The sequence below is a fragment of the Antechinus flavipes genome, chromosome 3, assembly GCF_016432865.1.
Source record: "Antechinus flavipes isolate AdamAnt ecotype Samford, QLD, Australia chromosome 3, AdamAnt_v2, whole genome shotgun sequence".
Classification (NCBI taxonomy): domain Eukaryota; kingdom Metazoa; phylum Chordata; class Mammalia; order Dasyuromorphia; family Dasyuridae; genus Antechinus; species Antechinus flavipes.
The window spans coordinates 14,668,710-14,740,798 of NC_067400.1; the positions used below are offsets into that span (position 1 = coordinate 14,668,710).

At 39.6% G+C, this 72,089-nt stretch overlaps 1 protein-coding gene across 1 annotated transcript; it reads left to right on the forward strand.

Annotated features, from left to right (window-relative positions):
• The first annotated feature begins 4,211 nt into the window (after positions 1-4,211).
• LOC127556973 (vomeronasal type-2 receptor 1-like) lies at positions 4,212-24,360 on the forward strand. Its single transcript, XM_051990478.1, has 6 exons — positions 4,212-4,231; positions 7,020-7,311; positions 12,424-13,296; positions 16,584-16,808; positions 20,503-20,626; positions 22,701-24,360. Exons 1-6 carry the CDS (start codon positions 4,212-4,214, stop codon positions 23,681-23,683), a joined length of 2,517 nt encoding a protein of 838 aa, XP_051846438.1. The 3' UTR covers positions 23,684-24,360.
• Positions 24,361-72,089: the final 47,729 nt, after the last annotated feature.

The following is a 72,089-nucleotide window of genomic DNA, read 5'->3' on the forward strand; positions in this document are numbered from 1 at the left end:
TTTAGATACCACCTTGCTTCTCCCTTCTACCATATTCCACTCTGTGCCTTCCCAAACCACAATTACTCATTAAAAAAGGCAAGAAAACTTGAATAGAGTGTCTATTGAAAAAGAGAGAAGCAAGATGAAGAAATGATGCTAAAGGAGAAAGCCCACATGCCTTCTGTTTTTAAAAGTTGAGAGTGGCTCGCTCCCCAATGCACCATAAGCTCCAGCAGAGAAAGAGCCTGTGTTTTATTAAAGCTTGTATTTCCCTCAGAGCCTGGTGTGGTTGTACTGACATAGAGGTTTCTCCTGCCCCATCTCGGGTCCCTCAGTGTCTGTCGGGGCTTCTCCAGGGGGAAGCTGACATAGATTTCCTAGGCTGTGTCCTAAGGGAGGGTTGAATTCCCACCATATCTGTTGACATTGGGCAGGAAGGCAGAAAGGGAATCAGAAGATTCTTTTCTCACTTTCCCATACGTGGCACCAGTGGCCTTCAAGGTAATCAGGTGTACAAATGTGACACGATTAAAGGTGTACAGGAAGGGCCTCCACGTTGACCTCCCAGGAAGAGAGTAAAATCTGGTGGACCTGGTCTCTCTAACATTCTACCTCAAAAAGCCTTTTCTAGGATTGCTGAAGAAGAGAGGGGGAAGTTATAAGGAGCCCAAGGGAATGCTAAAGACTTAAAGGGGTGTTTTTGCTCATGTGGGGCTCATCAGGGCAAAATTTAAGGAAAAGAAGGATGAAATTATGTTAGTACAAGGATTCTCATTATTTTGATGGGAATCAATTAAAAAAGAGCAATGCTAAAAACTGGGGATACAAATAGAAAAAAAATGAACCAGTTCTTATTCTCAAGGAGTCTGTATTCTAGTCTCTTGGGTGAGACAATATATAAAGTTCAGTTGTAGGATATATGAGAAGGCACGGATATCCTAAGAATGGGATGCTCCTATGCCTGAGAGAGAACCTCACTTCATCTCTTCCTTATTTTATTTGATTTGTTACTTATCTCAGTTTGAATCGTCTCAGTCCTTCCTTTCTCTTGTTTAGAGAATGTGTTAATTAGATATATAGAATGTGAGCTCCTTGAGGGCAAGGACATTTCAACATTGCTATTTTTTTTTTCTTTGTATTTCCTAAGGAAATGTGTAAGTACCTAGTACTTACCTAGTACCTAAGTACCTAGTATTGAGTGCTTGCTGAATGACTTAATGAGATTATCCAGGGATATGAATTTTTATACTATCTATATTTATAGGATTATGGTACAGACCATTCATTTATTCCTTCATCATTTATTCATTCCTTCATCTGTTTATATTTCATTTGTTATTTTTTCTTTCATTCAAGAAGTTTATTAAATACCCACAAGGTGCAGAGAAATCTGAGATACAAAGTTTAATTATGATTCATAATCATAAGAAATAATGGAAATGAGCTCCTTGAGAGCAGGAGGCTTGTGATGTGTGTGTAGGTGTGTGTGTGTGTGTGTGTGTGTGTGTGTGTGTGTGTGTGTGTGTTATTTGTATTGCCTTTCTTTGTGTCCTTAGCACTTAGCACAATGCCTGATGCATAGCCGTTGCTTCATAGACACCAGTGATTCCTTCTGCATGCAAAAACAAAGTGCTCTGTTAATGTGAGTCATTATCATGGTTATCATTAATATTATGTTTTACCATTAGAGCCGTCCTCCCGTTTCCCTCACCAGTGGCAGAAATTATGCAGCTTTGTTCCTGCCGCTGCTCTCTAGGGGATCCCACCTTCTAGTCTGAAAAAGTAGTGAGAGGCTGGAAAGGAACAAAGTAGAAAATGATTCTTTTGTGCTCCCACTGTGTGTCCAGATTCAATTTAATTCTGGTATTTTGGAACTTGGCTTTGAATTTGCTTGAGTGAGCACAATGTTCTCCTACTTTTCTCAGAAGGAAAATCAGCCCTGGGTTATCATTAGGCTATTCTGATTCTAGGGGCTGCCTGAGTCTGGAAGGGCTCATTTTGATCACATCAGTATTATGAAGGAAAAGCTGAAATCCTATGACCATCAGACATGTAATGTTATCATATCTGCCCAGAAAACTACGTAACGATCCATGCCAAAATTTGGGGATCCAAATAGAAAAAAATGGGCTCAGTTGTAGGGAGCATGGAAAGGATGGGATGTCCCAGCTGTACACTATGCCTGGGATGAGTCTCACTTCATCTCTTCAGATGAAGAGAGCCTCTATGGACTCTTGACTCTTAGTCTCTCCTCTTATTTCCAGGACCCACTGAAGAATCACGTCCCATATAAAGACCATCCTGCTTTCCTCTCCTTTCCTGCTCCCACAGTCGTTTTCATCATAGAAATGATTCGTCTTTGTTTTGTTTTCTCATTTTCTCATCTCAGTTTGAATCGTTTCCCTCATAGAATGTGGATACTTTCAACTTTATTTTCCCCATGTTTTTGACTGTGAATCCGACTGTACTCTTGATATTTCCCCCAGTGCAGCAGGATTCTGTTTTATTAAGATTCACATGGGCAGAATTAGGTCCATTCATATAGTTTGTCATCTAACACTCTGGAGGGATCCCCCCTGCCCACTAACCCTGAGTCCATCACTGCTGATGACCCCTAGGTATCAGTTAGTGTATGCCCTCCTTAACCTCGGTGTAGATACCAAGTGATGCTAAAAAATGGGGCTTCTCCTGTTATAATTTCCTCCTTTCCAGTGCTTCTCTTGCTTCTTACTCCCAAAGAAAGTATGCCTCCATGTTGGATAGACTACTTGATACATGATGGACTCTGAATAAAAGATATCACTAAGTTTTTCTGGCTAAGGATCACTTAATTTTGTGTCTCAGTGACAGAAAGATAGCTTTCTCTCTGTGTGTGTCTGTCTCTGTCTGTCTCTCTGTCTCTATCTCTGTCTCTTTGTTTGTCCATCTCTCTTTCTGACTTGCTCCAAAAGATTTAGAGAAGAGCAAAGCTATTTAAATGAAAACAGAACTGCCCACCCATGTGAACTTGATGGTAACTGATTTTATAGCTCCTCCTGATTGTTTTTATTTGATAACTTAGTTCCTTGGTAAAAGGTTATTTTTTAAGTCTATTGTATCTCAATCAGATTATGGGAAGAAAAGTTTTCATTACTTGACTTGTCCAGAAGAGCCAGGGGAAAACCGGGTATTCCAGGGTTCAAGTAAGAACTGGTTGTAGGGAAGAGAAATGAATTACCGCCCTGATGTGGGTCGGTTTGGCAGGAAGGGACCCTTCTGTGCTCAAGTGGGAGTGCTGTTCATCTCCTATGTAGCAGCCTATGGCATCACCTCAATAAGAGAAGGAGGGGTATGTTTAAGGAACATGGTTTTCATTCAGATCACTTTAATAAATGTGTATTAAGTACTTACTCCTCATAGGCACTTTGTGAGCCTTGAGATCAGTGTCTATCCTCAAGAAACTTAATATTTGGTAACATAAGTGGGAAGATAAGTAAATAACAAAGTGCATACATAATGATTTTTGGAAGGGGGACTTTGCAGCTTTTTTTTTTTGGAAGGTCCAGGAAAGGTCTGGCATTGGAGGTGCCCTCGGAGGTGATTCTTGAAGTGAGATAGGTACTTCCAGAGTCAGAGTCAAAGAAGGAATCATTCTAAACCAAAGGATGATGTTTGTACAAAGTCACAGAGGTGGGAAACGTAAGGGATTAAGCAAGGAGGTCAGTTTGGTGGGAGTGTAGAGTGTGGGAAGAGGTATAATGTGAAATCAGGCTACAGATAAACTGTAGTCCCGCTATGATATTTTAAAAATCCCAAACAGAGCAATTTGTATGTTAGCCTTCCGACAGTGGGAACCAAAATGGTATGTGGAGCCGGCACCTAGCCCTATTCAAATGTGGAATATTAATCAGACCCAGTGGCTTTTTGTGTGACTTGCCTCTTAGGTGGACTTCAGGGTATTTTTAAAGTTCCCAGTCCATTAAATCGTAAATTGCTGAGAGCTGAGAGAGGAGATGGGGTGTTTTCCCAACACACAGCACAAGGTCCAGCACATAGTAAGTGCTTAATAAATGTTTGTTGACTTGCCTGATTTCTAGTTTTAAAAAAGAAATGGATAATCCAATAGGGTTTTTTGGCCCATATTTAGAGTGCTTAGATTTAGGATGGTTTATTCTGGAAGTTGCAGAGACACAAATTTAGACTCAAAGACTAGAAAAGCTTTCTTTGCCTTAGAATTGTTGCAGAATGGCATGGCCTTCCTGGGCTTTGGGTAAGTTCTTCCATGAAGTAAAAGCTGAATGATTGATCAGGTCTGCTGTAGAGGGCGCGCCCATTCCTATAGATGTTTGACTAGTGCCCTCTAAGGTCTCTCTTAAAGCTGAAATTCTGGGGACGTGGGTTTCCACAATCGGGTCCTAGTCCATGATATATTTGTTGAGGATCATACAGTGACATTGCCTGATGAAGTTTCCTTTAGTGGGCCATTCTGAAGGGAAGCAGGGAACAGTTATTGAATTTCTCATAATTTACAGGTCAAAGTAGCAATATGATCATGATAATAGGAATATTAGAGAGGCAGCAGGGTGTAATGCGTGGAAGGCCAGGGCAACCTGGGTTCACATCTTCCCTCCAATGCATCCTGGCTGTGTGATCCTGGATAAGTCATTGAAATCCTCAGGGTTGTGAGTAACACTCTAAGACTACATTATAGAGAAGTTGCCAACCTGCATTAGCAGAAGGACTTTTCTCACCTAGAAGTTCCCTATACCAATGAAATTACGGGCTGAGACCCTGCCCCTATCTTTTAAAAGTAACTGTGAGAAATAATTCATTTGGACCCCTACTCTATTCCAATCATTATTAAGCAGTTCTTATCTTAATTTTTAAATTAACTAATAAATTTAAAAGGGATAATTCTTATCTTTCTAGATAAGTTCTTATAGTAGACCTCAATCTTTAATACAACATTCACTACTCGTTTATCAGGTTATGAAGCTCTTGTGCAGCCATAAGACACCTGACAAAGACATTTCCATCCTGTTTTACTCAAATTGCATGTCCAAACCCCAAAGGGGTGGGATGTCTTAATACTTTGAAAATTCTCCCAACTTATTTTCTTTTTGTCTTTGGACCACTCTTTTTTGTTCAATATGAAGTGGCGACCATCTTATAATGATCTTAGGACCATTTAATCAGTGGAGATGCCCCTGTTTCACCCAACCTGAGCCCTCTCTGCTAATAAGTCATCTTTGACCCTCCAGAGCAAGATCCATCAACCAATGAGGTTCTCTATTTTACCCTGCCTCTTTTACATATTTGAACTTGCCTTTAAATTCAAAACTCTTCCCCCTGCACCCTGTATTCACTGCTTCTCCAATGGTCTCTCCTTTTTTCTTCTTGCTGTGGTCTCATACCCCGTGTGCTCAAGATTCCTAGAGACATCCCTGGCCATATCTCTTCCCTAATTTGGAGGGATCATTCCTGAGCTCACCGTGAGGAGATCTACCAGCTACTCTGAGCTCTTGTTGTCATGGACTCTCCCCGGATATCTCGAGGGAAGCCATAGACCTCTTCTGAAAGAAGCCAAAGAAAAGAATATTTGTTTCAGCAGTGAGTGGCTACCTTCAGCTTTCTGTAGAACCCATTCAATCCAAGCAAGAGCATTTAAGGACTGGGATTTCCTAACAAGAAGGCAGCTGCAGGCCAGAAAGGGAGCAAGGAGTGGGGATGGGCGGCCATGCTGGAAGGCTCAGGGCTAGCAGGGAACTTCAGGCATGGGGAAAGTGGTCCAGTGACCAGCTTGGACAAGAAGGGTGACCCCGGGATGATGGTCCTATCACTCTACTCAGACTCAGAGCTGTCTCTGGAGATATAGAAATCAGGTTCTTGGACATTATGAGGAAAGCTATGGGGGAGTCACTCTGATATGGCCGCCATGAGCAACAATAATCTTCTTAAATCTGACATCTATAATGAAGGAGCCAACATAGGGGTGAGATAGAGCTTAGGAAATGCAGTTCCACTAGCGATTGTCAAGGACCTACTAGGTACAAGATCCTGCGTGACATTTATCTTAGACAAGGCTGCTAGGGTAATTTTTCCAAAGCACAGGTCTAGCCATGTAACTCCTTGTTAATAAACTCCAGTGGCTCCCTGAGGCTTCCAGGATTACATAGATTGTTCTCTTTGATATTTAGATCTCGGTATAACTTAGCCCCCAAATCTTCTCTTTCCCACACTTAACAATTAAGCCAAACTGGTCTTCTTTCCTCAAGATGGATCTTCCCTAGTTTTTCTGCTTTTGTCCTGACTGCTCTGTTCTTGGAATGCTCTCCCTTCCACCTCTGCCTTTAAAAATTACAGGTCTCCTTTAAGACTCTGCTAAATAAACACCTTCTCCTTGGAGGCTGGCTTTCCTGCTCTCCCCATGAGAATCAGCTTGGATCCCATTCGTGTGTTTCTATAAATGTTCACGTTGTCTCCTCCAATAGAATAATAGCTCTGGACGGCAAGGATTGGTTCACTTCTATCTCTGTATTTAGTTTTACGTGCAACTCTATGTCACCTAAGAGAATATTTGGACCACAGTAGGCTTTTAACAAATCTTAATTGATTTTTTGTGTGTGTGTGGGGAGGGGAGAAGAGAGGACTTGATTGTTGATTCATTAGAATAGGGAACTACCAGTAAAATAATTTCCTTTACCAATATAGATCATCTTTTTTTTCCTATTTATAGTCTTACAGTGTTCTGTCAAGCACTGAAAAATTAAATGATTTGCCCAGGGTTGTACAGTCAGTGATCATGATAGGCAGGACTTGAATCCAGATCTTCCTGATTGAGGCTGGTTTTCTGGCTGCTGTCCCATATGTCTTGGGTTAGCAGGTGGGAGATGTTGCTAGTTGGAAGATAAACTAGTTCTTATTCTCAGAGGCTTATATTTCATGTCAACAAACTCTTACTAAATGGGGTTCGTGCCCCCACTCTGTTATTAGCAGCAAGAAGAAGAAAGCTTGCAATTTTCCACCATCTAACTTTTAGCCTCTGGTTTCCTCTCCAGGTTTTACTTCCGAGGTTTCCGCTGGACCAAAACCATGATCCATACGATCAAGGAGATCAACGAAAGGAAAGATATCCTGCCTAATATCACCTTGGGCTACCAGATTTTTGATACCTGCTTCGCCGTTTCCAAGTCGATGGAAAGCACATTGTCATTCTTGACAGGGCAGGATGAACACAAGCCCAACTTTCGATGCAGTTCCGGCGCCCCGCTTGCTGGGGTCGTGGGAGCAGGGGGATCTGCTCTGTCGGTGGCCACTTCCAGACTCCTGGGCCTGTACTACTTTCCTCAGGTAACTCACGAGTTTGATCTAGATTGAGTCCAAGAAAAAAAAAGCAAGCCATGTTTGAGGGATATTGTGGCAAAAATGAAAATGCAGTTTATGTTCTTTCTGGAAGGGTATTTTTTGGAAAGGTTGGCTCGTGTTTTTTTCCTTAGGTGTGCCTTCCCCTTGAGAAGTTAATCTTGAAGCAGGTAATTGTTGCAATGGATGGAATACTGGGCTTCCAGTAATGAAGACCTGATTTAAATCTGGCCTCAGAATGGCCAAAAAATGAAAACTGGATGCAAAAAGTCATTTTTACAAGTACAAGATGGCAGTGCTGCTGCTAGACAGAATTTCATCTGAACATTTGGGTTTCTTAAGTGGGAATTATCAGAAAATAGTGCTATTTGGCAACCAAGGAAATGCGATGTTAAACTGCATAAATGAGGGCCCCAAGATTAGGGAAGTGACAGTCATACTGTACTCTGCTCTACTTTGGCTAATCTAATCTTGTTCCAATCTGAATAGTTGCATAGCTTGAATGAAAGTCTCAAATACATAACAAGAGTATTACTAGAAGAAATTGAGAATGATTAGCTCAATGAACAGAAGATTAAGAGGGGACATCTTGGATTTCTCTAGGTATTTGAAGGGATGTCATATGGATATGTCATGTGTCCCTGAGGACAGAACTGGAAGGACTGGGTACAAATTTCTTTCAGACTGTTGACTTGTCCTAAGGAAATACTATCACCCAGTGAGACCTCTCCTTCCCCCAAATGGAATGCACAACTTAGATAGGCAATAGTGAATTCCTCTCCCTCCTTCTGGATTCAAGCCAAGTCTGGATGACCTACTTCTCAGTGTTTGTGGGGATCATAATTGTCCAATCTGTAGGAAAAATCACTGTGACAAAGCTCTGAGGCTTTAATAAAGTGCCCATGATTCCTTCTATTGAGGTGGATCTTAACTCTTTCTCACAATCTGAGATGCCTTCTTCCTTCAGGGCCTTATTTTGATAAGGTTTGATAACAGACTTAGCATTCTAGAGAAGTGTCACAAAATAGAGAATCCCATTGGTTCATGGACCTTGCTTCAAATGGCAAAAATGATGCCCCAATTATAAATAAGTATATCAGTGAAGGGTGGGGGTGTAGGGTCTTAGGTTGAGAGAAGCATGGGATGTTTCCCAGGGACTAAGTGGTCATAAGATGGTCATCTGCTTATGTTGGACAAGACTGAGTGGTTTAGAGGTACAAAAACAAGTTGGAAGACTTTCCATGTGACTGAGTCATCTTTGCCACACTGAGCTTGGTCACCAGGACAATGAAAAACAAGGGTGGAGGGCCCCTAATTTGCTTCCTGTGATTAAACAAGTGATCTTAAAAGCAGCAATTCACAGCTCTGGGGCATAACATGTGAAACTTTTAATGACTACCAGTGTGCGATCACATCAAATTGATGAATACTGATTGAATAGATTTGGGGTCCAAAGGAGCCATTTCTCACACGTTGTCATCAAGGGAATTCTCATCTAAGAACAGGGTAAGGATGGACTAGTCTTGCTAGTCTCTGAACTTGCTAGAACTCTGAAATGCCACGGTTCTGCAATCTGGGCAAAAAGAGCAAAAAGTTGATCAGAAACAGTCAATACCCCAGAAGAGACAATTCAGGCGGTTGGTCTTGTGCTTACTCAGTATGACTGACTGTTGTAGCCATTGTGCTTCAGGAGAATCAGAGGGTCATGAATTTAGAGTTGGAAGCATTTGGTCCAAATCCCTCATCACATAGATGGGGAAACTGAGGCAGACAGAGGTTAAGCGAATTGCCAAGAGTCACACATTGAGTGAGTGGTTGAGGCAGACCCAGAGCTCCATCCATTATATCATACAGATATCTCAAGAAATATTCCTATGTCCAAATTTTAGCCTGTGATGAAAAAAGAAGAAATATGAATGAGAAAGTGCAGAGCACACTCACAAAGGTTTTGATAAATGTTTTCCCTTTCACTGGTTGAATTCCTTCCTGGCCTTTAAAGCACAACTCAGATCCATAACCTCCAGGAAACCTTCCCTTATCCTCTGGTCAGAAATGGCCTTCCTCCTTGGACTTAAGATTACAGAATTTTAGGATTCAAAGAGCCATTAGTGAATATTTCATCAGCTCTATCCTCCTTCCTTTTTTATTTTTATTTGTTTTTTTTAAGAATAAGAAAGAAAAGAAAAACAGAAAAAGAATACAAAACAAAATAAAGCTAAACAAAAGAGAACATTGTGATGTGCCCCGCAGAACGTCAGAGAGGATTCAAAATACATAACAACAAATTATCAGATCAAGAAACTATATATATTTTAGTAGAAGAAATTATATTCCCAAATGTTCATTTTTTTTCCTTTACTTTCTTGTAAATTGTTCTTTGGTTCTCTGCTGTACTTTATTCTTTTCCTCCCTTTCATTCTCTCTCCACCATCCCCAAGCAAGTTCTAGTTAAGAAAAGCTGTATTGATGTATACATATATAGATATATACATACATACACATCCCTCCCCTACACATATCTTTCCTATTCCTGCTGATTCTTTGTTTTAATTCTGCTCCTTAACTTGCCTTGCTATTACTATTATAGTGTTTTTATCTTAACTCTGTCAATCTTTCTTTTGAGCTACCCCTGTCATTGATGTGAATCTTGAACATATAGTACATAATTAAAAGATGAAAAACATGAAAAAACACATAAACAATTTGTCCATGTTTAAACAATTTGTTCATGTTGAGTTCCTTGAAATTGATCTTTGATATTGATTCATATGTTAAATTTTCTGTTAAATTTGGGTTTAGACGATAAAATGTCCTGAAAATCTGCAAGTTTGTTGAATGTCCATTTTTTCTCATTTGATATTATCGACAATTTTGCTGGATATGATATTTTTGGCCACAGGCCTAGTTCTTTCCATGGACGGTAGATATGATTCCAGGACTTGTGGTCTTTTATTGTAACTGCTGATAAGTCTTGTGCAATTCTAATTAGAACTCCAGCATATTTAAATTTTGTTTTGTTTTGTTTATTTTTTTTTCTTGTGAAATTTTCTCTTTGATCTGGGGTTTTGAAATTTGACAATAATATTCCTGTGTGTTTTCCACAAAAGGTCTTTTTGAAATGATGATTAGTAGATTTTTTTCTATTTCTGTTAACCCGACTTCAGGACAATTTTCTTGGATTATTTCCTGCATTATTGTGTCAAGGTTCTCTTTTTGGTTATAACTCCCAGGCAGTCCAATTATTCTTATATTTTCTCTTCTTAATCTGTTCTCTAGATTGTCAGTTTTCTTATTTTCTCATTCTTTATAATCCATTTTGTTATTTCTTGTTCTCTCATAGCTTCATTGGTTTCTCCTTGCCCAATTCTAATTTTCAAAGAATTATTTTCATCTTTGAAACTCTATCTCCTTTTCTAATTGGTTGACCTTTTTTCATAATCTTGTTTTTCTTTGATGGTTTTTATTTTTTTTTTAATTTTTTCCTCAATGTCTTTCATTTGATTGCTAAATTCTTTTTTGAGTTCTATAAATTCTCTTTGGACAGGGGAACATTTCACGTTACTCTTTGGGGCAGGAGCTTTTCTTACTTTAATGTCTTTCTCTGAAGATGAACCCTGATCTTCCCTGTTACCATAGTATGTTTCTATGGTGGGGTTCTTTGTTCCTTGCCAATTCATTTTTTCAATAAGAGGTATTAGTGTAATCACTAATCATGGGGTAGTCTGGCTTTATCTCAGCTCTCCTCACTGACCTAGACCCCCAAACCAAGAGTTTCCCCTCCTGCAAATACCCATAGCCAGCAGTGTCCCTGCCCCACTGCCCTTGCACACCAGGTATGTTGGCTCCTTCTCACCCCAGGTCACGGCTCTGCAGCACAGCTTGGCATTCCTAATTAGCCGAGGGTCCCTCAATCTTCCGGGACTCAGACCCTGCTCCACAAACAGTCCAGGAGGTGAAAGTTTCTGTGGTTCCTGCTGAAGCTGCAGTCCTACCCCACTCACCCCAGAACTCCCCACTTGGTGTTTGTGCAGAACTAGCCCAGCTTGGGGGCTTTCTTCAGACATTATTGGGTTGTACTAAGAGGACCCCTATTCTGCCCCAAGTCCTCTTGATTTTTAATAGGTCTATGTTCTCCCTGTGGCATAAATTTCTATTTGTGGGGAAATCTGAAGAGCTTGAAATTTATTTACCAACCTATTCTGCCATCTTCCCAGAATCCTCCTTCCATCCTCCTTCCTTTTCTCCAATACTCAAGATACTACAGACAACATAACTTTTGCTTGAAGACCTCATTATTTCCTGAAGGAGTCCAAGTCCCTCATGGGCTACTTCCATTGGTAGAATGTGAAGCCTACATGGTTATTCATTGCTCCTGGTTCCACCCATTGAATCCAAATAGGATAAGTTCAATTCTTCTTTCACCTGACAGACTTTCAGATATCTGAAGACCATTATTCTACTACTCCCAACTAAATATCTTAAGTACTTTGGTTTTGTCCACTTTAAATACATCTATCATGTAATATTAAATTTAGTTTTCCATGTGGATGTTTTATTTTTCAGATAGATGACTTCCAAGTTTTATGGGATACCTCATACAATGCTTGGTACACAGTAGGGACTTAATAGATATTACTTCATTGATGAGGGTTGGGGCTAGGTTTTATTTAAACTTTGTATCCCCCTAGTGACTGGAATAGTTTTATATATAATAAGTGATCAAACATTTACTGCTTCAGTCAGTAAGAGACACAACGCAAATCATTTTTCAGGCTTTATGTAACTTTATAAATATTAATCATTATTGTTGTTTTTGAGAACTAATGATAGCTTACATAGAATTATAATGGGTATTATACTTATAGAAGAAGTGTGCTAGTAGAATGTAAGCTTCTCAAGGGCAGAGATTTATTTTGGTTTTGTCTTTGTTTCCAGTGACTAGCACATAGTAAGTGCTTAATACAATACTTGTCAGGTCGAATTGAAGAAAATGTGTATTTTTTTCTCTTCTGAATAGAGATGGAGAGAGCTAGAGCTACTAATATACAGTGTTTGCATTCTCTTGTTCAGTACTAATGAGGGGGATGTATTCTCTTCTAGGTGGGTTATGCTTCCTCCTGCTCCGTTCTTAGTGATAAATACCAGTTCCCATCTTACGTCCGAGTAATGGCAAGTGATCAGAGACAATCTCACGCAATAGTACAACTTATCAAATATTTTGGGTGGGTCTGGATAGGTGCCATAGCCGCTGATGATGACTATGGGAAGTACGGCATTAAAGTTTTCAAAGAGGAAATTGAGAAGGTTAATCTCTGCGTGGCGTTCTCTGAAACCATCCCCAAGATCTACTCCAAGGCAAAAATGCAGAATGCCATCTGGGCCATCAAAAACTCCACAGCCAAGGTCATCGTGCTTTACTCCTCAGATATTGACCTCAGTCCTTTTCTGTTGGAAATTGAATACCACGACATAAGAGGCCGAACGTGGATAGCCAGCGAGGCCTGGATAACATCCTCCCTCATCGCCAAGCCGGAATACTTCCCCTATCTCGGGGGAACCATTGGGTTTGCCGTGCCCAGAGCCGACATAAAAGGCTTAAAGGAGTTTCTTTATGACATTCATCCCAACAAGGATCCCAACGATAACATTACGATTGAGTTCTGGCAGACTGCTTTCAACTGTACCTGGCCCAACAGCAGCGTGCCCTATAATTCTGACCACAGGGTCAACATGACTGGACAAGAGAACCAAATTTATTTTACGTCTGATAAACTCTGTACTGGAGAGGAGAAGTTAGAGGACCTGGAAAATACCTACTTGGATGTGTCCCAGCTCCGGATAACAAACAACGTGAAGAATGCAGTCTATGCTTTGGCTTACGCGCTGGATGAAATGAGTCGATGTGAAGAGGGACGAGGACCTTATATACCGGGAAACACATGTGCCTATTTGGAAGACTTTGAGCCGTGGCAGGTATGAGGTTTTTTTAATCTTTACTTAACAGAACACCAATCCCACTGTCAACTTAGCTGCAAGTTTCTAACTTTATACATGTATATTATACACAAACATATACGTATATAGTATAAAATTTATTTATTTTCTATTTAGGCATGAGTCTCAACTAAGCCCCATCATTTCTTTTCTTTTCTTTTCTCTGAGGCAATTGGGATTTAGTGATTTGCCCAGAGTCTCACAGTTAGAAAGTGTTAAGTATCAGAGACAGATTTGAACTCGGGTCCTTCTCACTGGTATTCTATCCGCCGCTCTGTGTTCATAATCAATTTCCAGGTTCGGTTAATCAGAATGATCTTTTCCAGTCTTTGCATTACTCTTGTGTAGCATACCTGAAGGAAGGATCTGTGTCTCATGTTCACCAGTGAAAATGCAAATGGGAGGATGGATAAGCTCCCATATGAGACGTTATGTCTTGAGGTGGTAGAATTCAAATATGGAGATTCCACTAAAATGTTGCCTCATTTATTCAGCTTATCATACAGCTTTGAAATAATGGGGCTTAGGAGCAGCTAGGAGGCACAGTGGGTAGAGCACCAGCCCTTAAGTTAGGAGCGTCTGAGTTAAATTTGCTCTCTGACACTTCACACTTTCTAGCTGTGTGACCCTGGGCAAGTCATTTAACCTCAATTGCCTCAGCAAAAAAAAAAAAAAAGGCTTAGTTGAGACTCATGCCTAAATAGAAAATAAACAAATTTTATAAATTTATAAAATTTATAAATTATAATAATTTATAAAATAAATTTTGAAATAAAAATAAATAAATTTCTGCTATTTTATGTCATTGCTGCTCATAATCTCCCTTGGTTTGTTCCACAAGTGAGCTTGGAGTCTTAATGAGAAAAAAGATCTTGGCTGCCGTATTCTTTTGATTTTTCAAGATGAAGTGCTTTATAGAAAAAAGAGCGCTAGATTTGGAATCAGAGGATCTGTGTGGATTATACCACGTACTAGTTGGACGACCTTGATTAATTGACTTAACTTCCTTCTGGGCACTTTCCTTTTCTATAAATAAGAAGGCTGGTTTATATCGTATCAAAGATCTCTTCCAGTTTGGAATCTCTGCTTGGGCTCCAAGAATCAACTTCACAAAGATAGGATGGGATAAATGTTCATAGTCTGTTAAAAACACTGCTCAAGCATGATAATGTGATGGGAGAAAATAAAAGGGGAGAACTTAGATAAATGACTACTTGAGATCAATTTTAACTTGAGTTTTGTTGGGATTCGAGGGCATAAATTAATGATGGGTAAGGGCATGAAGATGGTGAGATGGGATTGGAGTTGTGAGGGAAAGCTGGATAATACACCAAAGAGTTCTTCCCACAGTTTTGAATCCATTGGTAGACTTGGCTTAGAGCACATTGTTAAAGAAGCAGTCAGGCAAGTTGTCTGCCAGGAGACACGGGGTGAAAGATTTCTATGATCTCAGTTGCTTTTTTCTGCATCAGAAGCATATAAGCAAAAAGCAGCAGCTACGTGAAAGAATTGTCAAACCCAGAGGGATAGCACTGAAATCAATATGATATATGTTGGGAGATCTCAAGCCTTCTTGTATCTTATATTATTCCACCTTGGCCCTTTTCAGATAGTTACTACTCTCGACTTATCCCTCCCTTCTTCATCCCATCACAACTGGGTTTCAAGAAAGGACCAAAATTCAGTAATTTCTACCTTAATGTGACTTTAATATAATGTCTTAAATCTCCCATGATATTTTTATCACCAAGATAGAGAGATATGGACTAGATAATAGTACAATTAAATGAAATGGAAACTGACCAAATGACTGGAAGTAGAAGGATCAATGTCAGCTTTTAAGCAGAATTCTGCTGGGATTTCTTAGAAATCTGTCCTTGGCCCTATCTACGTTGGTTGTGATTTTAATCAGTGGTGTGCGTGATGACATAGAGAGCACACATGCTCACCTGCCCCATAGACAGCCCAAAGACGGGAAAGATAGCTAATAGGCTAGATGACAAGAGTCAGCATCCAGACAGATAGTACTAGGATGATGGTGTGAGAGGAGTAACATTAGATATATTAGAGAGTTTCCATACTTGGGATTCAAAAATCAACTTTACAAAGACTGGATGGGATAAATTATGGCCAAAAATAACTTCTGTGAGAAAAGAACAAAGAGATTGAAACACACACACACACACACACACACACACACACACACACACACACACACACACACACACAAAAGAAATCTTCAGACAACATTGTGAGGAGTTAGCCAGAAGCTCTGATATCTCAAAGGGAAGGGATTAGAAGTAAAGAGGTCATAGTTGTAATACATTCAGCTCTCATCTGTGGGGGGGGGGACTTGGAGGATGGGGTTCAGTTCTAAGCACCAGATTTTAGGAAGGGCTTTGCTGAGTTAGGGTCCTATTCTGGATGACTAGACTGGTGAGACAACTGGACAACAGATACATTCAGAAAATAGAGAATGTTTAGCCCATATTAAAAAAGACTTAAGGAGAGGAGGGAAAATCTCTATTTCCAAATATTTAAAGAGTTACCACATTGAAGAAGGTTAAACTTATTCTGTTCACTTTCAAAGAGATCAGACATGTCAATTGTGCCAAATTATACAAGATTTTAAAAGAAAGTAAATCATTTGTAAGTAATTTAACTATAATTTTTCTTATCTGTATATGTGTACTTGAATATTTGATATTGGTTGCTTTAAAATAAAATTTGTTCTTCCTATTATACCTAGTTTAAACAAAAGCACTTCATGAATGTACACGGCTTGGTCCTTTGAGGTAGTGTTGAGTCCTGTTTCTTCTATTAAAGGATTTTCAGACTCTTACACAAAAGTGTAAGAATTGGATGGGAGTGATTAAGAGTTCTCCATGGCTTTCTATTCTGCTAACAAATAAGACCACACTTATCCAGCTGTTGTGTGCCCCATATTCTACAAAAAAAATCTCACTGTAACATACAGTAGCACTACATACTGCCTGGAATTGGGAAGTGATGAACTTCCCTTTTTTCTTCCACTCAAAAGTCTATATGACAATTTTGCCATCCATCTGTGGACATCCATTTTGATTTTGTGCTTTCTCCTTCATCCCAAGGCATATAGATCCTAAATGATTTGAATGTGTAGGGGGAATCCAAGTCTATGAATAGCTACATAAGCTCAAAATAGGTTTTTTTTTTTAATCATAAAATTGTGTTTCCTAAACTACAAGGATTTTGATAAGCTTCTTTTTCTGTTTTCTGATTTCTAGTTAATGTATTATATGAAGATACTTAAATTTCAAACCCACAATAATGAAACATTGGCACTTAATGAAGATGGAGATATAACTGGATATTATGACCTCTTGAACTGGCAACTAAATGATGCTGGGAAAATTGACTTTGTGAAGTTTGGAACATACAGTTTCACTGCGTCGAAATTTGAGTTACTGGTAGATAATGGATCCGTATATTGGCACACTGAAACATTGGAGGTTAGTCATCTTGGATTCTTATTTTATAGATCTATACAAAAAGATTTCATTTCAAAGACTATTGTAGTTACTTCCCTTCTTATGACTGCTGTTCTTCAATTGATTCAATAAAATCCAATTCTTCATGACCCATTGGGGGTTTTCTTGGTCAAGATACTTGAGCTGTTGGTTATTTCCTCCAGCTTATTTTACAGATGAGGAAGCTAAGGCTAACAGGAACAAGGGACTTGGCTCAGGGTCGCACAGCTAGTGGATGAAGCTGGATTTGAACTTGGGAAGATGAGTGTTTCTGACACCAAGCCCAGTGCTCTATCCACTGCACCATTTAGCTGCTCAAGGTTTTTAAGGGTCTTATTGCATGGTTGCCTTTTGCTGGGGATACATCTTTTCCCCCTAAGATCTAGTTCCTAAACTAATGGATTCTCTTCTCATTGAGAGGGAATGGATGGGTGGGAAGAGATTACCAAAGTTGGAGCTTGGCGCACAGCTCTAGTACAGTACCTGACACATAATAGGTCTCTATAAATTATTATTCCTTATCCCTAAAGTGAAATGAAGACCAAGGATTCAAATTTTACTTTGAATATACTTATTCAGACAACCTTCTAAATTGATAGTAACTGTTGTATAGATGCCAACCTAAATCAATAGGTGGGGTTTCCTTTTTGAGAATTCAGGATGGGTCCAGAATTAGTGTTCTCAGCCACAGTGTGATTTGGGGGAGAGGGCTCAGTCTCACAGAAATCTCACAGAGATACTGGTTGGGATAATATGGCAGGAGGTGAAGCAGTTGGTAGAAGGAGATAATGAGTAATAGAAATAGGTTCAGTAATTTTTCTGGCTGTCATAAAGCCTGAAGAAATTCTCAGAAAAAAAACAAAAAACGAATGCCTACCACTTCCCAGAAAGCCGAGCTTTTTAACCTGATCAGTTCCCTTGATGAAAGGTCAGTCCCATCCAGGAATATAGAATTTCAAGGTCCCTCAAAAAGTCAGCGTCATGTTTGTCCCTTCGTACTGGAGTTGTAAAATAATAGGGGAGAGGCAGGGAAGAGAGTGATCACTTAATCTGCTGCTTGAACTAGAAGAATCTTGGAGAGAGCTAGAGAGGAGGGGCAGCTCTAAGTTTTTGCAATCCTTCAGCTGATTGCTAGTTCTGTTTCTACTTTTCTACATTCCATTTCTTTCCACCTCGTCTCCATTTGCACTAATTTAGCTCCATTCTGGGGTTATTTCCAGATTGGGTACACGACTGTTGGATCCATCCCTTGTTGGTCAACTGCTCTCCAATTCAAATCATGCTTATTTTAACTCCTCAATTCTTCCATCTTCCTGGCTCATGTCCAAATAACACAAACCATAAATATTAGTTGGTCAGAGCATATTTTGACCTTTGTCAAATTTAGAAAATGATGTGTTCTCTGAATAAAAGATTAGAGGGAGAAGAAAGTAGGTCAAAAGACCAAGTCTGGAAGTAAAGGTCCAGTTTTGTGTGTGTGGAGGAGGGGAAGAGGTGAGGAGAGAAAGTTAAGAGTTAGTTGAGTAGGTTCCAGCAGAGGTACAGGATATATATTGAAAAGTAGGACAGCCAGGGTATTGTTATGCTGGAGAAGTCAATGGAGGAGAGAACTTAAAGGAGAAAGACTTGATCCACAAGATCAAATTCGAAGAGAGTTAAGAAGAATAAATTGTTATTTTAAAAGGCAATTGAATTTGGCAAGCAAGAAGGTGCCACTGAAAGAGCAGCTTCGGAGCCATGGAAGGTGTAGACTAGATGAAATTGGTGAATTGATTCTGTAGTATAGGAAGTTGAAAAGGGAACGGGTCATGAGGAAACAGGCAGAAGGTATAGGTTATTCATTTAAGTAGTTTGATGGTGGGAAAAGAAGAGAGAAACTGGAAACTGGATGAGGAGCTGGATCATGGGAAGGATTTTGATCAGACTTAGGATGATCCATGCATGCCTGAGGGCAGAGTAGAAGGAAAGGACCAGTGGGAAGGGTGCTGTAGAAGATCCTAGACAGGGAAGAGATAAGCAGGAGAGCAAAATGACTACAACAGCCTGAATTAGATCATCCTACCTTGAATATTCCCACAAATCAACTTTTTTCCCTTGTTCCATCAATTCCCATTCTGTCAGCTTATGGTTTTCCAATACATTTAAAGGATAAACCTATCAAACTTTAGTTATTTTTCAGAGATGTTTGTTTCTGGATTTAGGGAGCCTGAGTTCAAATCTGCCTTCAAGATCACTTATGTGATCCTGGACCTCACTCTGCTTCAGTTTCCTCTTCTGTAAAATGGAAATAATAATAGCACCTATCTCCCAAGATGGTTGTGAGGATGAAATTTTATAAAATTTCATACAGAAATTTGTATAAAATACAGAGCCTATGACATAATAAACACTATATAAATGTTAACTATTATTATTATTTATTAAAATCATAGAAATGAAAAACAGGGCTTTTTACATAAACTGATGAATTCTTAAATCCTTAGTGGAGATGCTCAGCTATATATACAATATATTTATTATATTATATCTAATAGCATAGAAAAGCCAGCTGTCAAGTTTTTAGCACCTTTGTAGGAAGATAGTTTCTTTACTAATAGTCAAGATTAAACAGAAGGCACTTGATAATAATCTACTTTTAGAGTTCATTGCCTGAGATAAGGAAATTCTTTAGTAGCTCCTTCACTCAGAGGTTGCTGTTTACAGTGATATTTTAGCTACTATATAAACACTTTCAATTTACAATTTCCTCCCATTTGCAACATCCTTCCTTGATTGTCAGTGAAACATCAACGCATACATAATAACATATAATAACTTAGTAACTCCCCCAGCCTGGGACATAGGAGCTTAAGTCCCAGAGGGAAGATTTCAAAAGTAGATTTAGTAGCGCCTAAGAGAAACAACTGTAACTGGTTGATTATTTTTCTCTTTCTCTTAGTTAATATGGCTCCCATTAACCAAACATTCTGACTCCTAGATAGTTAGAGGGCTGAGTTAGGAAGACCTGAATTCAAATGTGATCTCAGATACTTCCTAGTTGACCAAGCAAATCCTTTTACTCCTGTTTGCTTCAGTTTCATCTGTAAAATAGGGATACTAATACTACTGACCTCCAAAGACTCTTGTAGGAATAGAATGAGATAATATTAGTAAAACAATCTGTAAAGCTCAAAACACAATTTTAAAGCTAATTATAATGATGAGGATGATGGTGATACTAATGTTAATCAGTGACAGTATATCTGGGGTCCACTCTTACTCATGATTTTTGTCTTTCCAAAAGACATGAAGGAAAAAAAGTAACTAGTTCTCAAACAACTTTTTCAGGCTGTGGGAGGGGAGGCAAATAATGAGATGGAACAAGATCTGCTTTGTTTCTACTTTCGTGGGATCCTTTTACACATTGTTGAAGGGTTACCAGACACATAAATAGTCCACGTTAATAAGTGGGGTTTGGGCCTATTTTTCTTTTCTGTCTCAGAAGGAGCCACAATCTCCATGTTTGGTTTTCCACTTTTGATCCTTTCCAGACTAAACCCTTGGTCTAGGGTGGGAAGGTGAGGAAGAGGGAGGTGGATAAAGAGCTCCATAGTATTCTCCACCTGGATTTTTTTTTCATCCCAGTTTCAGTCTTATTAACATTGTAGAATAAAAATCTGTGTTTTGTTCTTTTTAGCCCCCCACATCAGTGTGCACTGAGCTGTGTAGACCTGGAACCAGGAAGGGGATTCGCCAAGGGGAGCCCATATGCTGTTTTGATTGTATCCCATGTGCCGATGGTCATGTGTCCCTTAAGCCAGGTAGAGTGAGATTGCCTTTTACCTGTTGTGAAACACATGGTTGGATGCATTTTTGTTTTATAGAAGTGAGGGTTTTAAAAAATGCAATAATAATAATACGTAAATGAGCCTTTTCCTCTTGTCTTTCTTTTCAGTCCATTCTAAGATTTGTCCCCACCCCACCCCGTGTCTGCGATGTTAACTGGCATTTTTGAACAAAGTCATTGCATTATTTCCATAATTAAAACCTCTTAAGGGATGCCTAAAGTGAACTTACCTCACCCTAAATTCCTCTATGGCAAAAATAGTTGTCACTTGGTCCCAAGCAAAGAGAATAAGCATTGAATGGAACGATGACGTACGACCTCAAGAGCAATATTATAAATGGAAGAGAAAGTAATTCCAGAGTACTGCTGAGAAATCAGTGTCTGATAGAATAATAATGTTCTCAAGGTGCAGACTGAGACAACCATTTTTGAATATGTCAAATATGTGGGCTTATTTTGCTTGTCTATTTGTTACAAAGATTATGATTATTCTTTTTTTATTTGGAAGAGGAAAATCAAAAGAAGATTTGAGATCGAGCAAAGGGGTTACAAAAAGCTCATAAAAACCAATCGATAAATATTAAGTGCCTGCTATGTTCCAGTGAGTCTGCTAGGCTTTGGGGCAGGGGATCTAAGTACAAAGAACTCTACTATTTACTCCTGTGTGACTTCAGGCAAGCCAATTAACCTCTCTGCTTTTTTTCCTTTGTGATTTCCTAGTGCAGCCAGATCAAATACAAACTCTCTTAAGTAATAAAAATCCTTCATAATGTGGCTCCCACTTAAGTCCTTTCTAGCCTCAGCACTTATCATATCCTTTCCTCCCTTTGTGGTTTATTAAACTGGTCTTTACATTATCCCTCTGAAACTTGTCTTTCATCTACACACTTTTTCTTAGACTCTTCCCAATGCCTGGAATGTACTTCCTTTCCCCTTTATCTTAGAATCCTATCCTCCTTCAATTAGAATCCCACCTTCTGCCCTTTCTAAGGTTTTTACTACACCCCTAGCTGCTAGTGCCTTCCTACTGAAATGAGCTTGTATTTTATAAATGAATATAAAGAAATGAATAAAGATATATGTGTGTGTGTACATATTATATATATGTATGTATATGGGTGTATTATATATATATAGTGTGTGCATATGGGTGTATTATATTTATATATGGTGTATTATATATATATAATGTGTATATTATATATATATACATATATGTGTGTATATGTATATATAATGTGTGTATATGGGTATATTATATACAAACATACATATATATTCACACATCCAAATAGATTAATATAGTATATATGTATATATACTACATAGTATACATATATACACACATATGTACACAGACTATATATATGTTATATATAGTCTACATAAGTATATACTATATAATATATACGCACATACATATTCTCATTCATGCATAGCATATATAGTCATATGGCATATATATTCTCATAGATAGAATGTTCATATATCTATTCATGTATATGGTATATTCATATATATATATATATATATATATATATGTATGCATGTCTATGTAGAGCTGCTTTCCTGGTAAAATATAATCTCATTGAGGCTCAGAATTGTTTTGTTTTGACATTTGTGTACCCAGTACTTGACATAGTTCTTAGGTTCATAGTAAGTGCTTAATAAATGCTTGCTGACTGACTTACCCCAAGCCAGAAGAAGCCTTAAAAGTTATCTAGCTCCATTGCTTTATTTTACACCTGAGAATACTGAGGTCCCACAAGATTTAGTGGCTTTCCTAAGGTCACTCAGATAGTAAGTACCAAGGCTATGACTGGAACTCAGGACTCCAAATCTGGCTCTCCCACTTCTCCTACTCCCTTGGGGCTTGGGCAAGCCATTAACCTATGTGAGTCTCACTTTCCTCATCTATAAAATGAAGGGATTGGTCTAAGTGAAGTCTAAGATTTCTCATTTTTTCATTGTGGTCCAAAGAAAACAGGATCCCCCCTCTCCCCCCCCCCCCTTCCAGACTTTCTATTTCTCTTCCCTTTGTTTTCCAGGTTCCAGGGAATGCAGCAAATGCCATGAGGATTACTGGTCCAATGAGGACAACAGCGACTGTGTGCTGAAAGAGGTGGAATTCCTGGCTTACGGTGAAGCCTTAGGCATTACCCTCGTGACCCTGTCCATCTTTAGCGCGCTGGTGGTCCTGGCCGTGACAGTTGTGTATGTGGTTTATAGGAAAACCCCCCTGGCCAAAGCCAATGACCGGGAGTTGAGTTTTCTCCTCCAGCTTTCTCTCATCATCATCCTCCTTACTTCTCTCCTCTTCATTGGCAAGCCCTACGACTGGTCTTGCAAGGCCCGCCAGGTGACGCTGGCTTTGGGCTTTTCTCTTTGTCTCTCCTGCATTTTGGGTAAAACCATTAGATTATATTCATCCCATAGAGCATCCAACTCAAAAGTCAGATTTACATCTGTCCCGCCCATTTGTCAAAAGCTCATCGTGCTCTTTTCGGTTCTCATCGAGATGGGCCTTTGCACCGCCTATTTGGTAATAATGCCCCCTAAACTGTACAAAAACATGGAGTCCCAGACCATTAAGATCATCCTGGAATGTAACGAAGGGTCCATTGAGTTGTTGTGCTCGGTATTTGGATTCGACGTCTTTCTGGCCCTTCTCTGCTTCCTGACCACCTTTGTCGCCCGCAAACTGCCTGATAATTATAACGAGGCAAAATGCGTCACATTCGGGATGCTGGTGTTCTTTATCGTCTGGATCTCTTTCGTCCCCGCTTACTTAAGCACCAAGGGCAAGTTCAAAGTGGCCGTGGAAATCTTCGCCATCCTGGCGTCGAGCATCGGTTTACTCGGTTGTATATTCGCCCCCAAGTGCTACATCATCCTGATTCGGCCCAAGAGAAACACAGATGAGATTGTGGGTGGGCAGGTCCCTACCACTGACAAGAGCATCCAGCTGACGTCGGCCTCTGTCAGCAGTGAGATGAACGTCACGGTATCTACAGTTGTACTTGATGACTGATCCAGGCTGGAGTCTTATTTCCAAATTTCAATGCTGATTTGCTTTCCTCTCCTGTTCTTACTACCAGGAATTGGGCATTTCCACTTCACTGCTTTTTGATTACTTTAGGGGAGATATTGAGTTAGGCACTGGTGGGTTAATTTTTCACCTAGAACATGGGCCTTCCCACCAGAATGTTCACACAGGCAGGGAAAGTAGCACAAGCAGACCTTCTAAACATTCATATTTGGTTGTTTGGGGTTTGGTGTTCCCATGGCGAATAAAGGAGTTGATGGGGAAGGAATATACAATTGGGTCCACTTAGCATGCAATTATAGTCAGAACAAATCTGAGCGTAAAGGATCCAAAATTCTGTCAAATAACAAATTATTTGCATTTGGCAGAATTTAATTTTGCCCATTAGTTGCAAGGCCCAACGTGTTTTAAATCGCCTCTATATCCCACAACCACTTGCAGATACCCCTTGGTGAATTCTTGTACACGGTCTATTTGTTGTAGTTGGCTAATCTCTGGCAACCGCCATTAATGATGAGGCCATTGGAGGGAAACTTTATTTTATTTTCTAGGTTTTTGTCTCAATCTAATTGAAATATTGGAAAGAAATATGTGCTCCTGGTCTTTTCCTTGGATGAACATGGCACTTTGAAATAAACCAAATGGAGAAAATGCTGTAAGAATTTTACCTGTTTATATTATGTTGTAAAGAAGTCTAGGGTGCTATTGAGGGCCTTAGGCCAAAGGAATCTCCATGGCTTCCCCCAACTCAGATATTCCTTGAGTCCTTGGTCTGAGTTCTTGGTCTGAATGAAAAGTTTGAGACTAAATATAGAGACAGAAGAAGGAGCTCCCAGCCATCTCTGGTTATGGAAACAACAACAGTGTTGGCTCAGATAACGAGAGCTACTCAGGTGGACAGCTTGATAGAAGGGAAATGTTTAAGTGAGGCAGGCCCTTCTGGCTGATGGTGTGATACAAGGAGATACAGGAGAACTTCTTTCCTTCTGGCCTGGATAGTACCCAGAATCCCACTAATGGCCTCGTTCCTTTTGGGCTAAGACATTGATAGTACCTGCTAACCCCCTCTTATTAATGGATGTTTCTGCAGTACTTTAAAGTTCCTAAAGTGCTTTTACCTACATTTTATTATTTGAGCCTCATCATCAGAAGGAGGGACTACAGTTCTTTCTTCCCTTTATGGGTGAGGAAACTGAGGTGAGTGACTTGTCCAAGTTCACATAATAAGTATTAGAAGCAGGATTTTGATCCAGGTCTTTATGACACTAAGGCTGAGTTAGTCAGAATAGGTTTCTTCATCTGCAAAATGGGGGATTTGGGTAAGATCATCTCTAATACCATTTTAAACTCCAGATCTTGTGATAGCCTCAGGAAAATAGATGAGTGAGTGGAGAAAGTCCTGGATCTGGATTGGAGAAGACCTGCATTTAAATTTAGCTTCAAAGACTTTCTAGCTGCATGACCAGAGGTGAGTCATGTCACTTTTGTTTGCCTTAGTTTCCTTATTTGTAAAATGAATCTAAATCCCAGGGTTATTGTGAGACAGAAGCAAGTTTGAGAACATCACTCCATCACTCCATTTTCACACATTAACAAGTAGGAGCTCATATAAGTAGCTAGTCAGTCACCTGGCAGGACTCTGAGGAAAGTGATCATAGGGAGCCTTCCCAGATCATGAACCGGGAAGGAGTTTGGAGGATGTCTAATCCATGTTCCTCAATTTTTGTTGTTGTTATTTAGTTGACTATCTGTGTCTGACTCTTCATGACTCCATTTGGGGTTTTCTTGGCAAAGATACTGCCAGGGGTTTGTCATTTCCTTCTCCAGCTCATTTTATAAATGAGGAAACTGAGGCAGACAGGGTGAGGGGATGATCCCAGAGAAACATAGCTAGTAAGTGTCTGAAGCCAGATTTGAACTCGACAACTGTTGATTCTGGGGCTGCTGCTCTATGCATTGAACCACCTATTTCTTATGTTCCTTATTTTACAGATGAGGAAATTGAGGCTCAATGAATTTAAGAGAATTGCCCATGGTCACATAAATAGTAAGCTTTAGGGTAGCATTTGAACCCAGGACCTCTGACTTCAGAGTAAGTACTGTTTCCACTGGACCGTATTCCCTTCTAGATGGGGACAAATGGGTTTTCATAAGATGAGGTAGGTAGGGGAAGATCTAGGCAATGGGCCAAGGACCGTGGACATTGTAGGGCTGAGCCCTGATCTCCAGGAGAGGATAGAGGAGGTAGCTCTTAAAGTAACTAGAGGTAGCCTAATGACTCTGAGCACATAGGGTTTTAGGATCTTGGATTTGGAGTGGGTGCTGAACTGACATGTACTAGGAAGACACTGAATTTGAAGTCAGCCTAAATTTGACTCAGTTCCATTCCTTAGATGTCTATCTAACTTTCCCCACCCTGGGCCTCAGTTTCCTCATCTGTAAAATGAGTGGGTTGGACTAGATGCCTTCTATTGTCCCTTCTACCTCTAGCTATTCTTGTCTTAGAAGGCCGCTCTCCTCAGAACACCAACGAGAAGCTGGGAAGGCTCCCCAGGAGTGATACTGGTAACCTTGGGGTTGGTTTATTGTCATTTCCTTGGGCAAACTGGGGTGATGTTCTCCCATTTGCATTCTCTAGAGCCTTGTTGTTTACTGCTTGTGAGCTCTGTCCCACTGGGTCTTTCATTAAGGTGTGTGTACCCAGCAGTTGGCATGGAGGGTACAGCTGGCCCGACTTCCCCTGGGATTTCGAGCTAGAAGGGATGCAGAGGCCATCTAGTCCACAGCTCCTTAAACTGGGACTCACGATCCCAATAAGGGGGTCACTAACTGAATTGGGTGTGGCTAAATTATGGTATATTAAAAGTGAAATTTTGATTTGTGTGTTTATTTTATATACTGATATATCTGGGGTTATATAAACATTTCTTGGGCAAAAATTCAAGAAGCCCTAGTCTAGCCCAAACATCTCATTTTATAGATGAGTAAACTGAGGAATTGAGGATCCAACTGAATCCTGTAAGCAGGTTCAAACTCAGTTCTTTGAACTTGGAATTTAGTGCTGTTTCCCTGTATCATAGGGTCTTCTTGACCAATAGTATAGATGTATAAATGAGAGAAATGATTATTTTTCTCTTAAATATGAATAAGCATTTACTATAGGGGAGATGCAGGATATTTTCCCCTTTCTATTCCTCATTTTCTAAATCAAATTAGCCCTGGAAGAATAGGGATGATAATGAAATTATATTTAACCTTTTCCTCAATCTAATTCAGATCCTACCCAAATAGAGAAATCCAATGTGTCTTCTTAAATTCTGGTATTTTGAGACTAGTTCTTTTGTTTAGATTGCCTTGGGCTGGGATGGTTTAGGAGTAAAAGTAACATAATCAAAGGCCAATCACCAGCTCCTCATTAGAATAGGCCCACCTCTCATTATAATATTCATGCTTCTCATTAATTGTTAACCAATAAGAGTTGATTGCTGCCTGTCAGGAACAGCTCCTCTTCCTAGGGTATATAAGCATCAACAGGCTACCATGATCCATCTTTGATTCATGAAAGACAGCCAAATGACCATCTTTCTATCAATCACTCACTAGCCATAATTAATAAAATGACTAATTATCCAGAAATTATGTCTCCTGAACTTTTTTTTAGATCACATAACTATGGCACATTCAATTAGTCTTTCTGTTCATAATAAATAGCTCCTAAAGATTCTTTCTATATTCCTTCTCCACCGGAAATGTCCTTTCTTAGGCTTTCATTTAATTGGTTCAACTGAGACAGGTCTGTCCCGCAAATATATCTTATACCAACCTTCTGAGTGACTGAGTGTCCTCTGTGGGTTCCAGGATTATTGGGCATGCTATCAGTATAACCTTCAGAATGGACACGGTTTTGTATGGGAGAGATTTCTTTCTTTTTTCTTTTTCTTCTTCTTTTTTTTGCTGAGGCAATTGGGGTTAAGTGACTTGCCCAGGGTCACACAGCCAGGAAGTGTTAAGTGTCTGAGATCAGATTTGAACTCAGGTCCTCTTGACTTCAGGACTGATGCTCTATCCACTGCACCACCCAGCTTGTCCCAATGGGATAGATTTCTACACAGACTTTCAATTCCTATTTGTCTGGGCTGCTTTTAATTCTCTCTCTGAAATGATTTAAAGAGATTTGTAGGATAGGTTAAAGATGGAGAATGGGAAGGAAGTGAAGACATAAAAGATGGGTAGAAGTCTTCTTTTGTCCAAGTCTAAAATTCTCTCTAAGATATTTTTTCTCCTGTGTTCTATATAGATGAAAATAAAATCTTAGGAAAAAAATAAACCTACTTTAAAACCGAGCTCTCTCTGACATATGTCCAGGCTTCTTTTGAGCATGAACCATAATAATGGTTATATTACTAGTTGACATTTAAATGGATTGCTTTAAGGTTTATAAAATCCTAGTGATTGATTGAATTTACATTCATTATCTCCTTTGTTCTATACAACAATCTTATGAGGTATTATTATCCCAATTTTACTGTAATTATATGTTCCAGGCACTATGTGGAGCACTTTGCAAATAATATTCTCATTTGGTTATTACAACAACCGTGGAAGGCTATCACACTATTGTTATTGTTCCCATTTTACAAATGAGGAAATTGTGGCCTGCAGAAGTTGTGTCACATAGGCTGAATTTGCACTCAGGTCTAGCCTCTGTACCACCCAGTTATCCTTAGATGAATAAACTGAGACTTAGAGCTTTCTGACTCCAAATCGACTACTCTGTTGAACGTCTCTGAAGGAGCAGAATGGGAATAGAAGTCGAGGTAGTTTAGTGGATCAAGCATTGGTCTGAAGTCACAAAAACGCCTTTTCCTGAGTTCAAATGTAGCCTCGGATACTTAAATGTGTGATCCTGAACAAGTCACTTCATCCTGTTTCCTCATCTGGAAAATGGGCTGGAGAAGGAAATGGCCAACCACTTCCATATCTTGGCCAAGAAAGCCCTGAATGAGGTCATGAAGAGTCAGAGAAAACTATTAAGAACTGAAGGAAGTCGAGACCTAGATTATATTCTTGGCTGGGCTACTAGTAAGCTCTGTGCCTTGGGATGTTATTTACTGTTTCCTCTTTTGTAATAAGAGGGAGTTGGGTCCATATAATCTCTAAAGTTCTTCCAATTCTAAAGTCTCTGACTTGATTACAGTTAGGTCCTGATTAGTATGAACAGTGAATGATGAATCCCTAAAAGTGGTTGTTACTCGAATTCAACTTCATATTTGCATTGGACTGCAACCAATGACCACATTTTACATAATTATCATTTAAATAGTGTGAATTTAATGCTTCTGAACACTTCACAGAAGTCATTATTTACCCTAATAGAGGTCTAGCTTTCCATTTAATTGGAGATCAGTGACCTTCTGTGAAATTCTGACTAGTTGGGACACTAATGATGCTAGAGTTTAACAAGGAAGGATATTATGCTTTCTGTATTATGACCAGAGATCATGTCAAAGATGTGATAATTCTACTTTTATTTTAGGGAATAAATAGCTACAAAGGGAGTGTGTGTGTAGGGAAGGTGTTTAGAAGGGTAATGATTCTAGTAAAAAAAAAAAAACCTTTCCCCCTTTTAACTTCTTTTTTTTTTTTTTCGTTTTGAGGATGTAGTTAAAGTTTTCATTGGTACAGTTAGAGGAGACTTTCTTCCTTAAGGGTTTATCCTGAGATTTGTAGGTACTTTTGAATCCAACTACTTTCTCTGTTCTGTTTTTTTTTTTTTTAAGTAATACACACTGGATCATTGTTGTGAATGAGAATTAGGAGGGGCAAAAAGAAAAAAAAAAGTCTTTTAAAAGGCACTACATGCAGGGCAGCTAGGTGGCATAGTGGATAGAGCACCAGCCCTGAAATCAGGAGGACTTGGGTTTAAATTTGATCTCAGACCCTTGACACATCCTAGCTGTGTGACCCTGGGCAAGTCACTTAACCCTAATTGCCTCAGCAAACAAACAAACAAATAAATAAAAGAATAAATAAACGAATCAAAGAATCAATAAATGAATGAATGAATGAATGAATAAAAAAAATAAAGGCACTACTTGCAGATCTGTGAACGTAGAAGAGAATGAGCACTGTCAATCTGCATATGTGATACTGGAAAAGATCTCTTCTTCTTCCATTTCTTTTTTCAATCCCCCTCCAAGGAAGCCAGATTGATCTTGGACTGGTAGATATCACTTCATTTGGTGAGGAAAAAATTGTAAGACATGGAACTCTTAGGCTTACTAGTGTCTTTCTTTTGTGATGTTCAGTTAGAAAAGAACTTTTGCCACCCCTCTCATCATTCTGAGTGAAGTGCCTTGATTGGCAGAGGGTGGTTTTGGGTGACTTGCCCATGCTCAGGTACTCTTGTGTTCCCTGATATTTAGAGGTTCCCATTCCCAGTAGCTAGTCTTAATCCTAGGGGTCAAGGGCTTTCCAAACTACTTCTAGCTGAGCCCTGTTCAGAATTCCTTACACATTTGAATTGCTTTTGAAACTTTCCTTCCTCACCAACTCTTACCCTGCTCACATCTGTGTTTTAAAATTATCTGTTTGTAGCTGCACTCTTATCACATGATATTGATTACATCATATTTATATCATATCACAGACCTATAAATCTAGATGGCTATATAGATATGTATCATATATGTCGACATACATATAGAGAGCTCTTCTATATACATGTATGTATGTGTTACACATACATATCCGTAAGAAGGACAGCAAATTGAATGTAGCTATAGACAGTCAGAAAGCCGGTTACCAGCCCCAGCGTTGCTGAGCGTTTCCTTGCAATATGTTGGAGCTCCAGGGAAATTGCCATGGTTTTGTAGCTCGCTCCCAAAGGGCCATGGTGAGATGTGAAAGAAATTTATTCACCCCAGATATGAAATGGACCTGGGGGGATTTCTAAAGAGTTTCAGAGATCATAGCTTATTTTAAGAGCTCTCTTCTTTCTTGGCTGGGTAGAGCTGGGGGCCTGACTCACAAAAGAGCTAAAAGACCCTGAGGGATAGGATATTTTGAAACAGGGTAATAATATACTCTGTGGTGGTAGTGGGGAGTCCAATGGTAGGTAGTAGTGGCTCAACAAAGAATATTCCTAGCTATAGGCAGCAGCAACAGCCCAGTGGATACATACCTAGCATCAGCTCTGTGGGGAATCAATACTTACAGTTTATGGGACAGTGGGGAACAGCTGCTCTAAGAAACAGTGGAGTAGCAATAAGACAGCACCTGAAGATCAGAAGTAGACTGGGCAGGAACGTTCCCTCTCCCAGGGGTGTCATAAAAATTTGGGGGTGATTTTGTTTCTTTTGTATAGGGAAGGGATAATTTCTGGTATTACTTTGGGTTTTTTTGGGTCACGTTAAGTGCTTTATCCCCTTCAAATTCATGGTGTGTGTGTGTGTGTGTGTGTGTGTGTGTGTGTGTGTTCAGATCTGGTACAAAGATTCATAGAGATTTGGAACTAAGGGATTTGAAAAATGTGGACACAAAAATATAATTTAGAAATATCAGAAGCAGTGAAGGGACCTTGGATTCTGTGGGAACCTGTGTGTGTGGGGTGGTTTCCTATGTAAACTAACCTAAGATTTCCAATGCTATTTTAGGATTCTTTAAGATCTGGCCCTCTTACTCCCCCACCTCCTCCCTCCTGCACCCCTTCCCTTTGTAGTCTTTGACAAAATGGCAGATGACCCTAAGGTATTCATCAGCTAGAACATCCTCCAGCTATGATGCTATGGTCCTTTATGTACCTTAAGACTCTGCCCCATTCCATCTCCTCTTCCCTCTTGGCAATCCTATCAGTTCCCCAGGTTCAGCGATGATTGCTACGAAGATAAATCCAAGTCTACATAAAACCCCCCCCTCTCCTGAATGATGGTGAATAAACATTTATACCTTGATATGCATTTATTAAACTCTTTCTGTATGTCTTAAGCACCGTGGTAGGTGCTGAGGATGTGAAGACAAGAACAAAAAGTCTGAACCTGGAGAACTGATAGTACTTAGTGGCTCCCTAGAACTGATGGTTGAAATATAAAATTCTCAACGTGGAATTTAAAGTCACCTATAAATGATCTCGCTTCCATTTCCTGTCTTATTTACTGCCCTTCTTCCACCTTTCAATCAAACTGACTTTCTTGTTTCCACGTCTCATCTCCACATTTTTGCATGGGTGGTCCGCCATGTCTGGAACTTTCTGACCTCCACATCTTTAGAAACCCTAGATTCCTTCAAAATACATTATTCAGGTGCTGTTCTTTATACCTTTTCTCCTCTCTGTCTCTTCTTTTCTGTCTGTCTCTCAGTCTCTCTTTGTCTCTCTGTCTGTCTCTGTCTGTCTTTCTGTCTCTGTCTCTGTCTGTCTTTCTGTCTCTGTCTCTTTCTCACTCTCTCTGTCTCTCTCTCACACACACATGCACACCAATTACTTTATATATGTCTCCATTTACCCATAGGGCCCACATGGCATCCCACTACTAGAAGTGAAGCTCTGTAAGACCCAGAGCAGCCACATAATAATGTACGAATTGAACAGGAGCACGTGTAAGTTTTGACTCCTCTGAGTCCCAGTTTTTTCATCTGTAGAATGAAGGTGTTGGACTCTGAGGTCTCTTCCCTAGGTCCCTTCCTTCCCTAAATCGATAACCTTGACATTCTATAAACTTGATTGTGAATTCACTAAGCCCAGTGGCTGTGGATGGAGATTGTTTTTTGGTCTCTTCCCACAGTTCCTTGCACACTGGCAGATCCAAAGCAGACACTCAAGAAATAGTTATTGATTGAATGAACTAATGAAAATCGGAAGAAATCCAAGTTCTTGCTTATGAAAACAAACAAAAAACAAAACAAGGCACAATCCCACGGGGCTTTTCATGGCTGTGTTTCCTCATTTTATTTTCTGCTTCACTTCCTTGAAGAAAAGGAAAGGAAATAGCCCCAAGAACAAGCCAACTCAATTTGGAGCCCGAGTTCTAGCCTCTGCCAACACTTTGTGCTGACAGCAAGACAGCAGTAATGGATATGGGGTTTTGACCTGGACACATCAGTGATACATTTTTAAAGTCAGATGAGAGGGGCTCATGTGCTACCTCTCAACTGCAGGGTCTCCTCGATCCCTATTACTGTACAGTATCGGGTACCATCCTGACCCAGGAGACCAGCAGTTTGGCTCACCTTGGCCAAGAGAGTTGGTAATGCTGTAGAGCCTTGAGGAGAATTCAGCTTTGTAAGTGGGGCTCAGCCTGTGATTTCCTTGATATAGAGAACTCCCAGATGGAGAGCTGTTTACTAGCCCAATGCAGATGGGCATCTTGGTGAGCCCTAAAGATTAGTCATAAAGGTCACACACCCAGTATATTCCCAATATAATATATTATATTTATTATATTATATTATCTTATATCATCTCATATCATATTGCCTTTGAACCCAAATCCCCTAAGCCAGCTCTATAGTACAAACAGATAGAATACTGAACTTGGAATCAGGAAGACCTGAGTTAAAATCTTATCTCTGAAAATAGTTGTGTGAACTGGAGCGAGTCCCTTAAACTCTGTTTCAATGTCCTCATCTGTAAAATGGGGATGATAATAGTACTTATCTCAAAATAAAATATAAAGATAAAAGGAGATATTTGTAAGGCATTTTGAAAACCTATACAAATGCTATTATTGTCGTGATTGTTATTATTACTGTTAATTCTCCATTATACCACATTGCCTTGGAGCCTTGTAAGCTCTGTAAATGTACCACCTGGCAGCTTTACCATGCCAGGAGTTCTTAGATGAACAGCAGCTCTCACTACCTTTAGCAGTGCTGAAGTGGATTTCTAAAAATGATCTCTTTGGTACCTCCTTGTGTCTCTCCCCCTCCCCAATCTACATTGCCTGACCCATCTAGGGGCGTACTTCCTCTTCTACTTTGCCCTGTCCATAGCTGCAGTCTCACCCAGGCCCAAAACTTCTCCCTTCAATCATTTGCAAACTTGTAATATTTGGAGAATGTGCTGCTTTTTTCATACCAGCTAAATGATCAGTTCTGCCTCATACACTTCTCTACCCTTTTCCCCCAGAAGCAGTTTCAGTAGCATCAACATTTTCTAGACCTCTACTCCATTCCCCTTTTTCTAGTTCTCCTCCCCCCCAATTTTTTGAACTCTGGTTCTGCTATTTTAAATTCCTCCATATCCTTGGTAATTCCATTTAGTACCAACACTACTCATTATGCTTTGAATGATGATAGGTTATTATTCTTAAGTCATCTCAAGAAATAAAAAAAGCCAACCTTTAAGTTTATTGGGTAACAGACTCATTATAGCTTCAGAGCAACATTCTCCAGGGGGAAACTTTATTCACCTCAAAAATTCTCAGAATTCTAAAGAGCTACTTGAAAATCAGGAGGCCAAGTTTTTAGGATGGTTCTCTTTCAAAATGGGGTCAAGAGGATGGAGAGATGGGATAATGAGGTCACTTTGCCTTTCCACACCAGCACAACGGGTGCTTTTGTTATCCCCAAACCAAGCAGTTAATATTGTTTGCAAGCTCTGGTGGTTTCCCTGTTATTGGAAGGAAATGAGAGGATAATATGGGCTTATCACATAATGCAATCCTAAAGCATTTATTAGATGTTTACTGAATACAAGGATCCACCACAGAATATGCAATGACAAGAGGAAGAGAAGTCACTGTCCTTTGAGAGCTTAAATCCTGCAGTCCTGCGTCGCTGCTTGTCTTTTGGATGTTTCCAATTGAATGGCTTGTAGGAATCTCAAACTTAACAAGTTTCCAAAAGAACACGTTATCTTTCTCCCCAAACACATCTTCCACTTTCTGAACTTCCCTGTTTCTATGAGGGGGCCGCCATACTTGTAGTCTTCCAAGTTTGTAACGTTCTACTCGGTAACCTAGTACGCGCTGGTATTGTTATTGGTGGTTTTTTTCATTTTCTAACAGAACTATGATATCAGGGCGTTGATGTCGTGACATCTAAGTGAATTGGATTGAAGTGAGGGAGGGCTGGGCAAGCTCACTTGCCTCACTTTCTCCTCCAGAGCCATCTGGGTCCAGTGACAAGATATAGATCAGGATGTCAGGGATGGCCCTGGATACAATGGGAAACCTTGGTCTTTTTAAGCTAAGATCTCAGTTTGGCTGCGGCAACACCCATTCAGTGATTAAGGATGGGTAGCAATTGAAGAAAAGAAGCTCCTCTTTCACCTAATCTCCTCCTCTCCCCAAAAAATCCTCTAAATAAAAAAATATGGAAATGGGAGAGGCTCAGAATTTCTGGCCAAAGCAGAAATGAGTGCAATTTACATTCAATCTTAGTCAATTGGAACCCAAACAACATTGGACCTGGAGTCAGGAAGATCTGAGTTCAAATCCAGCCTCAGACACTTATCGGTTGGGTCACCTGGGCAAATCATTTAACTTTTATCTGCCTCAGTTGTCTTGGAGATAATATCAGTACCTACTTTCCAGGGTTTTCATGAGGACCTATAGAGATATTTTTAAAATGTTTAGCACAAAGCCTGGCACATTAATAGGTACTTAATCAATGCTTGTTCCCTTCCTCTTCCCATTCTTGGAATCCAGGTTGCACTCCTAAGCCCAGTTTTGCTATGAATGGGGCTGGGAGGGGATGTGCTTGGGGGAGAGGGGTGAGAAACTGTCAGTTTGCAGCATATAGGAAGTAGCTGCTAGAGTTAGAATATTAAAGGTATCAACGAATAAGAGAGAACAATATAGGAAAGAGAATTGTCTGATATAAACATAGAACAGACAAAAGGACCTTTTTATGCAAGGAAAAAAAAGTCCTCTATACTTCAGGCACTTCCAAGGACATGACTGCATGGAAGAATCTCCTTACTTCTTCATTAGGAAAATAATTATGTGCATACCTCTCCAGCAACATGGATGGCAACCACCATAGCATGAGACTGGAAAGACAGCTGTCTTTGGAGTCAGGAAGTCCAGATTCTAACCCTCATTTTGCCATCTTACAAGGCTGACTTTGCACAAGTCGATGATCCTTTATTCTCCTGAGTTTTCCTACCCCCCAAATGAGAGTGCTGATTTAGGGGACCTCAAAGATGCCATGATGTTGTGGATGGATCTTCAGAGCTTCCCTCAGTCAAAGAAGCTTATGATTAATGGCCCACCTTAATGGGTGATGGATCTCTCCAAGCAGAGCTCAGTTCTTCCTCAGGCAGCAGATGAGAGTCCAGAACTAGACGCAGGTTGAATACTTTTTTGGGTTAATGAAACCTGCCAAGACTTGCATTCTATTGGCATAGTATTAAAAAAGGAACAAAACCTCCTTAATGAGAAGGTATCAGCAAAGGAACTTTAGGGGGAATATAGATAGACATGTTATGATTAAGCTAGAGCTATATAACAGTCCAGATGCCATGATGATGAACCATAGAAATAGAGCATTAAGGGAGATGGAACTTGGTTCCATATAAGAACTGATATTATAATATAGTGTCTTTCTATATAATAGGTATGTCATTCATTTATTCAATTAAATATCTTCTACATGTCTGGCACTGGTATAAGAACATAGACATAGACAGTAAATAATGAAGTAGTCTCTGTTCTCTCTCTCTCTCTCTATATATATATATATGTGTGTGTATGTAATATATATTTCATATAGATAAACAGATAGATATAGGTGGAAACATATCTAGAAAAGTAAATAGATTTACAAAGTAAATTCCAGGGTGCAAGTAGAGTATCAGTAGAGTCCTTCCAAGGGAGGAGTCATTTAAGTTGAAATTGAAATAGAGGGATTTTATAAAGCTGAGAGGAGGAAGGACCTCAGTCTAGACAGAGGGCAAAGCATGGAGCCAGAAGATGGAAAGTTATGGTGGGGATTATAAGCGGGCCCACAAATCTCTTTTAATTTGATTGGACATTCATTTTGATGATCCCGGCTATGGGATATCTCAGTATCATCGGCATCTTGCCCACAGCCTTGCTGATTTATTTTTGGAAGCTGGACCTGTGATTTCTCTAATTCCGATCTCCCAATGTGAATCAACACCTGCAAAATTAAAGTTAGCCAGCACGAGAGGGAAGTATGAAACTTGAACCCACATCTTTGTCCTTCCAACACTGGTTCTCTATCCATTAATACCAGGAAAAAAAGCCTTTTTCAATGGAACCAAAGCAAGAAAACCCCCCATTTTTCATCCATCCAGAAATTGCATTTAGTACACAGTCTATGAAGTCAAGAGAGTGTGTAATAAATTTGAGGAAGAAGATTTCTATCAAAATAATGGAATAAAATTTTTAAACAAAAGTTTTGGAATTTAAAAGAACAAAAATCAAGTAATTGAAAAATTTATTTTCTGCGAACACCCTTATCTCTGATGACAGCAAATAAGTATCTATTATTTCTAGGTCATTGTTTAGAGTGCCCGAAGTTGACATTTTAATGGATGGAATCAAATACAATTAATCAATACAAACAATTGGGGCTGCAAGCTTGTCTCATGGATTTTCTTCAGTCCTCCAGAGCCCCGATGAACACATTTCTGTATTTATATCTTTGCTAAGTAACCATAGTAAGACAGGAGGTTAAAGCCATTGACTGAAAGGAAGGTTTGATATTGGTAGACATCTTTCCTCTTGCATATAATTTTGACTGATTATCAAGAATCAGGAATGTAAATTTTTATTTAATAGGCAATGGGGAGCCATGGAAGGTTTTTTTTATGCATGGGAGTGACTTCTAACATTTCATAAGATTACTCAGGTAGTAGTTTAGAGGATTAATTGGAGAGATTAGAGCCTGGAGGCACGAAAGGGTTATTAAATAGTCAAGGAGACATTTGTGCATAACTTTACCTCTAGAGAAAGAAAATCATTCAAGCTTATGTGACGCAACTGAGGAACTTTTTGCTATAAATGTCTCTATCGTTATACCTCAAAATATACTTTCCATATTTACAATGGGTTTTCCAAAAAATATTTATAGAAAAAATATGAGATGTTTGTATTTTTACCTTGGGTTGTTTAGCTTGAAACCAAAATGATTTCCTGAGCCCTGGATTGTTTGTGAAAATTTTTCCCCTTTTACAAATGAAGATGAAGTGAGGGAGTGTATTTTTTTTCTAATGTGAAGTTTATCATTTCCACAGCTGGGACTGCTAAGCTCCTGCAGAAGGAGGGCTACTATCAGCCTACCAAGCTATTAAGTGTGCTATGAAGCAGGTTTATATGGATTTTTATTAGTTTTTTCCCTTGGGTAGGAAAGGCATGAAACTATTGGAGAGAAACAGAATGTTTCCCAGAGACAAATTGATGCATTTAAAGTATTTTATGAAATCTCAGCTCATTTGCTTGCCATTGGCTGACAAATAAATCTCAGAGATCTCTACAAATCTGTTCCAATTGCACACTGCCCCCCCAAACCTTTACCCAGCATCCCAATCATGTAATGTGCCATGACTGAAGGCACTTTCATAAAAAGTCAGAACTTCAGAGAGACGGAATGTATCCCATGAGACTATTATGGGCCATGGGGGCTGACACCTGCTGATGATAAGGAACCCTCATTGTGCCTGGGAGGATACCCTTCACCTGGGGCTGGAGAGATATGGTCCAAACTGGGATGCAAGAGAGTGTGTAACCAGAGAACCTGCAGGCTGTTCCAGGATCCAGAGGTATGGGGGAGTGCAAGGTAGATTTAGGAAACTGAGTCCAGAACAGAGATTTCAAACCAGAGAAGTCCATACTTTATAGGAGATCGGATTTCTATGAAGGCCCATCTCCATAAAACTACAGCAGTCTCACAAGGGTTAGACTTCCAAATGGAAACTAGAACTTTATCTTTTTCTTACCTCAGCTGGTTTGTTCCTCTTTAAGAAGTCTGGTGGATCCCATATGCTATTAGGAATGGACTTAATGAGGCTACCCAGCAGCTCAGAGCCCCCAACTCAAATAATCCACTAGCTTTGACCTTCTTAGTAGCAAGAAGTACAGGGTGATACCTCCACGCCCACTTTTATGGGCTTTGTCTTGACGAGCATTTTTACTACACAAATTAATCAATGAGTAAAACCAGATTACATAATTCATCCATATGTAACCCTACAGTCAAAAGGACCGAGTGCAGACTGTGGGGTCCCAAAGATCTTGCTTTAAAGTCATCTCCAGTCCTGATCTGGCCACTGGACCCAGAGAGCTCTGGAGGGGAAAATGAGGCAGGTGACCTTGCCCAGCCCTCCCTCCCTGAAATCCAATTCACCTGCCAGGGAGGCATCCCCAACCTGATGTCCTGGTCCTATTTGAGAATGAAGGACAGACAACAATAGGTTTAAAGTATACTCTCTGGTAAAGTCTACCTCATGACCCGGGACAAGTGCACAGTGCTGCTGGCAACTCTGATCCTAAGTTACTGACCAGCTGTGGATCTGAATTATTTTTTTCTTTATCTGAATTCTTTTTTCTCTTTTTCTTTTGTTCTGAATTCTATTTTTTCTTTTTTTCCTTTTTGATCTGAATTTTTTTTTTAATTAAAGTATTTTTGTTTTTTTCAAAACATTTGCATAGACAATTCTTCAACATAAGTGCTCCTAAAACCTTGTATTCTAATTCCCTCCCCACTTCCCCCACCCTATCCCCTAGATGGCAAGTAATCCAATATATGTTAAACATGGTAGAAATATATGTTAAATCCAATATGTGCAGATATATTTATACAACTATCGTGCTGCACAAGAAAATTGAGCTGAATCCTTGAAGAGAGTTTTTACAGTGGGTGTTCCCGCACTACTTAAACACTAGATCTAGACCAAAAATGCAGGAAAATGACTAGCCACCCTCCGTGTCAGAGATGCTCTCAGGACCCCAAGTAATGTGGGGAAAGGGGGAAATGGCTGGTTATCCTCTGACAGAAAGACAACCTGTAACTAAAAATTCAGAATGTGAAGAACTTCTGTGCTGTCCCTGCTCTCTGCCTTTTGTTTGCTGGTCAAGATGAAGAAATGGTAAGCACTGCAGTCCATATGAAGATCACGTGACTTGGCCTGAACCACATGCTGTTATTGTTTTTGGTGAAGGGAGAGTAAATAACCATGTCCTCCACGGCCATCTGTGTCCCCAGCGGCTTCGTGTTATTAAATACAACAACTTGAACGGAGAGCACGATTCCTTCCCGAGAGGCTCAGCTCTGTCCTGCCATTCCCACACCAGAAAATGGCCCCGGAGTCAATCAGGTAAATCTAGGGCTTCTGAAGCTGCTCTTCTACCTTTCTCCAATGACCCGGTTCTGCTTCTCTTCCATGTAGGGTACAAATCAGCCAGTGGGGACACATCTGGAGCGCGGGGCCAGCCAAAGTCAACAAGCCTTGGACCCTGGCCACAGTCCCCAGGGAAGGCAGATGAAAGCCTTCAGGAGGGAGCACCTCTCCCCACCCCACAACTCTGGGCTGCTTCTCTTCCTGATACTTGGCCAAACAAAAGTATCCTCTCCTCACACTGGGCCTCTGGGGCTGGTGCTGCTCCCTGGTTTGGACTCTCTGATCTTCTCTTAGAGTCTCTTGTGGGAAATAAAAGTCATAGGAGCGTAGACGAGGTTGGGAGGGGCCATAGAATTCCAGAGGGGGAACATGGCTCGGTCCAGTTCATACGCAGAGGAAGAAGCAGACTGGCTTCCATTGCACCTCAACATCTCCTTGTAAGAGCAGGCATCTATTTAGTGCTTTACTGTTCACAAATATATTAATATTTAAATATTAAATCAAATAATTAGTAAATTAATTATTATTGATTATCAAATATTAGATATGTTAATATTTAAGTATATTATCTCTCTGGGGAGGAGGGATATATTCCCAAATGAAATTAACGTCTAGTAAGTATTTGGGGCAGGATTTAAAACTGGGTCTTCTTGCCTCCATGTCTAGATGGCACAATAGATAGAACACTAGGGGTGGAGTTAGTAAGAGCTGAGTTCAAATCCTGCTTCAGACACTTACTAGCTATGTGACATTTTCCTGGTCTCTGTGCCAGAAAACTGAATCACTTCCATTAGAATTGTCTTAGGGAGTTTCTGAAGATCCCCTGACAGGATGAGGTACCAAAAACCGAGGTCCTTTCTGGAACTAAACTGCCAAACATCCCAACTCTACTGCAGAGGGCACAACTCCATCGGGCTGGCCACACTGTTCCAATGCCGAACGTACACTTGCCAAAAAGACGATTTTTATGGAGAATTCGCCCAGGGCAAGTGCTCACATGATGGCCAGAAAAAGTGATATAAGGACACTCTCAGGGTCTCTTTTAAGAACTTTAGAGTTGATTGTAAGACATGGGAGACACTGGCGCAGGAGGCCGAGCCTGGTGTGCCCTCGTCAGAAAAGGCGCTGTGCTCTGGGAGCAAAACAGAATCGAATTGGCTCAGAAGAAATGTGAGATCACAAAGCTCCCAAATGTTCCCAGGGACTGTCTGGGTCCGACCTATAGCTGAGCATTCTGAGCTCGGATTGGTCTGATCAGCCCCAGTCGGAATACTGGAACTTGACATAATGATGCCATTTTGGTTCTCTTCAGGAAGAACAACGACCAGCCAACCACCTAGTACATCACACTGCCTCTACTCTGTTGAGGTGTCTTAAAAGCCTTAGTTGAGGAGGCCTTCCTAGTCCCCCAGATCCTGGAGCCTTCCCTTCCAAGATTTATTGTTGTTCGGTTGTTTCAGTCATGTCTGACTGCCCCATTTGGGATATATGCACCTACTTATTTATACGGGCTTCTTGAGCATAGGGGCCATTTTAATTTCGGTGGGAGGGCCAGTTGTCATTCTTTCTATCCTTAGCACTTAGCACAATGGCTAACAGATACTAAGTGCTCAAAAAATTCTAACTGATCAATAGATTGACTTGGAGGATCAACACAATGAATGATATCTCTATCTCCAAACAGAGCGGACGTTTATATACCTTTTTTAAAGGTGGAAGAGTGCTTTAGCTACATTAACTCATTTGACTAAGGCAGCGGTATTGCAGAATTATCATCCTCATTTTACAGATGAGGAAACTGAGTCTCAGAAATGATCATCTTCCCCTTTAAAAGATTTTAAATGGTTCCTTTGATAATTCCATTAACAGCCCCTATCATTCTCCTAAGTGACTAAGGCTCAAAACCTTGGACTTGTGTTTGGAACATCCTTCACCATGACTCCATGTTTCCTTCTAATCACCACACCTTTGAGAGTGTGAAAGCCCGAATGCATATTCCAGTTTCTTGTCACTGTGGATAAGCCCGTGCCTTAATCCGGCATTCCCAGCTCTCTGTACTGTGACCTCAGTCTCTCCCTTCAAACTTTTCTCTGATTATTCCTCTTCCTACACATTAAACTCTAGTCAACCTGTATTACTCAAATGAACTCTGCCTCGTCTCATCCCTGATTTTATTCCATCTAAATGAGTTAAAGGCTCTGTTAAAATGCTACTTCCTTCATGAAGTCTTCTGGTTTTTTTTCCAGATAAAAAAAAGCTTTTTTATATTCTGCATCCCTATAGAATAAGTATTTCTCTTATTGTGTTGGTCTTAGAGATGAGTTATTGGGTCATGTTTCATCTCTCCACTGTTAGATTATTAGTTCTTTAGAGGTAGCAACTGGGTCATGTTCAGAAAATTAATCAGGAAACTTTAATATATATGTATGTACATATATACATTATATATACAGTATATATGTATATATACAATATATGTGTATATATACACATATACATAATATATATGCAATGTATGTATATGTATATATACATAATATATATACTATATATGTACATATAAACAAAATATATAAACAATATATGTATATGTCTATATACATATATACAAAATAGATACATATATATATAAACTTTATTTATTTTTAACATTCATTAATATTCTTTGAATTCTAAATGCTCTCTCTCCTTTTTGTCTTTTCCCCATCCATCAAAAAGGCAAGAAATGGGATCTCAATAGTACTTATGAAATAATGCAAAACATATTTCTATATTAGTCATGCTGCACAAGAAAAGACAGACAAAAATTTTGAAAAAAGCGCATTCGATCTGCACTCAGACTCTCCCAGTTCTTTCTCTGCCTTTGGATAACAGTTTTTCATTATAAGTCCTTTGAAATACTTCTGGTTCGTTGTATTGCAGAGAATAGCCAACTCTTTCCCAGCTGATCATCCTGCATTTTGTTGTTACTATGTATTTTCTTCTCCTGGTTCTTCTCACTTCACTTTGTGTCAGTTTATGTAAATCTTCCCAGGTTTTTTTGCTCGTATTTCTTATTGTGTAATGGTATTACATCACAATCATGTACCATAACTTGGTATTCCCCAATGGATGGGCATCCTCTCAATGTCCAATTCTTTGCTTCCATAATGAGAATTGGTCTTTTTGTCCCTAGGGGTCATTTTCTGTTTTCTTTGACCTCTTTGGGATTCAGACCCAATAGTGACATTGCTGGGTCAAAGGATATGCATACTTTTTCAGTAAACATTTATTAAGCACCTACTATGTGCAAGACATCATGGCATAGTGGGCTAGAGAGCCGGTTTCAGAACTAGGATTCTCTGAAACTCAACTCTGGCCTTTGACACTGGCTTTGTGGCCTGGTCACTTGTAGTGTAGGTTCCAAGAGAACAAATGGCACTGAAGACCTGGAGCTGCATTGATAGAAAAAGGTTCCTCCCCAGGGAAATTCTCCATATTGGTCTAGTCACAGGTGGAGTCTCTATTCTTGCCCAGTGTATGAAGTGCTAGTTCTAGAGGCTACAAAGATGGATAAAGTTCTGTAGGCTGGCCCTCAGGGAGCTTCTATCGACTATCAGTATTAAAAACACACATACAAATATAGTGCAAAGGGTGATCTCCAGTCCTCCTGATCTATATGTGGCTGCTGGACCCTGGGGGTTCCAGAGGAGAAAGTGAGACTGGTGATCTAGAACAGATCTTCTCAGTTGATCTTATGGTCATCTTCAAGAATGAAAGACAAATGGAGTCCAAAGTAGCTAATTCCAAGTACAAAGAAATGGCTTTAAGAAATTGGAACCACTTTCATCCGGAGGAAATGTGGCACCTGAGCACGAGAAAAAATAAACATTTATTAAACACCTACTATTTGTCAGGCACTGAGCTAACTGATTTATAACCATTATTTCACTTGAACTTTCCAGCAGCCCCAATTGGGGGGAAGGTATCGTTCTTATTATCCTCTTTTTATAATTGTGGAAACTGAGACAGAGATTAAGTGATCGGTCCAAGGTCACACAGGTGTCTGAGGCGAGATTTGAACTCGTCTTCCTGATTCCAGGGCCAGCACTCTATCCACTATTGGGCATGAGATTCAGGGGCAGTGCTTTGTGGAAGGATGAGGTGGGACAGGGATGCTCTTCGACTGTTCCTTCTCTTTCTATACACAAACTTGTTTGTTTACGTACACCTCCGCCCCCATAGTAGCTGTCTTTTGGTTTGTAAGCATAAAACAAATAATGCATTCCCCAACAGTAATTAAAATTATAGCCCAGAAAGCAAAACCACAATTGCATTTCATAAAAATGTCAACCCTGAAGACTCTGGCGGGGAGGCGGGCGAGGGGGGGAAGGCTGTTCGAGGGAGGAGATGGTGCTTTGAATGCACAAAAAATATACTAAAGCTCTTGAAAGCTCTCGAGTGACTGATGTTGTTAGTTATTAGACTTGGGAGTGCTTTGGAGATATACAATAAGGCCGTGGCAAAGGAACAGGCAGGCCAGTAAATACCTGTATATGCTCCCAGAGGATTTGCTGCTCTGGTGAGAAGAGAGTCTTAGGACGGTCTTACTCTATTTTGAAGTTAGTTGAAATGAGATGAAGTTTCAGCAGTTTTCTTACATAAAGAAGATAAAAGTAGAATAAGGAGCCATTTCCATCCCATCTCATGTCTCCCTGGTTGGGTACCTGGGTAGATATATGAAAGAATACTGTCTCCATATTCAGAGAACCCGGGTTCAAATATCAACTCTGACACTCTTTGTGGTGACAAGTTGTTTAAATTTTCTGGGCATCAGTTTACCCATCTATAATCTTCAAGTTTCAATCTGTAAAACGAGGGATTTGGACCAGGTTGCTTTGAAGGGCTTCTGATGCTTATCACTTGGGTAGCATGGAGCAAGTCATTGATCATTCCTGGGCCTCAGTTTCCTAATCTGTAAAACGAGATGTTGGCTTAAGTAGCCTATGAGATCCGTTCAATCATCTTAATCATCCCAGTCCTTTAGAGAGAATCAGGAAGTCTTCAGACTGGAAAGCATTTTCATCAGCATGATATTGGCTCTCTCCTCCCCCCTTTTAACAAAGGTAGCCACAGTTCTTTCTAACTATCAACATCCCTCTTAGCAAGGTAAGATAGTGACTTAAAACTGAATTCAGAACAGGGAGGTATTCTCAGAGCTTGAGTTTAACTTGGGGTGGGTTTCCTTTTTACAATGAGCTCTGTAGGTTGGGAATACTAACAGAAAGTAGGTGGAGGGGCGGCCACCTCCTCAAAGCCCTAAAAATTAGATCATGGAACCCCTGAGATTTGGAAGAAGCGAAGGATTCCAAGAGAAGGAGGTCATGATGTGTGGAGCCCGAGCATGGAGAACAGCCTGTACTGGAGGAGTCAATTTGGTGAGTCTGTAGCATGAATCAAGGGGACTGAGGGGTAGATTAAACTGCTTACAAAAGCAGTTAATATTTAATTCTAGAGGAATTGGACCCACTGAAGTTTACTAAATAGAGAAAGGGTATGGTCAGGTCTTTGCTTTAGGAAAATCACCTCCAGAGTTCCGCCCAAGAAATCTACTGAGGTAGGAGATAAGTACGAAGGATACCTGCTGGAGGCTGTCCAGTGTCTAGAGGTTCTAGGCAGATTTATTTACAGGTTTATTTACTGGTCAATGAAAATAAATGGGGATTCTGCAGATCCCTTGGTGAATGCAGATATTACTAGGTCCACTGAAGTGTGCAAAGTCATGATTGATAATTAATGTGAAAGAATTCAAAGAGGTTCTCTTATAGTCACACGAGAATTTGACAGAATAGTCTTTAAGGGACTCAAGCAATTAGAGGAAGTTTTGAGAGCTTTATACACTGAAAATTTTGGGCTGAGCAAGAAGGTTAATGGCCTACAAGGTTGTAAATTATAAAAAAGGATTAGAAAAGAGCTTTTGATTCAGATAAGGAGAAAGGATGACTTTTAGGGAGATACCGTCATCAGGCGAGATGGGGTTTGGGTAAGGGGACAAATAAGAAGCAACGGATAAGAGGTTTTATGGTTCCGCGTTCCTCAGCTGTACATGCTGTTGTGAGCAGACCTTTGGCTCTGACCCATTCTCCGAGGGATCTGCAGAATCTCTATTTATTTTCATTGACCAGTAAATAAACCCATTTATTCTTTGAACCACATGAACCTGCAAGGGGATGAGTGAGTGATAACTTCCTAGTTGAGGTGAGATTATGAGTTTAGGTGAGCACAAAGTGAATGAATTTGAGGGGAGGGAGCCTTTAACTCAAGGGCAACTCTAACTTTTCTCATTCTACCTTTCAGTAGAGTCATTTATCAGGTGCCTATTGTGTGCCAGGTTACAGGTCTGTAAGAGGCAATATTCACCAGGCCCTCGGTAGCTTTTAATATCATTGAGAGATGAGGAAGGGATTCAGGGGCAGTTCTTTTCCATTGGAATTCCCAGGAGACTTTGTTCTCTCTCAGATTACAAGGGAATTTCTTTTTAAAACACATGTAATGCAAGTTCTACTAACAAATGGCTGTGCAGGGGCTTTGTGTTAGAATTTGTGCTTGTATTTGAGCCAAGTCTATTAAGGCTCTGCAGACCCCAGAGCCCTCCCCCCTCCCCCTTACCCCTCCACACACAAACTCTGGGCAATGGCTGGAGGCAGGCGGTCCCACGGGGCACCAGAGGCTGAGTCCCAAAGGGGCTGGATGCCTGAGGAAATCTGAACTGACTTTACAGCTTGTTTGATTTCACAGCGTGCTATTCAGCTCTTCCCAAGGAGATGGCAGGATCATCTTTCAAATAAGGTCAGGCCGTGAGCTTTCTTCTGAGAGGGCTGCTCTTTCCCAAGTGTTCTTGCACAATTTATTTCAATGCCCTTAACTTTTTATTAATACCCTTCTCTTTTGACCCGAAGGATTCAAACCCAAACAAGAGGTGGGATGGGAGAGCCTCAAAGGGGCCTTCCAGTACAGATAATATTCTCCACAAAGAATATTCATTAAAGACAGTTAAGTGAACCCTCCTAAGAAGGTGATAATAGGTTCCATTTCATTGTGCACTGGAAAGAACTTTGGATTTGGAGTCAAAAGACTTGGCCCTCCATCTATTTGTTACTGAGGCAAGTCAATTGTCCTTTCGGGGTCCCCCGGCTCTAACTGACGGTCATTTGCCTTGCCTCGTCCTCCCTGACTGGTTCCCTCCACATACCTCAGTGCTCTAGCAACCCTCAGTTTTGTCTTTTCCTCTTGGATTGTAAGTTCCTTCAGTGCAAGAACTTGTCTTGTTTACTTGGTTTGTATTGACAGGGCTTAATGTAGTTCCTGGTATCCACTAAGCCCTTAATAACACAGCTTTCTTTTCTCTCTCCTTTCCTCCTTCCTCTTCCTCCTCTTCTTCCTCCTTTTCTCCCTTCTCTCTTTTCTCTTTTTCTCTCTCCCCTCTCCTCCTCTCTTTCCTCCCTCTTCTTCTAACTTGCATTTATTTATCCATCTGTTTGTCCTCTATCTATTTATCAATCCATCCATCCATCCATCTTTATGGCTTTCTATCCATCTCCCATCTATCTACCCATTCTCTTTCTATTATATATGACGTGTGTATGTGTATAAGTATATATCCATGTGTCCATCCATCTTCATCTGTCTCTATCCATTTCCCATCTTCACCTGTCTCTCTATCCATCTCCCCTCTATCTACCCATTCTCTTTCTATTATATATGACGTGTGTATGTGTATAAGTATATATCCATGTGTCCATCCATCTTCATCTGTCTCTATCCATCTCCCATCTTCATCTGTCTCTCTATCCATCTCCCCTCTATCTACCCATTCTCTTTCTATTATATATGACGTGTGTATGTGTATAAGTATATATCCATGTGTCCATCCATCTTCATCTGCCTCTGTCCATCTCCCATCTATCTATCCATTCTCTTTCTATTATATATGATGTGTGTATATGTATATATACACGTGTCCATCCACCTTCATCTGTCTCTCTATCCATCTCCCATCTATCTACCCATTCTCTTTCTATTATATATGACATGTGTATGTGTATAAGTATATATCCATGTGTCCATCCATCTTCATCTGTCTCTATCCATCTCCCATCTTCATCTGCCTCTGTCCATCTCCCATCTATCTACCCATTCTCTTTCTATTATATATGATGTGTGTATATGTATATATACACGTGTCCATCCACCTTCATCTGTCTCTCTATCCATCTCCCATCTATTTGCTCATCCCTTCTTTATTATATAGGTGTATATGGACATGTATATATATATATGCTTGTGTGTAAAAATAGGAACATCTATTTCAATCTACTTTTGCAGTTTTGTTGATTACTGAAGAAATGGAAGATATGTACTTTATATGGAGACTGAGCCACCACATTGTACACTGTGTTTTCCTGAATTTTATCCTCTCTTTCCTGTTGTCTTCATGTTTACATTGTAGTTGAGGGTTATTTGGTTAGAACTTCATGTGACCCTTCCTTAGTTCTCCATGTTCAGCAATTCTTACAATTATTATTAATATATCTTATATTATTTGATATAATTATATAATCTATAAAATTATATAATATTATATACAAAATGATATTTCCATTAAATTTCTACAAATATGAATATCAGCAGGATGGCCTGGTGGATAGAGACTCAGCCTTAGTGTCAATAAGTCTCACTTCTCACACGTGCTGGCTGTAGGAATTGGGACAAAGTGATTCAATTTCTGTGTCTCAGGCAGCTCTTTGAGACGATGGCTTCTGACTACATTGACGTTCATCTTACGGTGCCTTTTTTTTTACACTGGGGATTCAGGAGAATCAAGCCAGAAAATGAAATCCTACACTCATAAAGTTAGAGGCCTAAGAAAAGGTGGTCCAGATATTCCCCGGCCATCGGACCTATGTTTTGCTTGTAAGCTTGGAGTCAGAAAGAATTGCATTTCAATTCTGCCATCTATAGATGATGTGATCCTGACCAAGTCACTTAGCTGCTCTCTCAGGCTCAGTTTTCTCATCTGTGAAATGAGGGGGTATCTCAGTTCCTTTCAGTTCTAAATCTATGATCTAATTATGAATAATAGTGTTTCCAGGAGTTTCTGTAATTTCCTTGGGATATAGAGCTAATTAGGAGCAGGAGGGATTCTTTTTCTGCCTGAGCTCCCAGAGTAGCAAATCTTGAGCATCAGTTGAAGGGGGAAGGCCCAGCAAGGACCACCTTACTTTAATGAGTTATTCTGGCAATCTAAGTGTTTAGCACTAATTTTTTTTCTGCTGAGATGTCTCTAAATTCATTGCCCTGGAGCAAAGCTCAGACCACTATACCCAAGTTATATAAGCATGTCTTTGTTTTGAAGAAAGAACCACTCTTATTGTTTCTGAACCAAACTTCTTACCTGGGTCAAGAAGACTTCCTGGAAGGAAAATTTGTTCCAGGTCATACTCCCACTGCAGTTGTGATAAAGCATATTGTGTTACAAAGGTTATACATCCCAGATTATCTGGGACATTTCTGATTTTAAGAAATGAAAGCATACTTTTAATGAGTCTTTGGACAATTAATAGCCATCGTCGGTATCGTGTCCTCATTTTTCTTTTTTTCTTTTTATTTTCAAAGCATATGCTATAGATCATTTTCAACATCCCCCCTTGCAAAATCTTGTGTTTCAAATCTTATTTTTTAATAAACAGGAAATGTCACCATTTATCTGGCTCTCAATCTGAGATTTCTTGGTTTTGGAAACTATCAGTGTTTGTTTTTCTAGTTTAGTTAGAAAAGTAGAATTTATATTTTCCCCTTAAGAAGATGATTTATGGGGCAGCTGGGTAGTGCAGTGGATAGAGCACCAGCCCTGAAGTCAGGAGGACCTGAGTACAAATGTGACCTCAGACACTTAACACTTCCTAGCTGTGTGACCCTGGGCAAGTCACTTAACCCCCAATTGCCTTAGCAAAAAAAAAAAAAAAAAAAAAAAAAAGATGATTTGCACATTTGTTATTATTGTTGTCTAGAAGAGATTTCATTTGTATAAAGACTGCCCAGTGGAAAGCCTCCCTTTTCTAAGGCTCTCTAACCACCAGGCAGTGCTGCCAGATTTCTTTTTTCTTCTCTTCAGTGAAGGGGGCTCCTGGGGCTGATCCAGAGCATGAAGTTATCACTTCAGAGCAGGGATTTGGAGGAGGTAATGACTCAATGGTTTTGTAGCCATCTTTGAACCCAGACTTTCTAAGCACTCTGCTAAGATCCCTCATTAATAAATTGTGCCTCTAACTAACTCTGTTATGATTTTCATTTTTGCAGATGGGGATACTGAGGATGGGCAAGAGGAGGTGCTTTGCACAGGTGATACTATGTCACCTTCATTCTCACCCTCAGGCCTTTATTCCTATCATCCCTTCCCACCTGGAATGCTGCTTTCTCTCTTGCCGAAGGAAAAAAAAATTAAATATTCAATTATTTTTAAATGAGCTGCCAAAATGATTGCTCATGAAGCTCAGATCCTACAGCCTCTGGGAAAAGGTGTGATCCCTCCAGATGATGGTGATTTTTGCCATCTTTGATCTCCTATTGCACCTCTCAGCTAAAGCTCTCATTTAATTCTCAGCACATATATTTGTAGCCAACTTCAATTCAATGCAATAAACTTTTGTTAATCACATTATCCATTTCAGGCATGAAGCTAGATAGTCGGGGTAGATAAAGATAGAAAATGAAACCAGCCCCGTCCTCAAGGGGGTTATGCTCTATTTAATGGAGAAACAAGTTATACACACAGAGAGCCTAGAAAAGATCAAGAAAGGAGAGTTCTGGGAAGGGTGTGGGGAGGGGGGGGGCGATCAAGGCTGCATGGAAGAGGAGGTGCCATGAATGAAGTCTGATAATCTGCAGCTGGGGCCATAAATTCATGAGAGATCATCTAGTTTAACAATTTCATTTTATATGTGAAGATACTCAGCCCCAGAAAGGGTAAATATTCCACCCTGAATCCCAGTTAGTGAGAAACAAATGTGGGATTTGGAGTCAGGACCATCTCTTCTTTCCACTTTCCTCTCTTGGTTTGAATCTCAATTTTTTTTTTAATGTTATTGTTCATCCTTTATTCCTTTTTTTTAAATAACTTTTTATTGACAGAAGCCATGCCAGGGTAATTTTTTACAGCATTATCCCTTGCACTCACTTCTGTTCTGATTTTTCCCCTCCCTCCCTCCACCCCCTCCCCTAGATGGCAAGCAGTAAATAGGTTACAGTATATCCTAGATGCAATATACGTGTGCAGAACCGAACAGTTTTCTTGTTGCACAGGGAGAATTGGATTCAGAAGGTAGAAATAACCCGGGAAGAAAAACAAAAATGCAAGCAGTTTCTATTCATTTCCCAGTGTTCTTTCTTTGGGTGTAGCTGCTTCTGTCCATCCTTGATCAATCGAAACTGAGTTAGATCTTCTCTTTATCGAAGAGATCACCTTCCATCAGAATACATCCTCAAACAGTATCGTTGTTGAGGTATATAATGATCTCCTGGTTCTGCTCATTTCACTCAGCATCAGTTCATGTAAGTCTCGCCAGTCCTCTCTGTTTGAATCTCAATTGTACCACATCCTAGCTGGGTGGCCCTTGATGTCTGTTTGCCACTGTATGTGAAGTGAAAATAATATCCTTGCATCTGGTTCAAATGAAATATTGTCGGGAGAGTGCTCCGTGAGCCACTGAGGATTATGTAAATCAGCTCTCAGCTTGAGAGCACTGTTAGACATATGCTGACATTAATACCAAATATGTCCATCCTTGAAGTGAACGTTCCTTCTGCTGGTGAAAGCCATACACCCCAAATGCCTTCTCATCCTGGGCAATTTTGGTCTCTTTATTTCCCTAAATTCTCCACATAGAAACTGCCCAAGATGCTGGAGACCTTCCTCTGTTAAATACACACGAACGTAAGCTAGAAATATAACGTGGGATACATGGATAGGATGAAAAAAAGCATTGGATTTGAAGTCAGAAGATTTCGCTAGCTCCTTGAGCTCTGGGTCCAAAATCGGTTGCCACATTTATCCTGAGTTTTTGGTTGTTTTGATTCACATGACTGTCATGATCACATGCCTTCTCTTGATTCCACTCTACATTGGTTCCTAAAGTACTTCCTACCTTTCTCTGAGTTCCTCATGAGGGTTCTTAGGAGTTCTTTCTCTTTCCATATTGTCCTGTAAATCCTTGTCAATTGACTTACTGTATATCCCCCATTAGAAAGTAAGATCTATGAGAGAAGGACTGTTTTTGTTTGTCTTGACTTATGTTTGTACCCTCAGGATCATAGTAGAGCTTAATTTAATTATATATCATTTAATTAACTAATTATAGTGTGGTATAATTTAAGATTATAGATGTATGGCCATCCTATTGAGCCAATACTATACACACATATGTATATATATATACATATGTATACACACACACTGACTGTACAGATGGGCCCAGAATTGAATAGAAGAGGAGGAAAGAGCAAGTTGAATTGTTTTCGGGAAATTACAAAGCTCTGTTGCTGGAATCTGGGTTTCATATGAAAGCAGAGGTTCATCTTCTCATTGACAACATAGCACCTAGCTGTATATTATGTTCCACAACATCCTTGCTTCTATAGGTGAACATCATACAGAGGGCACTGGGAAAGATGTGGTGAGTGTGAGTAAAGTACAACAAACAATCAATGAAGGATGTCACAGAGGGTCAAGAATAAAGGATGCCATCAAGGAATGAGTAAGAGGAAGAGGAGATGGTTTGGTCATAGGGCAAGGGTTGGGGAAGATCACAAAGGGAGAGCCAGGATGATCTCCCAGCATCCTTGTGATGCTGGGAAAAAGAAGGAAGAATTCTAGCACATTGAGCAGATGAATCATGGTGAAAACTGGGGAAAGCAGACAAAAGTTGTATCCGATCAGCAAGGATGGCTGGCTGGCAAACTATTTCCCATTTGATGAGATCACAGAGTCATTTGAGCATTCATTTTGGCAAAAGGCCTTGCTAATTTTCATCACCTTTATTGGATATTATTATTATTATTATTATTAATCCTATTAATTACCTCAATGACTACAATTATGCATCTTTTTTTTCTGAGAGAGAAATTTCATTCATTTATTTACCAAGCATTTTTTATTTAGTGCTATTGGCCAGGCACACGGATTATGGTGGAACAACAACAACAAAATGAAACAGAGTAAGTCCTTAAGGAGCTTATGGGGTTACGGACCAAACCTGTGATTTCAGGGGAGAAGGAGACACCATTCAGGTAAAGAGAGTCTCCCTATCAGAACAGGCCAGATTCCTCCTCTGAAGCCGAGTCTGAGTTTCTGGTGCCTTCAGAAGTTAAGTGACTTGCCAGGATATCAAAGGTAGATTTGGAGCCAGCTCTTCCAGGCTTCAAGCTTGGCTCTAACGTGTTAATAGCCCTTTAAGGTTTGCTTATATTATCTCATGTTCATCAATAAGTAAAACCAAAGTAATTAGAAGGGGAGGCGGTACCGGCAAATGGGCCCATCTGAAAAATGCAGACTTCTGTTTATCGCCGCCACCATCAACTGACCCAGAGTGAAATGAAGGGCCTGAATGCAAGAGGAGAACCTTGACATAAATGTTTAACGAGGATGGGATTGCTTTTCTAGGAAGAAGGTCATCTGGTGTGGTCACGTTGTACATTTTTCATAGGTCCCCGGGGTTGCTGTTACCAACCCGGGATCATAGATGACTCTTATCACCGGAGGGAGGCTAAGGCAGGATCTCTCCCTGGTGGTCCAGATGGAGGTGGCTGGACCACGCTGGGCAGCCGAGAGCCTGCATGGAGGCCGGAAAGAACGATGATCTCTGCGTGGCTTTTTTTTCTATCATTTATCTAAGTGGCTGCAGGGAGCCAGGTTTGGAGCTGGGAATATACAGAAAGTTGTGGATGAGCCTGTAGGATCCGAAGCGTGACATTTGGAAGTTCAAAGGAAACTCTAAAAGACCAAACTTGCAAAAATCAGAGCTTAGTTTTTGGATCGATTTTCTAATTTTAAATTGTTCTGCCTAAGACATTTTTTTTTCAGAAACAAAATGTGCACCTTTTGGCTAGATAGGAATATTGGCTCTTGGGCTTGGAATCATAAGATCGGAGATTTCGAGCCAGAAGGGACTTTCATGTTACAGGGGAGGAAACTGAGGACTATAGACGTAAAATGACGTATTAAGCTTGCACAGTTATTAAAAGCTCCTAGTGAGGCTTTAACAATATGTTAAAAGAACTGAGACTTATGTTTTGTAAGATTAGCTATTTTTAAAAAATGGGGGTGGTGGTGGAGGCTGGCATGGGCTTACTGAGTTCTTAGGAGGGGTGATGAATCATAACAGAGCTCTTGTCCTGAGGGTAGGGAGCAGAGAAGAGGTGATGGCTGGGGTACAGGGAATTTTAAGTCCAATAGTCTGTCAATTAGAACTCATTTGGTGTCTAATATATGTCAGATACTCTGCTAAGCACTAGGTATACAAAAAGGGGTTAAGCACTAAGTATATAAAAAGGGGTTAAGCACTAAGTATATAAAAAGGGGCTAAGCACTAGGTATACAAAAAGGGGCTAAGCACTAGGTATACAAAAAGGGGCTAAGCACTAGGTATACAAAAAGGGGTTCTAAAACAGTTTTTGCTCTCAAGGAGCTTAAGCTCTAATAGAGGAAGCAATATGAAGGCATATATGTATAAACTACATATATAGAACTGGCACACAGTAGGTGCTTAATAAACATTTATAAAATGAGTGAATAAAGAGTAATCCCAAAGAGAAGAGCTATGATTTAAGACGGGGAAGTGTTCTTGAAAAACTGGGATTAGTTGAGACTTGAAGGAAGCCAGGGGAGCCAGGAGGTGGAAATGAGAGGGAGAATTCCAGGCCTGGGGAGACAGCTGGAAAACTGCCAGGAATTAGAAATTGGGGATTTATATGCAAGGAAATGGAAGGAGATCGATGTCACTAGATTGCAATGAGGAAGACACAGAGGGTATGAGCAAAGAACTGGTGCTGAGGAAGGTCAGCTGGGGGAAGGTGAGTTCTATGGGGAGCAGAGTGTCTGACTGGGGGATCAGGGAACAGGGAACTAGGATCTGAAATGAGAAGTGCAACAGGAGAATCCTATCAAGTTGGCATTCAGGGCCTTGTCATAAAGGCCAAACACCTCATTTCCTCCAGATTCACCTCTTCTAACCCATCCACTGTCCCCTGTTCTCATTCTGGATTTAGGAGTTTCTCATGATTTGGTTAAGATTAAAAACTGCTGGGAAGGCAGTGATTCAGTCTTATCAGTCATACCTGACTCTCCATGACCCCATTTGGGGTTTTCTTGGCAAGCAAAGAAACTGGAGCAGTTTACCATTTTCTTTTCCAGCTCGCTTTACAGATGAGGAAACTGAGGAAAAGGAGAAGAAGGAGGAGGAGGAAAAGAAGAGAAAGAGAAGGAGGAAAAGGGGGAGGAGCAGGGGAAAAAGGAGAGAAATAAAGAGTGGGAATTTAGAAGATGTTTAGTCGAATGTGCTCATTTTACAGATGAGAAAACTTAAGTGACTTCCCTAAAGTCACAGACAGTAAATGGACCATGCAAGATTTGAACTCGAATTTTTTTGAGTCCAAACTCAGCAAACTAAATTCTTTCCACTGCACCACATTTTAGTTACTAACTAGTGGTATAATCCTGGTGCGTCTTCAGATTCCTCATCTCTAAGATGGGGATAATAATAATAACAATAATAATAATAATATCTATGTAAGAATACTGTTGTGAAGAGCAATTGATGGAGAAACTCCTAGGTGAGGAAAGTCCTTTCACCAGTGCAGACTGACAACCGAGCTGCAATTTAGTGTCTTATAGAGTCATCTAGGCAATGCTATCAAACTCCAAAAGAAACCAGTGCCGTTAATCCATTTATAAGGATCTCTGTGGACCGTATATTGACTTGAAATGTTTTCTATATTTTATTAAATATTTTCCAATTATGTTTAATCTGTCTTGGTCCATATTAGGGAGTGTTTCTGCTACCCATAGCTACTGCATGTTAGTTTAGAGTATTGAGGGTTTTAGTGGTCTTTCTAAGATGTGTTAGGAATAGAACTTGAGTCCAGGCCTTCCTGGAGCTTTTGATGCTTATTGATGGACCTCTGACATGGCCGTGTCTCACCGTACTCAGCCAGACTTGTCATTATTTCTTCCTCTCCTCTTCTATTTCCAGGTCTAGGCACAGGAATCAAAGCAAACTGGCTATAAATTCTGGAAAGACTTTGTGACTCAGTTACCCTATGGAGCAACTCCCCAGAGCAAAATTCCCTTCACTGGACTCAACTTCCCTCTGTATGTTATCTCCCCTTAATGAAACATAAGCACTTCACGGGCATGGACTATGTCTCATTTGTATTTCTGTTTAGTTGTTAGGAAAGTGCCTGACACACAATATTTAACAAAAATCCTTCTTTTATTCAGTAGGCAGAGCTTTTTAAAATTAAAATTATATTTAAACTTTAAAATTAAAATTTTAAAATTAAACTTAAACTTTTTTTTTTTAGTTCCTGTGCTTAGCACATAGTAAGTGCTTAATAAATTCTTGCTCACTTTGCTATTTTTTAACAGATGTCTTAAAGTTGTCCTTTGGTGAATTTAATTTTGTTCTCAAATAACAAGAAAAATTTCTCTCTTACCTTTTCTCTCACTTAAAAAAGAAGAAAAACAAAAGTCAAGTAAGAAACATACACAGCAAAGCAAATTCCTATATAGGCTATTTAAAAAGTATATGTTATTGAGTTGCTAGCTTTTTCAGGAAGGAAAGAGGTGGGGGGAGGGAGAAAGAGAATTTAGAACTCAAAACTTTAAAGAAAATGTCAAAAAATTGTTTTAACATGTTTTTTCCTCCAAAATCTGACTCTGATCTGATTGGACAGAAAATAGTTACAAAATCAGGGAAGTTCCTCTTTGCCCTTTGATTGGTTAGAAGGAGGTTTCCTTCCATGAGAGTAAGATCTGGGTGATTAGCCTTCCCACAGTGAATTCAGCTACTGGTTGGGTTTAATAGAAACCAGTTATTAATGAAAGTGATCAGGGAAGTTTCTTTTAGTTCTAATTGCTGTCTTAGCTCCCCCTTCAAAAATTCATGAGCTTTTTACTTAACCTTAGTGAGAAAATGGTTAGAGCTTTGGATTGAGTCTATCACAAACCTCCACAAGTTTGTTCTGCTTGGAGGGAGAGTGAACTACTTACAGTGAAAGGTTTTAATTTCCATGATAAAACATTCACTTCTACTTATGAACTGTGAGAAAGATTCCTTTGGCTCTGTAAAGTCAAAAAGATGGAGTTGGAGTCCAGGGAGAAGTCACCTCGTCTTGTGGTTCCTTGGAAGGGTTGCTCCAGAAGTTTTTCTTTCAGCAGCTAATTGTAATGATGACAAAGAGTTATCTCTTGAAGACCTAAAAAGCCATAAAGATCAACTTTATAACAAGCGGATGCTTGTGGACTCCCCAAAGACCGTGAAGTAGAAGAAATGACCACAATTCCATGCTGCCTAAATTGAACAGAGTTGTCACCTAGTGGCAACTCGCCGAATAACATGCACATCATCCCTGAGGCTGGGGTTTATCTTTCAATAAGGATTTGTTATAATGCAGCTTCCACTGTATCCACTGCTGGGGAGACAGAAAAGCGAAAACAGACTTTTTCCATAGGGAGCTCACATTTCAAAGGGAGAAATTGCATTCAAACAACTATGAACGTATTTAACAGCGAATATTTTGTTCCTTTACCCCTCCCACTCACCCCCATCCCTGCAGGGTTCTCTAGCATCCTTTACTCTGCCATTGGTTTAATCCCTACAAATTGCATTCACCTAATTTTAGGTGTTTCCAGCACTCCAATTTAAAAATTAATCATTTAGCAGATTATCTTTTAGAAAGGAATATTTACTTCAAAAGCATAACAAGAGCATAGACACATGTGCCTCCAACACCTGGGACAAATAATCATCCCTACCCTACCTTGGTCTCTGATGAGGGAAGGGGGATTAGACTCCTAGTTTGATTCAGTTTTTATACAGCTTCATAACACCAAATTGTGTGTCCTGAAACTGATTTCTCAGGGAATCTCTTCTGGGGACCATTGATGGTGGCAACATCTGTCCTGGAGCCCTGACTCCAAGGACACTATGGCTCAAGTTCCTGGGTCCTGGGATTCCACTGTCTATGAAATGACCTAAAAAGGATAAAATAGACTAAAAGCGGTTTTCAGATTCTCTGGCCAGATGCTGAAAGTGGGGACATGGACAGGTGGCCTTTCCTGCCACATCCAGCTTAATACATGGTGCTTCTGCCATAGGTAAACAAGATGCAGGTGGAAAGAGAGATCGTCCTAGCCCAGGGTCTTCTAAAGACCCAACTGTTCTGTTTCTGCAGACAATGGAAAGAGTCTGCTGACCTTCCATAAGGTAGAAGAACACAAAACGTCTTCTCGCAGAGACAAGTCTTTGTTCCCGTGTTAGGGGATCTGGGTAGAGCTACAAGACATATACAGGATAGATAGGAGGATATCTCAGAAGGAAAATCCTAGTATTAGAAAGGATGAGGCAACGTTTCTTAGAGAAGGTGAGATTTTATTGAGACTTCAAGGAATCCAGGAAGTTAAGTATGCTATTTGAAACACTCCCTTTTTATATTCAGAGACTTTCCAGATACAAAGTGGATCTGCTTACTTGCTGACATTAGCAAGCAGAGTTTACCGGAGGGTATAAGTTTATGAATTTGTAGGATTTAGGGCAAAAAGACCATTCTACTTAGTTTAATTCACCTGGATGTGTGTGTGAGGGGAGTGGAACCAATTGTTAAAGTTTTTACGGGAAAACATGCTACAAATCAAGGCTTGATTTATTGGGTTGTTTTGTTTTTTGGGATTGTCTTGAATTAAAAACAGTGATGGAGAAAGGATGCAGGTTTGACTCAAAGTGTGTTGAATTTACATTTCTCCCCTGAAAAACTGGTTGATAACATTCCCCAGCATGCCTCTGTGTTCCTGAAAGAGCCAGTGGAGGAGTCCTGGTGGAGCTTACATTTTTTGAGGGCATCAATATCATTAGAGTCATTCAGGTGAGACTGACTGGTTCCTGGTCAACAAAGACCTCACTCATTCTCCTTCCTCAGAAATATGACGTCCCATTAAAATGTCTCCTTTTCCACTTTGAGTATCTTAAGGTTTAACAGATTCATTGTATATTATTAATACTTAGACTGGGCAGAGGGCAGGGAAACCTTGGCTGGGCTCTCCCCTTCCTAGGGATGTTATCCTCATAACTAAATATATCAAATGTAGTCAAATCCTTCCTGGAGGAGATGATTCCTATTTCTTTTGTTATTAATTTTAATTTAGTTCTTTTTTTAGGTTTAATATCTCCTTTATAGGTCAGCTAGGAGGCACAGTAGATAGAGTGCCAGACCTAGAGGCAAAAAGACTCATCTTCTTAAGTTCAAATTCAGTCTCAGACATTCATGAGCTTGTGTGACTCTGGGTAAATCACTTAATCTTGTTTGCCTCAGTTTCCTTATCTGTCAAATGAGCTGGGGGGGGGGAAATGGCAAACCACTCCACTATTTCTGACCAGAAAACTTCAAATGGGATCACAGAGAGTTGAATGTGACTGAAATGACTGAATAATAACAACAAAATCATCTTTATTTCCAAATTTATCACTTCTCCCTTCTCTATAGCTTTTTCTTCTTTTAACATTTTTCATCGACTGCTTTCAGAAAAACTTGGGAAGACTTACATGAACCAATACAAAGTGAAGTTAGCAGAACCAGGAGAACATTGTACATAGTAACAGCAATGTTGCAAAATGACCACCTGTCAACGACTTAACTGTTCTCAGCAATACAATGATCCAAGACAATTCTAAGGGACCTGAGATGAAAATTGCTGTTCACTTTTAGAGAAAAACGAATAGAGTCTAAATGCAGATTGAAGCATACATAAAAGACACGGCCACCCCCATTTTTCTTTTATTTTTTAAATCCATGTTTTCTTTTACAACATGATTAATATGAAAACAAATTTTGCATAATTGCATATCCATAATCTATATTAAAGTGTTTGACTTCTCAGTGAGGGAGGAAAGGAGGGGAGGGAGGGAGTGAATTTGAATTTCCAAATTTTTTAAAGTGAATGGTAAAAGTTGTTTTTACATATTTAAAAAAATCTCTTTTGGAATTTATACCTAGTAATGATATTGTTAGGTCAAAGGACTTATAGTTCTTTGAGTATAGTTTATATCTGTTGATCATTTATTATTTGGAGTACTGCTTTTTTTTTTTTTTTTTTTTTACAAATTTGATTAAATTCCCCATTTATTTAAGAAATTAGATTTTGTCAAAGAAACTTGCCTCAAAAATTCTTTTTACAATTACTATTACAATTACTTTTATTACTTTTTTATTGCTATTACTTTTACAATTACTATTACTATTACAGACTATTTCCCCCCATTTATTCTATTTTCTCTTTCCTTTCACCCTTTCTTCAAAAGTGTTTTTCTACTGACCACTTTCTCTCCAATATGCCCTCTCCTCTATCACTCTCTCCCTTTCCCTTTATTGTTTTCCTCTCCAACTGTCCTGCAGGGTAAGATGGATTTTTATACTAATATTAAGTGTGTATGTTCTTTCCTCTTTAAGCCAATTCTGATGAAAGGTTCACTCACTCTCTCTTCCCTCCACCTTTTCCTTTCCACTGTAGAAGTTTTTTCTTGCCTCTTTTATGGCAGATAATTTACACCATTCCATTTCTCCTTTTCCCTTTCTCCGTACATTTGTCTTATACCACTTAACTTTATTATTTTTTTAAAGATATTATCCCTTCATATTCAAGTCATACATGTGCCCTTTCTCTCTCACTCTTTCTATGTATATACTCCTTATAATTGCCATAATGATGAGAAAAATTTAATGAGTTACAAGTATTATCCTCCCATATAGGAATGTAAACAGATTAACCTTATTAAGTCCCTTACAGTATCCCTTTCCTGATTACTTCCTTAGATTTCTCCTGAGTCTTATATTGGAGAATCAGATTTTCTATTCTATTTTGGTCTTTTCATCATGAATACTTGAAAGTCCTCTATTTCATTGAATTTCCACCTTTCCCCCCTGAAGAATTATAGTCAATTTTTCTGGGTAGGTGATTCTTGGGTGTAATCCTAGCTCTATTGCTTTCTGGAATAGAAGAAAATACAGTTTTCTTTAATAATTTCTTGAAAGAGGATGTCTAGGTTTTTTTTTTTTTAATGATGACTTTCAGGTAGACTAATAATTTCAAAATTATTTCTTCTGGATCTATTTATGAGGTCAGTTGTTTTTCTAATGAGATATTTCACATTCCCTCCCCACTATTTTTTATTCTTTTCATTTTGTTTTCTTGGATCTTGATTTCTCATAAAATCATTTGCTTCTATTTGCTCAATGAGCTTTTGGACCTCCTTTTCCATTTGGCCAAATTTGCTTTTAAGGCATTCTTTTATTATTAGCTTTTTATATTTTCACCACTCTTAATATGTTTCCTAATTTTTCCTCTCTTTCTCTTAATTGACTTTTCATAATCCCTTTTGAGATCTTCCTTGACTTAAGATAAATTTTCATTTTTCTTACAGGTTTTGGATTTAGGAGTTTTGACTTTGTTATCTTCTTCTTCCTTGTCACCATAGTAACTTTCTATGGTCAGAATATTTTTCTGTTGTCTACTCATTTTCCTACCCTATTATTCAGCTTTTAACTCTTTGTTAAAGTTGGTCTCTGTTTCCAGGGTGGAGGGTGCACTGTCCCAAACTTCAGGGGTTTTGTACAGCTGTTTTCAGAGATCCTTCTAGAAACCTGGCCATAAGCCTTCTTTTCTTCCCTGAAACTGCCCCACTTTAGCTATAAGATCTAGTGTGCTAAAGCAACAGAGTCTTTTCTCAATGCTAGTAAAGCGACCTCCTGTAATGTGAGACCTTCAGAAGCTGCCACTGCCACCGCTGCTCATGCTGGTGGTATGCTGGTTTCCCAAGGCCCCTTCACTCTACTGACAATTTTTTTTTTGGTTAGCTTCCAAGTCATCTTTGGTGTCTATGGCCTGAAAGGTCTGGAAGCCACCAGTGCTGCCACAAATTCCTACTTTGTTGACTCTGGGGTTGGGGTTGTACTGGTGCAACCTATGGGATTACATGTGCTGGACTCCCACCCTGGTGTCACAGACTTTCCTGCTAACTTTCTAAATTGTCTTCAGCTGGAAAACTATTCTACTGTTTTTTGTGTATACTGACACTCCAAAATCTCTTTAGAATTATCATTCAAAGGAATCTGGTATGGTCTGAGGTAGAGCATGGGGAGTTCCCACCTTCACCCTACCATCTTGGCTCCATCTCCCAAGTAATTTTTATATAGCTGTCATCTCTGTGCTGTAAGTTTTAAGGTTCATACTATCACTGATAAAATGTTGGAAAGGATCTTTGACTCTATTGAGTTCAATCCTCTTGTTTTATAGATGGGGAAACTGAGGCCCAAAGAGGTAATGACATGACCAGGCCCAAACAATTAGTAAGTATCTAAGGTGTGATTTGAATCCAGATCTTCCAAAGTACTTTCTACCTTGCTCTGCTTTATTATTGTCTTTTGTTGTTTATCTCAGGTTATTGTCACAGCATAAGTAGGTCTGTTACCTTCTCTAGGGATCTGTATAGGGTGGAAATTGATGTTCCACGGATATTGAGAGAAGACTGTCTTCTCCCAGAACAATGTTTTCATGGTGCTCCTTTGATTGGGTCTGCTTTTCCCCTCAACCTTAAAGAGTTGGGGACAGAACCACCTCCCATCCTGTCCATATCTATACTCAATATCAGACTATTCTTCACATTGTCATTCTTCTCCCAAGCAAACAAATCTTTTTTTTTCCTTCGGGGGGAAAACACCCCTAGTTTATGATTTTCTAATTCATCCAGAATAGTTGTTTACTCTCACAGCTCTTGAGAGCTGGAGAGATTCTCTGTTTGTCTGCCTCTCTCTGTGTGTTGTCTCTGTCTGTTGTTCTGTCTCTGTCTCTCTCACCTACACACACACACACACACACACACACACCATTCATTCCTCATTTCTTTTCTCCTCCCCAAAGTGGAAAATGCTTCCATTGGGCAAGAGCATATAGAATCAAATTGAGCCTAAGTAGCTCAAATCCCTCATCTTAGTTCTCTAGTTTTCAAATGTTGATTCGGAGTCCCACTCTTTCCAATTTTGGGAGGGTCAATGAATAAAGATGAAATGAGAATCTCATAATGAAATAAGAATATAGAGTACATATAACCCGTGACTAGCTTCACTGATTTTTGGACAAGTCTATCTTCCAGATCATATAAAAAACTATTAAAGTAGAAATTCTGAGAATACACAAAAGATATGACCCACTGCCCTTTAAATTATTATAGATTTTTCAAATGATATATTAATTTGATCAAATTTACCTTAATAAAAATCCTACCAAGATTCAGAGTAGATTGGTGTGGGTAAGTAATGGGAGAGAGGGAATATTTTATCATAAGAAGTCTTTTGTTATAAAGTTAGTTATAAAACTCTGTCATGTAGATCAAAGATAATTGAATTCCAGCGTCACTGATGCCGTATATAAAAAGTTATAGCCAGGATGGCAGCAAGGTTAGCTCCTTGAAATAGATAACCTTGATCAACCTGAAGATTATTAAATTAGAGTTTATTAAAAACAAACGATGTGGCCCAGTACCTCCCAGGTAAGCAGCTGCCACAGATATAGCCATGAAAAGCTTACAGCTATCCTATCATGCTGAGCCCCACAGACATGGATCTAATTACAGCTCTGTGGCCAGGAGAAGGTTATGGGGGAAGGAGGCTCTGAGAGGGGTGGAGGCAGTTAGGAGCAGAAAATCAATTCAAATTACTTTGATGACAGTGACTTAGAGCTTCCCTCCAGCAAGACAGACACACCATTGGTAACCATGCTCGCAGCCAGGACCGGGGCTGTGGGCAGTAAGATCTCTGAAGAGAGCGCTAAGTTACGGAAACAATCTGTGCTTTCTGTAGGGAGCAAAGACAAATCTCCCAAGAGGACCCCGGAAAATGCAACAGACAATCAGCTCAGTACCTCAGACCCCAGCCAGCTCAGGGCCCGGCGCTTGGCTCTACTACGTGAACTGGAAATGAACTGGTATTTGAAAATATGGGACCTGTCATCTGAGCACACTGTCGCCCACACGACTGGAATGCCTCATAGGTAAGATTCTTTTCATCTTTCCTGTTATTCCTCCTGGAAAGGCATTTTAAAGAAAAAAAAAAACTTGAAAAGTACAACTCACTCAAATTGGTTGGTTTTCTTTGTTTCCCTATCATGATACCACCCTCTATCCGTTCTAATTTCTTTCTAAGTGAGTGACACTTTAGAAAAGGCAAAACTGGGGGTGGGCTGGGGGAGCAGGAACTTGGAGAAACTGACAAATAGCACAACCTCTATTATTCCCCTGCCATTCCTGGGGGGAAGGTGGGAGAAGATATTCTATAGTTCTGTATCCCATTAAGATTTCACTTTATTAATAGCTGAAGAATTAAAGGCATTATATCTAGGGCAGGAAATGTTTAATTTAAATAAAACAAACAATCCTCTTTCAGTTCACCTCCTTTCTTTATTTTGAGACTATAGAGAGGTAGTGGTGGAGGTGATGAGGAGGAAGATGACTTCTAAGGTTCCTCCCGGGTTTAATTCAATGATCCAGTAACAGAATCCATTTGGTTTCCTGTTGCTGATTTTTTGGTCGCATCCTTTTCACATCTGTAGTTCTTGAGTAGGAGCTGAGCAGCCAACTTGTAGAATGGATGTACTGTTGCTGACAATGTGGACAAAACATGGACTGCTGGTGTGGCCCTAACCCAGGACTGATTAGATTTCAGAACACACTCAGAAGTCAGGAGAGAAAGTCAATTTTTTAAAATCATAGGTACTGTAGAGAAAAATCCCTGCAGTATTCCTTTCAGTTCTTTTCCCAGGCTGGCTTCAAATAATTCAAGATGAGACTGGTTTCACAAATCCCAAGTGCCATTGGGGCACAGCACATGAACGAAGCTTGGGAAATTCTGTCATTGAGATATATTTAGAAAATGAATTTGATGCTCCTTGACTTAGGAACATAGAATTCTAAAATGAAGTCTGGAAGGAACTAAAAACATCTTCAGTATACAGAGGAGAAAAGTGAGGTTCACACAGATGAAGCGACTTGTTCAAGATCATACATAGAGTCCCATATGGAGAGCTAGAATGGACCTCAGACTATCCAGCTCAATCCCGTCATTTTATACATGTGGAATCTCAGTTTAAGGACATTAAGGGACTTGCTCAGGAGTTGAACCCAATACCTTTGTTTCCAGAGTCAGTATATCCCAGGAACATGTAACTGGAATTTAAAGGGTTTTTAGAGGTAATGGTCTGGTAGTCTGTATCTCTCGTTTGATTCCCAGGAAATCTTCATTAGGAGTACAGATAATTTTATGGAAATAATGACTTAGAATAGTCATTGGTTTTTTTTTAGTCATTTGCTTTAGGAATTCTTGATTTGCTTGGTGTGTGTACTCCCCCCTCTTAAGAATGAAGATGGCAGGCCCCTTATGACTTAGGCAGTAGGGTTTAAGAAATATCATGGTCAGAAAAAATCACCACTTTCTGGCCAACTTGTTTCTTAAAAGGTTTTAGAAAATTGATTAGAAATGAATCATTCCAATAAAATGGGTAGAACATGCTAAACTCTCTTTCAAAGAAGTAGTATAAGGAGTCCATGATGAAGATTCCCTCATTGAGCTGAAGCTCTATCATCAATTCTCTGTGGCAAAGCTGTCTGACTGCTTGAGGATGCTTCAGATAGGTATTTCCAATACGGAGAAGACTAGATTCAACAAAGTATTACTAAGCATTTACTTTGGCAAGACACTGGGCTAGGAGCTGAGAATGAGGAGAAAAGTGAAAAATCATCCAATGGGTTATATTAAAAGTCGGGAGAGGATAAGGAAGGGGGAAGGAAATACTAGACATGTATAAGTAGTTACAAAGTAAGTGCAAAGAATACAAAGTTTCAGGTGAGGAAGGGTACCAACAATGAGGGATCCCAGGAAGGAACTCTTGAAGAATGTGGTGCTTAAACTATCTTTTGAAGAAAGCTAGGGACTCCATGAAGAGTACCTTCAAGTCATGAGATATATCACCTTAGGCAGAAGCAGGGAGGTGAGAGAAAGAATTCTCTGCACAGACAACTGTTAGGAAGCTAATTGTGGAGAGAAGGATGATATATGAATGAAAGTCTCATGGAAAGGTGGGAGCCAGAATATGAAGGGGTTAAGCTGAAGACTTTTATCATAAAGGTCATAGGGAGCTATCAAATATTTTGGAATGGGAGAAGAGCATTGTCATACCTGTGATTTGGCAGCTATGGGAAAGATGAATTGGAAGTGGGGAGAGACTGGGAGTAGTGAGACCAATTGGGAAACTATTAAAAGATACTAAAGAAAGTTTATTTAGCAACTGAATGAAAACATTATTTAGTTGGAAACTTTAAAAAAATGATTAAACTGTAGACTTTCACTGTCTCCTTACTAAAGCATTGGTGGAATGGCCTGATCTGGATTTCCTTCATCATTCACAAAAACCTATTTATGAAAATGAATGAAAAAAAAAAGAAAATGAATGAGGTAAAGCTTTTATTGATTATGGAGTAGTTTCAAGACTTGTGATGGGCTAGAAGCAAAAATGACAATTAAGCAGAGAAGAAGCAATTCACCTGACTCTGGGGAGCTGACTTGAAGTTGGATGGTGCCATTCAGGGGCAGCTTCAATGAGATTGCCATTGATGGGAACTGTACATTTAAGCCCCGATTCATAAATCCATTATGAAATAAGTCTCTGGAAAAGAAGTTAAATGGCAAAGGGAACCTCCAGTAATGGTTCCTTACATAACATTTCCTTTTATTGACTATTGACCAAGAGATGTGCCTTTTGGGGAATCCAATATCCACATGACTAGACAATTGCTGACCCACAGGCCAAAATGTAGCCAATTTCTCTATACATTTGCCTTTCCTAACAGGTATCATCCTAGATTGGAAGAATTTTTAGGAAGAAAAAATGTATATTTTGAGAGAAATTAATTTTAATCAATTAATTAATTAATTTTCATGCTGTATCATTTGGTTATTAATAACAACTTATAATATTTACTTCTCTGTAAAAAGACTAGCTAAGAGAGTGGCTCCTCCTTCCCAGCTAAAGAATGTCAGAAGCATTCCAGTCTGTCTTAAGGCAACTGGTCAAGACTCTGCCCAATGAAAATCCTGATTTCTGTCTAAGGTATAAACAGGATATAGTTTGGATGAGGTCACTCCTCAGATGAAAGACTTTCTGTCTTTGTTCCCCTTCATTAGAGTTTAGAGCAATCCAGTTCATGAAGGAGAGAACTCAGTTGGATTTCCCAGATTGGTGGAGGGAGTTTAAAACTCATGACCAGGCCATATTTTTAGCTAATCTCCTCCATTCCTGTCAATGATGTGGTAATTGGGAAGGCTGGAGAGTTTTTAGTCCACCTTTCCATCCAAAAGTCAGGATTAAATTTAATTTGCAAGGGGAATTCCCCATCAAAAGGAACACTTGTTTCCCTTCCTTGTCTTTGATTACCTAGAGAAATCACTGGTTATTGATTTAATGATTATTGACTAGCTTAACTAATAAATTGACCAGTAATTCCCAGAAACTTAGTCTTTCAAGATTTTATTTGCAACAATTCATATTTCTGTATATTATATTTTTGCTCATGCATCTCTCTGTCTCTATCTTTTCCTCTGTCTCCTGTCATCTTTTTAATTTTTTTTGTGTGTGTAATGAGAAGTCCAATTAATAGTGCCCCAGGATCAATGAAATATATGTGAACACGTGGCTGGATTTTGGTTTTTGATTTTTTGACTGAACCTGTGTTATCACTGGGATAAGCAGCTCTTAGTGAGGAACTTTCAATACTTATTTAGAGAGGTTTGGGGGAGAATTCACTCAAGTCTTTGTCTTTTCTCTGACATCTTGGCTCTGCCCCCCCCCATGCTAATTCAAATTGGCAACTTCTCTGTAACTTATAGTCTGATGGAGAGAGTTGACTGGGGAGCAGGGCACCGAGAAGTTAAGGGATTTGTTCAGATCTCCCAGCCAGCTCATATTAAGGTTGAACCTTAAAAACTTCCAGACCTCTGGATCAATTCTTATGCCATCCTGGACATGTACACACACAGATACACACATATATTTATACAAAATACAAATATGAAAGTCTTTCATTTAACAGCATGCTTCTGGTCAACATCTTGTTATTTCCTGGGCTTCCCAGGTCTACAAGGCTTTTGGTAAGAACAGTTCAGTAAGATTAGATATTGGACAGTTATGGCAGCCTTCAAAGGACTGTCATATGCAAGAAGGATCAACCTGTTCTGCTGGATGCTGAGGGCCAAATTTGGAACCACCAATGGGAGCTCTATAGATAGATTCCAGATATACACACATCTATCTATCTATCTATCTATCTATCTATTAATTTATCTATCTACATATACACATTTCTGTTGCCTGTCTCCCTTTTCTTTCTAAAAATTTCTTCCTTTAATAAGAAGGATCAAGTTCTGTATAATCTAGAATAGTAGTTTTTAGTTCTCAAACTTTTATTCTCAATATCTTTATATTATTAAATATTAAAGAATATATCCAAAGAGTTTTTTGCTCATGTTGTTATATTAGAAACAAAAAATAATTTTGAATTTGTAGACCTCTGAAAGGGTTTCAGAAACTCCCAGGATTCCCCGGGCCACACTTTGAGAATCACTGATCTAGAATGAATGGCTTCCAAAGCTCACCATACTAGTCTTCCTTGATTGCAATGATGTTGTCTGTATCTTACTTAGTAGGGGGAAGAACAGTTCATCTTGTCTACCTCACAGTATAATACTTGAACACAGAGTTACTTTCTATTCATTTGGAACTAATTGCATTCATTGGGAAAATCCCTTCCTTGCCCAGCTATGTCTTTATGCTGCTCAGAAAATCAGGGAATTCATTCATTCTCTCTCTCTCTCTCTCTCTCTCTCTCTCTCTCTCTCTCTCTCTCTCTCTCTCTCTTTCTCTCTCTCTCTCTCTCCTATCTCTCTTTCTTTTTGTCTGTCTCTCTCTGTCTCTCTCTTTCACAGCAGATAAGCTGAGCAGTGGGAAGTAATCCTGGACTTAGAGAGAGGGTGCTGCTATTGTTCAATCATATCTGACTCTTCACGATCTTTTGGCCACAGCACACCAAAGCTGTTTATGGAGGTTTCTTGGCAAAGATTTTTACTGATTCACAGGCAAATAGGGGTTAAGTGACTTGCCTAAGATCACATAGTTGGGACGTTTCTGAGGCTGCATTTGAATTCAGCTTTTTCTTATGCTGAGCCCAGAACTCTATTCATTACATCATCTAGCTGCCTCAAGAGTTAGGATGACTTGAGTTCAAATCCAATCTTAATGGATAACCAGTAGAGTGAGGTGTCTCAAGACTAGGTCATATGAGCCTCAGATATTTTTTAACTGTGTGACCCATGTGTAAGCTAACCTCTCTTAGCCTCAATTTCATCTGTAAAATGGAGATAATAAAAATATCTAATTCTCAGGGCTATTGTGAAATATAATGAAGTAATATTTGTTAAGTCCTTTGCAAACATTCTATCAAATGCTAGCCATCATTGTTACTATTATGAATAAACTAATTGAGCCAACTAAAGTAAGAACAAAACATTGGATTGGATGCTATGTCTGTCTGTGACAAGATGGTCCAGTAGATGATAGAAATATGGTCAGGAAAATATAGCATATAATTAGAAGGAAGGGTATTGTAGGGGAGAAAATAGTGGACGATGTTAAGATACTGGGATTTGAATTCCTGCTTTTTTATTTAACAACATGCTTCTGGTCAGTACTCTGCTGTTTCTTGGGCTTCCTAGGTCTACAGGCTTTTGGTAAGAACAACTCAATAAGATCATATGTAGGGCAATTATGGCAGCCTTCAAAGGACTATATCATATGCAAGAGGGATCAATCTGGTTCTGCTGGATGCTGAGGGCCAATTTTGGAACCACCAATGGAAGCTCTAGAGACAGATTCTGGATAGATGGGAGATTTAGTTACAAAAGACCAAGAGTGGGATGGGATTGGGAGGTTCCCGAAGGCTGGACAGCTCCATGTAGAGGGCTTAGAGGAATCTGAGATTCAACAAGTCCAAAACATGTGGATGAAAGCTATCTCAAATAAAGTGACTAAATAGACACTTTCTGACTCTATGACTAATCACGTCCCAAGAAGATCATTGACAATAGAAAAGCCCTCAAATATACTCAAATGTTTGTTGTCATATTTTTTTTTTGTGGTAGAAAAGAACTAGAAACAAATGGATTGGGGAACGGCTAAACAGATTGGGGTACATGAATGTAATGGAATATTTACACCTCTGGAAGAAAAGACAAGCATGGGGAAGAAGCTTGGAAAGACTTACATTCCACTGAAGCAGATTCAAACAAACATAGCCTGAAGAGCATTATAGAGTGTTCATGATGATATAAGCTGGAAAAATAAGCACCACAAAACCATAGAAAAGGTGAAAATTTAAAGGGCAAGATAGGGTCTAAGCATAAATGGGAAAAGACACCTCTCTCCACTTATCTGTGGTGGTTCTGGTTAAGATGGAGAGGTAAGGTTCAAAAGCAAAGAACAGGGCATCAAATATTCTTATTTTTGATATATTGATATTTTGCTAAATTTTCTTCTCTTCTCTCTCTCTTTTTTAAAAAAGAATTTCTTTGTTATAAGCAATGATTCTCTGGGTGGGGAAGGGGAGTACTAGGGTAAATCTATGCCATGTAGAAGCAGAAGATCTCAATAAAATCCATTTAGAAACATTAAAAATGAGTGCACATTGAATTGAAGCAAATCAGGAAGGCAGAGAGCAGATGGCTACTTGTAGGCTATGCTGCAAAGGAGAATCTGGAGGAGGTCCTGGTTGGACTAGGCGACCTCTAAGGTCCCATCCAAATGTAGGAGGAAATTTCTCTCTCCGAATCTGTTTCGTCACCTGTAAATGGTGACTTGGGCCCAGGTGATTTCTTTGATCCCTTTCAGCTCCAGCATTCTGTGATTTGGTGTGGGTAGGGAGAGAGACACAGAGAGACACAAGCATAGGGAAAGACAGAGAGATAGACAGAGACAGAGAGAGACAAGGAGACACAGAGAGAGACAGAGAGATAGAGAGACATGCATACATAGAGAGAGAGACAGACAGACAGAGGCAGAGATGGAGAATGAGAGATATAGATAGAGAAACAGAGAGACAGAGAGAGTCAGAGACAGACACCCATAGAGAGATACAGACAGAAACAGAGAGATAGTGAGAAAGAGAGACAGAGACAGAGAGAAACAAAGAAAAAGACAGACAGAGATAGATGAAGACAGAAATAAAGACAGAGACAGAGACAGGAAGACACAGTGAGACAGAAAACTAAAAAGAGAAATAGAGAGATAGACAGAGAGAAACAAAGAGACAGAGAGAACCAGAACCAGAGACAGAGAGAGATACAGAGAGACAGAAAGAGATGGAAAGAGAGACAGAGAGAGATACAGAGAGACAGAAAGAGATGGAAAGAGAGACAGAGAGACAGAGACAAGAAGACACAGTGAGAGAAATAGACAGAGAGAAATAAAGAGACATACAGGGAGAAACAGAGACAAAGAGAGCCAGAAACAGACAGACAGACAGACACACACACACGGAGACAGAGACAGAGAGACAGAGAGAAACAATGACAGAGAGAGGGAGAAGAGACAGAAAGACAAAAACACACACAGAGAGAGACAAAGAGACAGAGAGAGAGAAAGAGACAGAAACAGAGAGAGAGAGAGACAGAGAGAAAGAGAGAGAAACA

What these genes read in the sequence shown, in the direction of transcription:
- LOC127556973 (XM_051990478.1), top strand. Translation starts at nt 4,212, where the DNA reads ATGGCCTTCCTGGGCTTTGG. An exon ending in GCCTGTACTACTTTCCTCAG is followed by an intron (nt 7,312 to 12,423) that starts GTAACTCACGAG and finishes ATTCTCTTCTAG; the next exon opens with GTGGGTTATGCTTCCTCCTG. An exon ending in GGCACACTGAAACATTGGAG is followed by an intron (nt 16,809 to 20,502) that starts GTTAGTCATCTT and finishes TGTTCTTTTTAG; the next exon opens with CCCCCCACATCAGTGTGCAC.